The 72089-nt window shown below is 40.9% G+C and overlaps 5 protein-coding genes across 7 annotated transcripts in view; 4 read left to right on the forward strand and 1 right to left on the reverse strand.

Annotated features, from left to right (window-relative positions):
* Window positions 1-11205: 11205 nt before the first annotated feature.
* On the reverse strand, window positions 11206-15229 carry mchr1a (melanin-concentrating hormone receptor 1a; the record flags this gene model as incomplete). Its single annotated transcript, XM_083909655.1, has 2 exons — window positions 11206-12227; window positions 15175-15229. The coding sequence occupies 2 exons, from the start codon at window positions 15227-15229 to the stop codon at window positions 11206-11208; spliced, it is 1077 nt and encodes a 358-aa protein (XP_083765781.1).
* Window positions 15230-32746: 17517 nt separating this feature from the next.
* On the forward strand, window positions 32747-43635 carry gga3a (golgi associated, gamma adaptin ear containing, ARF binding protein 3a; the record flags this gene model as incomplete). Its single annotated transcript, XM_083909656.1, has 17 exons — window positions 32747-32783; window positions 34261-34345; window positions 34889-34964; window positions 35047-35145; window positions 35231-35354; window positions 35463-35566; window positions 36766-36846; window positions 36938-37075; window positions 37198-37279; window positions 37407-37511; window positions 38874-39113; window positions 39192-39256; window positions 39338-39756; window positions 40695-40990; window positions 41837-42006; window positions 42132-42242; window positions 43525-43635. 17 exons carry the CDS (start codon window positions 32747-32749, stop codon window positions 43633-43635), a joined length of 2343 nt encoding a protein of 780 aa, XP_083765782.1.
* A 3333-nt stretch (window positions 43636-46968) lies between these two features.
* On the forward strand, window positions 46969-50062 carry sumo2a (small ubiquitin like modifier 2a). 2 transcript variants are annotated; one of them, XM_083909232.1, is made up of 4 exons: window positions 46969-47016; window positions 48043-48162; window positions 49113-49184; window positions 49531-50062. In XM_083909232.1, the coding sequence occupies exons 1-4, from the start codon at window positions 46996-46998 to the stop codon at window positions 49594-49596; spliced, it is 279 nt and encodes a 92-aa protein (XP_083765358.1). In that variant the 5' UTR covers window positions 46969-46995; the 3' UTR covers window positions 49597-50062. The 2 variants fall into 2 exon arrangements, with proteins under 2 accessions (XP_083765358.1, XP_083765357.1); XM_083909231.1 differs by having other exon boundaries at window positions 46982-47016; window positions 48031-48162.
* A 1077-nt stretch (window positions 50063-51139) lies between these two features.
* On the forward strand, window positions 51140-58021 carry jpt1a (Jupiter microtubule associated homolog 1a; the record flags this gene model as incomplete). Its single annotated transcript, XM_083909657.1, has 4 exons — window positions 51140-51195; window positions 53864-54006; window positions 56660-56751; window positions 57917-58021. 4 exons carry the CDS (start codon window positions 51140-51142, stop codon window positions 58019-58021), a joined length of 396 nt encoding a protein of 131 aa, XP_083765783.1.
* Window positions 58022-66001: 7980 nt separating this feature from the next.
* Window positions 66002-72089, forward strand: part of LOC310943913 (programmed cell death 1 ligand 1) — an 8017-nt gene continuing 1929 nt past the window's right edge. The window contains exons 1-5 of one of the 2 annotated variants that reach the window (XM_083909597.1): window positions 66002-66076; window positions 66864-67202; window positions 68071-68385; window positions 70043-70165; window positions 71658-71693. In XM_083909597.1, the coding sequence (XP_083765723.1) occupies window positions 66007-66076; window positions 66864-67202; window positions 68071-68385; window positions 70043-70165; window positions 71658-71693 (883 nt within the window). In that variant the 5' untranslated portion in view covers window positions 66002-66006. The remainder of the gene's footprint in view (window positions 66077-66863; window positions 67203-68070; window positions 68386-70042; window positions 70166-71657; window positions 71694-72089) is intronic. The other variant, XM_083909598.1, reaches the window with a different exon arrangement.

The raw sequence follows: 72089 nt of genomic DNA on the forward strand, positions 1-72089 counted from the left end.
CAAGATATGGGAGACACGCCCTTGACACAACAGGAAGTCGGCCATTTTAAACAGGATGTGCCCACTAACTTTGCTGTGGACACTTCTTTACTTTACCAGCAAACGTCCTGCCCACGGCGACACGTGCCGGAAGCAGCAGGCACCATCGTAATAACGAAATTAGTACATTTTATTAGGTGCCTGCGTCGCAAGGCATTGTAGCCTAGCTTATGACTTTTCTAAGCGTTTCAAGTAACCATGGCGACAAAAATCACAAAAAAACTGTAATTTCCACACGCACGTAAATTGGAAAAAAAAACGAGCCCATTTCGGAGCCTCACTGTGTCGTCATACTTTAACGTAGAGACCTGAAACTTGATATGTGAGATCAGAGACCGGTCCTCGACCTTTCTACAAAAGGTGATCTCACTACAGGAAGTGGAACGCCCGAAACAGGAAGTTAAATGTAACTTTGCTGTACATTGACCGATATGCACGGAACAAGATATGTGAGACAAGCGACCTTCCGCTGGACATGTTTAGTGACACGCCCTTGACCCAACAGGAAGTCTGCCATTTTAAACAGGAAGTGCCCGCTAACTTTGCTGTAAATTGACCAATGTTTACGAAACGCAATATGCGAGACCAGGGACTCGTCCTGAACATGTCTGCAAAAGATGACGGGTGACAAGGGAACTTCCCTGAACACGGACTTTGCCCGAAAAATCGGCATGCGGGAAGCAGCAGGCACCATCGAAATTACGCTGGCAGAATTTTCTCGTTTATAATGCACTTTTCATCATAGATCTCAAAGTGCTAGAAGTGAAAACAAAAAACGATGAGCAGATAAATTAAAGGTTGAAAAACATCTAAAGGCGACCAAAAGCTTTGCTAAAAAGAAATGTCTTAATACCTTTTTAAAATCACCTTTTTTTCCCACATTAAAATAGTTCCTGATCCATCTCTTAAACATCCATTTCCACATCATAAATCACACAGAAATTAATCTCATCAGTGATTTCAATTGAAGGAGAAAATCTAGTTTTTGCTTCCGTGATCCTGACAGCAGCGACCGCCGCGTCCATGAATCACTTTAATCATGTGCTAACAGTGAGTCGCGGAGCACTGGATTATCTGAGACGATGCACAAACAGCTGGTGGTTCCTGTCGGAGCCGAGGCAAACAAAGTCATCTCCAGGTTCACAATCTAATAAGTCTCCGCGCTAAATGGATTTTTCTATCGCGCGCACATTAGCGACACAATCATCATTCGTCCTAATAATAACATCCTGCCTGAGGAGGTGAGCTGTGCTGCCGGGGTGGCTGTATGTGGAACACACTGTTCACACCTGCAACAGGTGACGGGTTTAAAATCAATATTATTGTGTTTTATTAGTGAAGAAAAGCAATAAAACTCATTAAATAATCCAACAAATGCCTTCTTTGTCACAGGGAAACGGCTGCAGTTTGATGTTGTGGTCGATTCTGCAAAAAAGAAGGAAGGGGAACAGAGATCTTTTAATTAAAAATTAAGAATTAGAAGCAGTTTGATGGAATGCAGTATCATGGTGAGGAGAGTGTTTGTCGAACAGAGGAATCACAGTACATAACAATATTTTACAATATTTACAATATTCAGACTACGATAGTCTCTCTCTTATGTCGTTGCACCTGATCCTATGGGTCATTCATTCTTTACATACGTTTGTGCACTTATTTATGGTGAATTATATTATAAATTGCTGCTGTGCCACAACAATTTCCCCTCAGGGATAAATAAAGTATTTCTATTCTATTCTATTCTAAAAATAAAAGTCATTAAGATTCACATGTCATAATTTAGCGTTACCATGGTTATATTTCCATGTATTCTTTGTTTTTTTCCTTCTCTATCTTTTTCCAAATGATTTAAAAAGGGCTGTACTGTGCTCTGAGCCGCAGATATTCTAAGACTGTCGGTCTCTCTGCTCCTTTTCATTATTTTTTTGCTATTGTTATTTCCAGTGGAATGATTAGTTTTTCTGCGTTTCATTTCTTAAAGGAATGGAATCAACTTGACAAGTATTTCAGACCTTGGAAGACCGTGAATGCCTCACTCCTCTCGATGAAACTTGAAGATATTCAGTCGAGCAGGGACTTGACTTCAGTTAAATCTCAATATTTAACACAGGAGTGTTGTGTGTTTAGCTGACCGTGAACGGTCGAGCTGCATCACAAACCCTGCTGCTGTATTTCAGTCTCCAGTCATGCACTGTAAAAAAAAAAAAAAAAAATTGTAACCATATTTTGGTAGACAACTCAAAATTCTAAATTTTCCTCTTTTCCTCATCTGCCAAAAGTTTGCCGCGTAACTCGTCGCGCAGCTTTGAAAAAAACCCTCACACGTGTTATATCAAAACGTGCGGTTCGATCGGGAATGGCGTGCTGTGACGTTTCTGAGCGTTTCGAGTAACCGTGGCGACAAAATTTGCAAAAAACTGTAACTAATTTCCTCACACACGTAAATTGGAAACGGTCGGAAAATAAAAAACGAGCCCATTTCTAAGCCTCACTGTGTCATCATACTTTAACGTAGAGACCTGAAACTTGATATGTGTGATCAGAGACCCGTCCTGAACATTTCTAGAAAAGGAGAGCTCTCTACAGGAAGTGGAACACCCGAAACAGGAAGTGCCCACTAACTTTGCTGTACATTGACCGATTGAGTGGACAACTCAAAATTCAACATTTTTATTTTTTTAATCATTTTCTTTACATTATCTGAACAAGATTAGTTAGCCAAACAGTTTGAAAAGAGAGTTGGCACAACTCTAACTTACAAGTTAAAAATAATATTATTATTATTTGTAAAAACTCAAGATCTTTTGTTGGGCTGTAAACTCAAAAATTGATTGCATCAAGTTGCCTTGAAATTTTGAGTTTTCTCAACTTTTTTTTTTTACAGTGTGTAGGAAGAACTGAGCAAAGATTTTGAATTAACTGCCTCTAATTTTTCTCTTTTTTTATTGTGGAAAACCAACCCGTGCCGTGCCGTGCCGAGGCGAGCTGGGACCATAGGGTGGAAAAGAGGCTTTTAACAGGACGACACCACACAGAAAAGAGGTGTGTTTTATTCTAGAAAACAATTCTATCGAGCTGAACAACAGCAAATGTGCCTCTTGGAGAAGACTTGGGGAAACGAGATTGTTTCATTTAACAGACGCAGATAAATACAAAGTCTCCCCTCTGACGCACAACAGGAAGCGGTCCACTGTATTATTACTTCAGCGAACTAAAACTAGTAGAACATTTTGTATTTTGAACATCCTTATATCTATTATTTAGTCACAACATGACTGCAGTCGTCTTAGAGCACTTGTCACGTGTCACAGAACGCGTACAGCGCCGACCGGACCAGTTTATGGTATGTTTAAGAGGCCGTAAACACTATTGTTGACTAAGTGCTACCTTCATGACGACAATGACGACAAACGTCTTGTATATTTGAGTGCGCATCGTATATATTTACCGTCATGACCTTGAGAAACAGGATCTGTCGTCACGGGAACGCTGATTTGCAAAGTTGCCGATGCCGGTCCTGGTAACACGGAGGAGCGTTTTCCTGACCAACGTCCCTGTGGAGAAACAACCTCCACCACATGAACTATTTAGTGCGACGTTTTTGGTCTCGTACTCGTGGGTGACAGCGTTATTTTTCCTCTTTTGGATGAAAAAATCCCCCCCCAAGATTTAATTCTTTATTTTAATCACGCGGAAGAAAGAGAAAGAGTTTCCCCCCAAAGACTGAGGCTGATTATATTCAGGAAGGAACAAACCCAAATACTATTAGTCAGATGTTCACTCCTCTGATCCCTTTTGAAACCAACTTTACATTTTCTTTACATTATCTGAACAAGATCAGTGAGCCAAACTGTTTGAAAAGAGAATTTTGAGTTGGCACAATTCTAACTTACAAGTTTGTCTAACAAAATAATATAAGTTGATGAAACTTTTTTAAAAACTCAAGATCTTTTGATCAACTTTTTTTTTTTTTTTACAGTGTGGAGGAAGAACTGAGCAAAGATTTTGAATTAACTGACTCTGATTGTTCTTTTTTTTGTAGTGGAAAACCAACCCGTGCCGCGCCGTGCCGTGCCGTGCCGTGCCGTGCCGTGCCGTGCCGTGCCGAGCTGGGACCATAGGTTGGAAAAGAGGCTTATTAACAGGAAGACATCACTTGGAGAAAAGAGGTGTGTTTTATTCTAGAAAACAATTATATCGAGCTGAACAGCAGCAAATGTGCAACGTTTTTGGCAAAACGTTTTGTTCTTGTACTCGCTCAGCGTAACTCCACGAACGTCTAAAACTCCCACAAGTGACAGCGTTATTTTTTACTCTTTTGGTTGAAAAAAACCCCCCAAGATTTCATTCTTTATTTTAATCACTCGGAAGAAAGAGAAAGAGTTTCCCCCCAAAGACTGAGGCTGATTATATTCAGGAAGGAACAAACCCAAACCTATTAGTCAGATGTTTGCTCCTCTGATTCATTTTGAAACCAACTCTTTCACGAATCCTAATTCCCTCTGCCGTGGTTTACCTCAAACGTATTGCAGAACGTAGGAAAGCATGCGTTCACTGCCAATTTCATATAGGTACACAGGAGAGCTGAAATAATGAAACCGTGCAGTGGGATCTTCTGCTGCTGGAGCTCGTCTTTCTTCAAGGCGATTGTGATTTAATTAGATTTGTACTCTCGTACATTTCCCGGGGGCTTCAATGGACTCTTTGAAAGAGTCAGGAATCATGCGGAGAGTGAGAGATGCCGACGCGACAGCGCTCGAGTTCACCTTTACAGTACGTGAGAGGGGCGGGTCAGAGGGAGAAAAGGTGAAGTCTTGAGTCTGGATTGGAGTTCGAAATCAGAGGTGGTGACTGAAAACCCTGGAGCTGGAGAGCAGCTGGTGATCTGAGAGGGAGTGTGAGGATGGAGGAGGTCTGAAAGGTTTGTGTGAGGGAGCCAGGGAAGTTCTCTGGAGGACAGGGGTTCTGCTGGGTTTTGGACCAGTTGGAGCTTTCGGAGGGGATTCGTGCAGGAGACCAAAGAGGAGAGAGCTGCAGGATGTTACAGAATGATATTACAGACGTGGAGTGATGTTGTTAAAGTGCACCATCACCCAGACTCTTCTTTACCTGATGAGCTGTTTGGACGCTCTCTCTCTCTCTCCCTCTCTCTCTGAGCGACAAAGTCCGATAATTAAAGTGGAAAATGGAAACCGTTCCAAGTTAGCCAGCTGTAAAATTGTCATCCCTAAAACCCAATTTATACTCCTGCGTAAAGTGTAAAGTGTCCGTCATTCCTTCAAGGGACAACGGAGACGACAAGGGCTGCGATCGGTCCTCAGGAACAGGCCGAGGTAACGCTGCTCTGTGCCGGCTCACAGAGGCGGAGCTGATCACCGCCAACGTCGTCGCTGCCAAACTATATATACGTCATATCTTAATACACAAATGCCACATGTTTAGACTCTAATTGGCTGATTTCTCAAATTATATTAAAACTGCGTTCCGTGACACAGAAAAGTAAGAAACGGCCACTGTTTCAACAACAACAACAGTCTTTGGGTGAAATCCAATTCCTTGCTTAATCCTCAATCTTAACCCTCAATTACAAAAATGCGCTCCCGCTAGGGAGGGCCAAGTTTTAGGGCTGTATCGCCCTTAATATTGAGATTTTCCGAGACCACCCTTGGGAGCAAGGGCTACCCAGAATGCATTGCGTGTTTTGACATAACAAAGATGGCGCCGAAAGCAGCGAAACGAGTACGCTACAAATGAAGTATTTTCTTTTGTTAATAGAGATATAAAAATGATGAAAACCATTGTATTATCTTAGTTTAGGGCCATATTATGGATTACTGACGTCATTGTTGCGTAACATTTATTTTTATTTTACGATCTTTTGTCAATAGTCGGCCGGTGCGGACAAGCGATGGTTTGCGATGGTTTACTTTTCGTGGTGTGTGGTAACTGTCAGCTGAATATTTGTATGAGTATCATCTTAACTAACTGACAACCTAATAACTTGACTGACAAACGGATCGTAATAAATAATCCTGACGTAAATGTTTTCTTCTTCTTTTTTGGAGTTGACAGACTGGACGCAGCTTTCGCGTTATTCTGCCCCCCGCAGTCTGAAGACGTATCTGCATTTAAGGGGTGTCCCATTTCTAAGTGACAAAATAACAGCTTGAGGGTTAAGATAGGAATTGGATTTGGCCCAATCTCTCTCTCGGACGCCAATGCTCACTGCACAACAACCTTGCGTGACGACCCCTACTGATCGGGCGGAAAATTGCAGTGCGTATCCGTCACCACGACGTAGCTCTATGAAGGCACGAGGCGTCTCCGTGGTTACGCATTCTGAGAAGTATAACGTGGCCTTAAGTTTTTCGCCTCGGCCGCTGTGTTTCACAGACTTTGTTGTTGTGTTTTGCCTCAGTTCCCCAAAGCAGCGATATCATCAATCAACCAGCAGTGAAGAGCACTTTACTCTGCAGCTTTGAATGTTTATGGTCCAGAAACAAAGTCCTGAGAGAGAGAGAGAGAGAGAGAGAGAGAGAGAGAGAGAGAGTATATGTCATGGTCACGGCAGACAGCTGTCATTTGAAATGTCAGCAGAGAGGTTATCGCCTTTTTTTGTTGTTATTGTTGTGCGTGATTCACATCAGCAAACCTTTTTTATTTCATTCCTGTTTTGCAACACAAGAAAATATTCTGCAGAAAGTGAAAACTCTGTGATGCTACGAAGGGGACGCGAGTCACGCTGTCGAGTAATTGAAAACAATTTGTTATTTTACTTCATAAATTGAGGCGTAAACCCAATTTGATCGCGTGCTCGCAGACATCACCAAGGAAACCGTTTATCCTTTTTGTGAAATATAAATAATAAACGGCGCTGAGTCATATTTATGCACAGGGATTTTGATCACAGCGGTACAGAAATGTTGCTGAACACTCTGTCAGAGACTGATAACGACGGATTTTAGATGAGCCACGTTTGCAATTTTAATGCAACTGTTGGTCTGTCAACGTCTATCAAAAATAACACATAATATGAACCATTTTAGTCAGTATATATACAGTATTCTGTGGCACGCTGGTGAAACCTCTGAGTAATTAGAGTGCTGGTTGTTCTGGTGACTGCTTCCCTTTCATTAGTTTCATTCAGTTAAGGTTCACGAGAGAGCTATTCATCACTTCAGTGCACATCTATCTATCTATCTATCTATCTATCTATCTATCTATCTATCTATCTATCTATCTATCTATCTATCTATCTATCTATCTATCTATCTATCTATCTATCTATCTATCTATCAGTTAGCTTAAAGCTGTCTATCTGTTAGCTTCAAGCTATCTATCTATCAGCTTAAAATCATCTACTATCAGTTTGCTTAAAGCTATCTATCAGCTAAAAGCTATCAGTTAGCTTAAAGCTGTCTTTCTGTTAGCTTAAAGCTATCTATCTACCTATCTATCAATCAATCAGCTTAACGTCATCTACTATCAGTTAGCTTAAAGTTATCTGTCTGTTAGCTTAAATCTATCTATCTATCAGCTTAACGTTATCTATCAGTTAGCTTAAAGTTATCTGTCTGTTGGCTTAAATCTATCTATCTCTATTTATCTATCAGTTAGCTTAAAGCTATCTATCTGTTAGCTTAAAGCTGTCTATCTGTTAGCTTAAAGCTATCTATCTATCAGCTTAACATCATCTACTATCAGTTAGCTTAAAGCTATCTATCAGTTAGCTTAAAGCTGTCTATCTGTTAGCTTAAAGCTATCTATCTACCTATCTATCAATCAATCAGCTTAACGTCATCTACTATCAGTTAGCTTAAAGTTATCTGTTAGCTTAAATCTATCTATCAGTTTAACGTCATCTATCAGTTAGCTTAAATCTATCTGTTAGCTTAAAGCTATCTATCTATCTATCTATCTATCTATCTATCTATCTATCTATCTATCTATCTATCTATCTATCTATCTATCTATCTATCTATCTATCTATCTATCTATCTATCTATCTATCTGGGATAATTCAAATATGTGAAATCATGAGACATGAACAAATCCACATTACACCTGCGCTAGTTTTTGTTGTTTTTTAAAAAACAAAACCACATTTCTTTGACACAACAATACACTGATTTCTTTTTTTCCAAGCAGTCAGTTTTCACAGATACAGACGGACGAACAAACTGTTTCATAAAAGACAAAATGCAAGAACAAACAAGCATCGGGAGTTGTAACGACAAAGGATTCATTCAGTTTTGGTTTTTTTTTATCTGCCAAATTAAAATAAAATAAAATTTCTCTGAACAACAACAACAACAGAAGTTTAATTTAGTAAAAGCGGGTGTCGTTTCATTCTGAGAAACCCTGAGTTTTACATTATACACTAGATTTTTACCTGAAACAAAACATTTCCTAATCACTTCGCCTAATATTCTGTACATATGAAACAACTACAACACCCATTTCCTGAAAAGTTGGAGCACTTAATGAAAATGCAGTAAGAAAAAAAGGATATAAAACACTCTATATTGCACATTTTTTATAACCTTTTGTGTTAATTAAAGCGTTTTTTTAACAGAGTCCAATCCTCCTGTAAAACATTAGGGTTTGACGTCAAAAGATGTCCAGTATTTGCACTGAGATGATGTTCAACAACTTAGAAGACAGTCTAGGTTGTAAAAGTATAGGAATAATACGTCATATTTAGTTTATTGTGCGTCGTGTTGGTTCTTTTTAGATGTTTTGATCAAATATCTTGTGTCGAAGGAGCTGCTTATTGACCTCCTCCTCCTCGTCACTGCTTCTCTTAAAGTCTTTCCAAAGTGCTGACGTTGTAAACCCACCTGCTCCGCTCACGTGACGACGCGTGAAAGTGCAGCAGTGTCAGTTGACAAAAAAGTCATAGTATAGTATGTCGTCCAAAATTTGACCAAAAAGTCATGGTGTAGTATGTCGTCCAAAATTTGACAAAAAAGTCATGGTGTAGTATGTAGTCCAAAATCACTCAAAAAAGTCATAGTATACTATGTAGTCCAAAATTTGACAAAAAGTCATAGTATAGTGTGTAGTCCAAAATCACTCAAAAAAGTCATAGTATAGTATGTAGTCCAAAATTATACCAAAAAGTCATAGTAACGTATGTAGTCCAAAAACACTCAAAAAAGTCATAGTAAAGTATGTAGTCCAAAATTTGACCAAAAAGTCATAGTATAGTATGTCGTCCAAAATCACTCAAAAAAGTCATAGTATAGTATGTCATCCAAAATCACTCAAAAAAAGTCATGGTGTAGTGTGTAGTACAAAATTAGTAAAAAAAAATAATAGTGTAGTGTGTCGTCCAAAATTAGTCAAAAAAATAATAGTATAGTATGTCGTCCAAAATTTGACCAAAAAGTCATAGCAGGGTGTGTAGTCCAAAATTAGTCAAAAAAGTCATGGTGTAGTTTGTTGTCCAAAATCACTCAAAAAAGTCATAGTATAGTATGTCGTCCAAAATTTGACCAAAAAGTCATAGTATAGTGTGTAGTCCAAAATTAGTCGAAAAAAGTCATAGTATAGTATGTCGTCAAAAATCACTCAAAAAAGTCATGGTGTAGTGTGTAGTCATAAATTTGACCAAAAAGTCATAGTATAGTATGTTGTCCCAAATTTGACAAAAAGTCATAGTATAGTGTGTAGTCCAAAATTTGACCAAAAAGTCATGGTGTAGTGTGTAGTCCAAAATTAGCCAAACAAATTATAGTATAGTATGTAGTCCAAAATTTTGGGGGAAATCTATTCCGTGTCCTTCTGCCTCGTCAATTAAAGCTTAAGTGAATTGCGTTTGGACGCAGTCGACTGTAGGCGTGAGTGTAAAAGAGTGAATGTGAGTTAGTGATGGTCGTGACCTTCATGTGGAGCTTAGAGCTGGAGGAGATGACTGAATTAACACATTTACAGGTCGTTGTTTGTTTTTTGGAACGTTTCCCGACTTTCCGAGAAATGGGATTGTTATAAATAAATAACTTTGTCATTGATGAATAAGTAACGCACAAATATCAACACGGAACACATTTTGCCAAACGATGCCGACATCTTACATCCTGTTTAACGACCAGTGGCCAGTATTTATTCCAGGGTGAACATCCCGACCTGCACATCTGACACGTGGATGTGCAGGAAATGACTAAACCTGGAGGTCTCGTCTCTCGGTCTCCGTCCTTTTTCGTTGACCGTTGCTGCGTTAATGTGTTTTTTTATTTCCTCTAAAACAAGGTGGGAAGTCTCATTTGTATTTGTGTGTGTGTGTGTGTGTGTGTGTGTGTGTGCCTGGACTGGAGACCACAGAAACCACAATCTCATTATGCGCCGTTTGTTTTCTTCAGAGGTCGATCACGGCACGCAAGAACAAACAAACAAACAAAAAAAGACATATAACGACGTCCAAATCCTTTTTTAACACCAACTCTTTGTCGTTTTCCAAAGCTTGTTTTCCCTCAACAACAACAGCGCGACAGCTACTCACTCGACTATAATTATGTATGGATATATACAGCGATATTTTATTGATTGTTATTTGCATTCGTTTGTTTGCATAATGTATGGATCACCTCGCCGTGCGTCGACTGTAGCCTTCCTTTATTCATTCATCATTACTCATGCGTTGGTGACGATAATAGTTTTGTATTTTTACACCGAGTAAACACATCAAGGGAAATCAAGTGGATAATTTTCCTCCTGTGGGGCTAAACATCGGCTAAGTTCTGTGAATCGTAAACAACAAATAATTATTATGGCGCAAACACAGCAGGAAATAGCAACATTAGCATGAAAAGCAGGTGATTATAAGAGTCTGCGTGGGCCGCCCCGGTGCGGCAGATGTTATTTTTCTCCAAGCTAGCTTCACTGGAGTGTGAAGACGCGGCTGTTTTTTAGCCGAAGGAAACGATCACAGAGAGTTTTTGATTGTTTATCTATATGCACAGGCACAGCGTCCGCCCGCGCCTCCCCCCGCGTGGAGGACAAAGCGGTAGAAGTAGATGGATCTATATGCAAATGCGGTTGTTTCTTACTTGAAATGTCATGACGGATATTTGACGACCGCGCGCGACAGTCAGTCTGTCAGCAGCCGCTTGAAGCTTTGAGATCCATCAAGTGCTGGAAATCATTGACTAAGGACTGAGCCTACATTTACTGCGGCGCCGCGTCAGACGGTATCATCTCCCGCGGCGCCGCCCCCTGCTGGCCGCCGTCCGGCACCATCCGCATGCTCACGCTGCCGCCGTCGGTGGTGCTCGTGTTGACGTGGATCTTCCGGTTGATCTGGTGCACGGCCCTGTGGAACTGCCGCTTGAAGGTGTCGCTGAGGACGATGTAGATGAACGGGTTGATGCAGCTGTTGGCGTAGCCCATGCTTATGGCGATGTTGTAGGCGTAGGCGAACGCCAGGCTGGGCTTCTGCACGCCGAGGTGCACCAGCTGCAGGATGTAGTGCGGCGCCCAGCAGACGAAGAAGGCCAGGCAGATGACCACGGCCATGCGCGTCACCTTCCTCGTGCGCACGCGCAAGCTCCGCGGCGGCAGCGGCGCCACGCTGGTGGACACGTTCTGGAGGATCTTGAAGAACGCCAGGCAGATGATGACGAAGGGCAGCGCGAAGGCCAAGAAGAACTGGTACAGCGTGAACCAGTAGGTGTTGTTGACCGGGTCGGGCAAGAGGAGCGCGCACGCCACCAGGCCGTGCGGCAGAGGCATCAGGCCCGAGTACATCCACACGGGGATGATGGTGAGGAAGGACAGACCCCACACCACGACGATGACCGCCGCCGCCACGCAGGGCGTCCGCACGTAGTTGAAGCGGATGGGGTGGACCGTCGCCAGGTAGCGGTCGAGGGTCATCGCCGTCAGGATGTAAGTGCTGACGATCTGGCTGTTGGAGTCGAGCGCGGTGATGACCGTGCACATGGTGGCGCCAAAGTGCCAGCTGCCGTTGCCCAGCAGCTGGTGGATGAGGAACGGCATCCCGAGGAGGAACAGGAGGTCCACGATGGAGAGGTTCAGGATGAATATGTCGGGAACGGTCTGCTTGGCGCGGCACTTGGTCTTCTTCGCGATGGTGTACAGGACGACGGCGTTGCCGACGATGCCCAGGAAGCAGATGATGCCAAAGATGACGGGCAGGATGGCGCTGGAGTGAGGCGCCGCATCGGCAGCTGCGGACGGGAAGCACATGTTAGATATTAGATATTAGATCTGGGGAAAACAGAAGATTGTATTTGTGAACCATAAATCCTTCTTTTTTTTTCTGTCAGCGAGCACATTTTTCAAAATCCACTCTTCTCGTTCGTACTTTTTTTAAAAGATTGATCGAATGCTTCTCTTTCATCTTCATCTTTATTTACCGGGGACAATGCAGTGACGCAGTGCGAGTGGACATAAGTGCATTTGATTACAGAGCATATAGCAATTTGCTCCTGGATGTACACCATATATATATATATATAGAAGTCTATAATTATTGCTGTCCCTTTGCTGGACTTTTGTACAAAGGGCAATAATATAAGACATTACAAACAACAATGTAAATAGGTCAATAACAAATAAAGCGTCTAAAAAAATTATTTTCAATACAGATGTAGTGCATATTTTTTGGTTCCAGAACAATGTGCTTGAACATGTCTCATATTTTGAATAACTGTTCCAATCAGTTTTAACTCATTTTTAACAGTATTTTTAACTTCACAACAAAAAAGTGATATTTTTATCATTGTGTTTTGTTTTGTTTTTTACAATAATTTAAGATTTTTGCTCTCTGTAGGTCAGGTTTTAAGCTTCCTTAACATCCGATTTTAACATTTAAAGACAGGAAAATAATCACACTAATACACAAATGCATATATTCAGGATAATAACTACACACATTACATTTATAAACCATTTGGTCACTTTGACGTATCATTTATTGGTTTAAATTGGTTGCGCCACCTGACGAATAATAGGCACGACACACAAAAATATGTCATGTCATTGACGCAAATATGCACTCGCACTCACTCATACACTTCATTACAGTCTGACGTTCTAAAGACGATTAAAGACGATATTAATCAGTTTTATTTCATTACGGAATGGAATTCCAGATGCGAAGGAGTGAAGTGATGTTTTTAGTCTGTCTTTGTGTTTCCGCACTTGCCACTATGACCACCAGAGGCCGCCAGAGGCTCGCTGCGTGAAACACGTCGACTTTGAACTGTTCCAGCGGCAGGTGATTGATCGTCAGTGTGTAACACACACACATCACACGACGCGCCCTCTCTCTAACACAATAACACACCTGCCAGTTGCGTCAGAAAACGAAAGCTAAAAGACCTCGGTATTTTGAATTTGAGTGTAGTAACCGTTTTTGGCCACATTCTTACATATGGCGCCTTTAATTCCAATGCTTGTACACAACTTTGTTTGCGTTTCAGGTTTTAGGACAGATTTAGACAAAACAACAAATAGGTTAAGTTACTTGATTGCTGGCAGAAAAAAATACACTTTTAATTACTGATTTAATGTAATATAGAGTAGGCAAGGATAGGGAAAAATCACAAAATACTTTTTCAGACTCTTTCTGAGTACAAATATTTACTTCAGTGCAGTCGTTAACCCTTTAACGTGCGCACCAAGAAAAAAGCAAAAGGAAAAATAATTTATTTGCATTTTTTATTATTTTATATTATTTACTTAAGATAACAATAAAGACAATCAATATACATAATTATTATTATTATTCTTCTTTTTTTTAATTAACCTACAGTATTTTCGATACAGGCCTCTACCAAACGGTTGAGATGTCTGTTCATAATAAACCTGGTTTGCATAATTGTCAGTGAGTTCAGCTTGATGCATTTTTCAATGACATATAGTGACTTAAAGTGTGGTCGAACCAAACGGTTGAGCCGTACCTTAAAGGGTTAAATTAAAACGCTGCGTAGTGTTCTGTAATTATATCCTGCCTGATGTGAAGAAATCATTAAAGAGCCCGTTTTTCAAGCTGTGAGTGACAGGGTTTGCATTCTGACCGAGTCTTTGAACAAGTTTATTTTGTATTTTGAAGGTCAACTTAATGACTGCAGTGCATGATGGATGTCAGTTCTGTAATGAGAGGGTGACTTCACCGTTGACCAATGCTTATCAGCCCAAAAGAAATACTGTAGTAACATATCTGGTGTGACAGGGTTGTCACGCATGCAGGTGAACGATCAGACGCTGAAATAAGCACCTGTCACGTCGCTGTCTCCGTTTGCAACAAGACCGACTTGTTGAATGGTAATAGTCGGCGGGATAATTTGCATACCTGCGTGCGAGCGCTTGTGTTTGTCGTCCTCGTAGAGACGGAAAACCAGGTCCTAATGAGGCAGCGAGACTATAGTTTAAGTTTAAGGCTCATATTTGAAGTGTGTTTAAGGTTTAAAGGCTTTGTCTGAATGAATGGAAGTCGAGGTGAAAATGCAAGAACGTGTGTGAGTTCTTGTTTGTGTGTCTTTGTGAGGACCAAAGAACTTATAAACCTAAGGAAGCAAAGACATTTAGGCTGGTCCTCGTATTCTGTCCCCTCTTAAAATTGTCTTTTTAAATGGTTTTATAGGGTTAGACACTTAGTTTTGATGGTTAAGGTTCAGATATCACACGTAAGGATGTGATCTGAACACGTTTTTATACACAAATGTCACAAAAATATTGAATAACCTAACTTAAATATTGTGCGTGTGTGTGTGTGTGTGCGTGTGCGTGTGTGTGTTTCTCATTTTTGGGAAGAAATTCACTGCAAACTGAATTTGTTCCGTGGGAAATAAAAGCTCCTCCACTCTTAGAAATAAAAGTGCTCAGTAATAACCACATGAGGTTCTTCAGCTTGTGGTTCTCAGGTAGAACCTTTTATAAAGAAACCCTTGAAAAAACAAATGGTTCAGCCCTTGTAGAAGAACCCTTATTTCTAAGAGTGTATAGGAGCTGTGGCAGTATAAGTATTGCTATGGTGCTTTCACACAGACAAGGTGTGGGATTAATATATATATATATATATACTATATATATACATATACTTATATATATATGTGTGTGTGTGTGTGTGTGTGTGTGTGTGTGTGTGTGTGTGTGCGCTGCTCAACTTACCTCGCGTTGAATTATTGTGTCCGACAGAAAAATTAGTCCCGTTATAGAAATCCATTGGTTACCAAAAAAAAAAGAAAGAAAGAAGAAGAAGAAGAAGTATATTTTAATCCAAGTGGGGGTCAAAGATCGTGGCTTTAATCCTGTTGTGTTGTTGTTGTTGTTGTTGTTGTTGTTGTTGTTTCAGTAAGTTTATAATCTGTGAGCGTCGCGTGCATCAATCTGTGAGCAGCAGCCTGTGCGCTCGCTCTGCTCCTGCAGCGATGATCATGAAGAAGAAGAAGAGCATCTTCACTCTGAGGCAGCAGCACAAGCGCTCTCTCTCTCTGTGTGTGTGTGCGTGTGTGCGTGTGTGTCGGGTGTGTGTGTGTGTGCGTGCGTGCAGTCAAGGCTGCGCTGCAGGTTACAGATCATCGTGATTTGTTCTTCAGATTTCTTTGTGCGCACGGAAGCATATAATTGGATAATTTTGATAATTGAATAATAATAATAATGATAATAGAATAATAATAATAATGATAATTTATTATAATCGATTGGCAAATTGGTGATAATTTCACAGACTGTCAATGAAAGGAACCACGGTATAAGTCTGACTAATGTCTCACTGAAATGCTTTATTTTTGAAGTGTTTTGCTGTGACACAGTGTCCTCACTTTGCTGCAGGAGGACACACACACACACACACACACACACACACACACGAAGAGAGACAAACACCCTCCTCATCGTTGTGTTGTTTCTGTAGTGGCGATAAATGAGTCAAGCGCTCTCTTCTGCACGCACACACACACACACACACACACACACACACACACACACACACACACACGCACACACACACGCGAAGAGAGAAAAACACCCTCCTCATCGTTGTGTTGATTCTGTAGTGGCGATAAATGAGTCAAGCTCTCTCTTCTGCACGCACACACACACACACACACACACACACACACACACACACACACACACACACACACACACACACACACACACACACACACACACACACACACACACACACACACACAAATCTATCTCAATCATGGCAGGCTCTATTGGTTGATCCATATGAAACACACCTGCAGGTGTTTCCAGCAGCTCACCACAAGATGTCCTCAGTGCTCCCCTATTTGAAGACCGCACACAGGAGTGTGTGTGTGTGTGTGTGTGTGTGTGTACTTGCATTTCTATCTTTGTGAGGACATTTTGTTGAGTTTAAAACATGTTTTCACTTAAATACGTAGTCATTTATGTCTGTTATGTACACTATACATTCTATTCTATTTAACTTTTGTATATATATAGTCTCAGTGTTAATGTGATGTGAACAGATTTAGGTCCCCACAACATAAGGAATACCAGGTACAATCACACACACACATAGAGAAGCTTGTTTTTATATCTTAGAGAGGACACATCAGAGACATATTACATTCCCTAACTCCTTACCCTAAAACCATGATTTAAATGTTAGTTTAAGGTTAGAGTAAAGTCTCCAGGAAAGGAATGCAATGTCCTCTGAAGTCATGGAAACCAGTGTGTGTGTGTGTGTGTGTGTCTTCTTGTACTTGCGGCATACTGAGGACCAGTGAGGGTTATTAACCAACAAAGTGAGGTCATTTTTACGGAGTGAGGTCCTCACTTTGTTTTCATTGAAATCACTTCCTTAGGTTGCTATAACATGCTATACTCAATTTGTCCAAAATAAAATTCACATTTTGGACGACATAGTATAGAATGATGATTTTGTCAAATTTTGGGTCAAATTTCTTTTTCAAATTTTGGACGACATTGTGTACTTTGACGTTTTTGTCAAATTTTGGACCAAAAATTTTGGGTCAAATTTTTTTTTCTAATTTTGGACGACATAATATAGTCTGACGTTTTTGTCAAATTTGGGACAAATTTTTTTTTTCAAATTTTGGACAAAATTTTTTTTTTCAAATTTTGGAAAAAAAATTTTTTTTTCAGATTTTGGACAACATTGTGTACTTTGACTTTTTTGTCAAATTTTGGACCAAAAAATTTTGGGTCAATTTTTTTTTTCAAATTTTGGACGACATATAGTTTGACGTTTTTGTCAAATTTTGGACCAAACATTTTGGGTACATTTTTTTTTTCAAATTTTGGACGACATTGTATACTATGACGTTTTTGTAAAAATTTTGGACCAACATTTTAAAAAAATCGAAAAAGTTTTCCAGCCCTTTTTTGCTCTGGGGCTCCACCTGCAGACATTTTATGGTACTGCAACCAGTAGTTCTTTGTAGATGCCATTCATGAAGCAGATATTTGTCATTGTGTTGATTTATAAAGTGGAAATGCTGGTCCTCAGTATGCGGCAAGTACAAGAATGTGTGTGTGTGTGTGTGTGTGTGTACACCCTGCTGGAAAACAATTATATCTAGAGGAACAGCCAATGTACTCGTTGCAGAAGCCAGATACAGATAATAGAACATCACCCCTGTGAGCAGCATTTTGTATTTTCAACAACATCCCATTATCAATGATGTTGTCACGCCACGACGACGTCATTGATCACAGGAAGTCGTTTACTCGCCGCTGAGCCGTGACAAACGTGTGTCACACACTGCGGTCGTCTTAAAGGGATAATTGTGCAGACATTAGCGAGAAAGGCAGAGCTACAGCCTTAGACGGGGGTCACACGGAGACAATCAACCATTCAGTTTAGTGTGGCCAATTATTCTCTGCATGTTTTTTTGAACGCGTGGGAGGAGGAAACACACACACACACACACACGCCAATCTTCTCGCTGCGAGGCAACAACGCGCTCCACGTGCACCGCTGTGTGACCCCGAGGTCAGAACAGGTACTTACACACACACGCAAACATAATAATTGGTGTTTTTGCACTGACGTATTGACGCTCGTGGGTCGTAAATTCTTTTTAGGGGTCACGCGGCGGAGCAGAGGCTCGCACTGACGCCTCACAGCTGTTGTCCTCTTCGCGTAAGTGTGTGGGTTTTCTCTGGATACGCTGCAAAAACACGCAAAGGGTAAAGAGCCTCGTGTGGAGGAGGAGGAGGAGGAGGCCGTAGGAAACGAGTGAGTGAGAATCTCCAAACGCAAACGCTGTTCACGGTGAAGTGGCAAAATATTAATCTGACAGGCAAAGAATTCCACTTTTTAAGTGGCTTAAAATCAGTTTTTTCTAGCTGCAGCAGGCGCAGCAGGAGATTACAAAAGAAAACCCCTGAAGGATGACTTTGAGCTCAAATTGTTTCCGTCTCAAAAAGTTCATCTGTGGAGGAAACGAGTTTTTAAAAATGATGACTTTTGAGAGATTTCTCATATCCAACCCGCAGCCAAAAGTTGATATCCAGCTCGGAGCAACTTCCTCTCGACGGCCATTAATCCACATCGATATCGTCCTTCACTTAATCTCATCTCAGATCCTCGCTCTGTCAGGACGAGCGTCCTCTGGGTGCAAACACAACGCCAGACGGCTGAGTCATATCTTTAACATCTGCATCAACATCACTTAGTCAATGTCTGGACTCTACGCTCTTAGAAATAAGGGTTCCAAAAGTGTTCTTCTACAAGGGCTGAGGTTCTACCTGGAACCATTTGCTTCTGAATAAGCCTTTTACTGAAGAAAGGGTTTTTCAAGGGTTCTTGGTAACACTAATGTTCGAGTAAGAACCATTTTGATCCAGAGTACCCTTTAAAACCCCTTTCCTGAATAAAGGGTTTTAAAAGGGTTCTTGGTGGAACCCTCCAGAAGGGTTCCAGGTGGAACCTTTATAAAAAGGTTCTACCTGAAACCAAAAAGGGTTCTCTTATATGGACAAGCCGAAGAACCTTATATGGTTCTACTTAGCACTTTTATTTCTAAGAGTGTATTTAGTCATACATTCTTAGAAATAAGGGTTTCCAAAAGTGTTCTTCTACAAGGGCTGAGGTTCTACCTGGAACCATTTGCTTCTGAAAAACCCTTTTCCCGTAGAAAGTGTTTTTTTCGAGGGTTCTTGGTAACACTAATGGTTCCAGTAAGAACCATTTTGATCCAGAGAACCCTTTAAAACCCCTTTCGTGAATAAAGGGTTTTAAAAGGGTTCTTGGTGGAACCCTCCAAAAGGGTTCCAGGTGGAACCTTAATAAAAAGGTTCTACCTGGAACCAAAAAGGGTTCTCTTATGTGGACAAGCCGAAGAACCTTATATGGTTATACTTAGCACTTTTATTTCTAAGAGTGTATTTAGTCATACATTCTTAGAAATAAGGGTTCCAAAAGGTTTCTTCTACAAGGGCTGAGGTTCTACCTGGAACCATTTGCTTCTGAAATTTGCTTCAAGGGTTCTTGGTAACACTAATGGTTCCATTAAGAACCATTTTGATCCATAGAACCCTTTAAACTCCCTTTCCTGAATAAAGGGTTTTAAAAGGGTTCTTGGTGGAACCTTTATAAAAAGGTTCTACCTGGAACCAAAAATGGTTCTCTCCTCTATGAGGACAAGCCGAAGAACCTTATATGGTTCTACTAAGTACTTTTATTTCTAATAGTGTATTTCATTCATCACACATGAAGTTTGGTTAGAATGGCTCAAGACATTTAAAAAAAGACCCTATACACTCTAAGAAATAAAAGTGCTCAGTAGAACCATGTACGGTTCTTCGGCTTGTCCTCATAGGAGAACCCTTTTTGGAGGGTTCCACCAAGAACCCTTTTAAAAACCCTTTATTCAAGAAAGGGGTTTTAAAGGGTTCTCTGGATCAAAATGGTTCTTACTGGAACTATTAGCGTTACCAAGAACCCTTGAAAAACAAATGGTTCCAGGTAGAACCTCAGCCCTTGTAGAAGAAGACTTTTGGAACCCTTATTTCTCAGAGTGTAGGATGTTGTCTTTGGTGAGACGTGCTTTACTCGAGCATGTACGAGGCGGCGCGCTCACCCGTTCACTATTTTCCCGACATCACAGAAAGCTCTTTGGGGAATTTCTGGCGCGTCTGAAAGCTTCTTTGATCCTTGAACATTTGTCTAACATTTGAACTTGTATCACTGGCCTGATCTATTAAGTCCATACATACAACATTAATATTCTGCAGGACATGTCATTTGTCTTCTGATGTTTTCTTCACAGACGAACACCACTAACACAACACTCTTGTCTGTGGATCTAACCTTCTCGTCTCGGCCGCTCCGTATAAATAAACAAAATGTTGGCTCGTATCAAAGGAAAACATCAAAACTTCACCAGAGGGAGATTAATTTAACACGTTTATCTGGGTTTATCAGTTCACGGAGGCCCTGGACATGGCTGACTTTGGCAGGAGAGGAGTTTTTTCATGGGGTGGAACAAAAATCAACAACACAATTTGCACTTAATGGTCTTTTTTTTGTTTAAAGAGTGGTTAGACGTTGAGGAAGAGAACTGGAGCAGAAAAAGTCTAAAGGCCTGTCTGCAAAGTGCAGCTGTGATGCCTTCAAGTACAAACTGTAGTGTATTTCTAAAGCGTAGGTTAAAAGACGCTCAGTCAGCGCCTTGAACTCAACACGATGAATTGAATCGTGACGTCAGTCTTTAATATCTCAGTGGACTCACTTTATCGTCACTAGTTAACGATAAGATAAGATATTAGTCCCAGCAGCAAAGACACTTAAGATAATTAATAATAAACTATGCATTTCCACGTCTGTGAAAGTACAATATAGAAAGATATTAACGGTACAGCCAGATAAAAACCTGACATTGTAAATCATAACAAGAGCAAATTTGTACCTGACATGCACTCTCATCTCTAAGAGATAAAGGTAGGGTTTGATAAATCATTTTATTCAATAAATCTTAAAATGAAGGAAAAGTGGAATATCAGCTTTCTGCTCCGAGTCATCAATTGTAAGTGTTAACTTCGTGGGATTGTTATGATTTAAACGCTGATCAGGAGATGATGATGATGATGATGATGATGAAGCCGTACAGAGACTTTTAAGAGCTTTTTAATGAACACTGCCATGGTTGTGACAACTTTGTCATCCAGATATATATCCGTCCTACAAAGATCACTCATTTACCTGAGAAAGAACTGGGTGTAATAAATGTTTGTACATTTATGTCTATTTTAGTGATTCTATTGCTGTTTAATTTTGTTGTGAAGTGACCTTGATCGTTGTTGAAAGAGCTATAGAAAGAAAATGCATTATTATTATTGGCGGAGTAGTGAGAGTTTAAGGAGTCTGGGGAAACCCTTTTTGGCTCAAGTGGGTTTGTAAATGGTTCTCTTCAACAGAGTGGATATAGATGTGTGACGGCCCTCTGCTGTGGCCTGCGTTGTGTGTTTGTGTGTCCCTCCCTTTCTGTCTGCAGGTATCTCAGTGGGCGGGGCTTGAAACCAGGAGCACCTGGCCAGTCTCCTGGAAGTTTTAAAAGCAGACCGTCTCAGTCGTTCTCGTTCTCTCACACCAGAAGGACCTGGTTATCCTCCGGGGTCATTGTATTGTTTTGTTGGCTGCGGCCTGGTTTTTACACCTTACAACACCCTGCATTCATCACTCACACGCATCCATCGGCAGACACACTGATAACCAAACATTCACACTTCATGGCATTATTTGATTTGTGCACTTTATTTAAATAAATATTGTTAATTGTTACTTTACCCGCGTCTCACTATCTTTTGTCATGGCTTTTTGAGCCGGTCGTGACAAAGTGGGGGCTCGTCCATACGCGATTTAACTCGTGTTTTCATTCATGCTTTTATGAGCGGTAGATTTATCAATGGACTCGTCAGCTGTTGCTGAGCGAGTGACGTAAGCGTTGGTAGTACTACGAGGCTTTTGTGTAGCGATCTGCGCTTTGAGTAGCGACGTTTTGGGTCTGTTTCATCGAGTGAGATGTGTGTAAGTTGTTTGTATTAAATTGTTGGTAAAGTTATTAGTTAAACTGAAGGTGAAGTGAATGTCGGCTGGTGTTCACATCGTAACGGAGCCATTTTCCCCTGGTAGGTTGTAGCAGCGTTGCTCCTTTGGGCTTCGCTGGGTTTGTTTTTTTCGATAGTGCTGCGGTGCTAGCGGTTAGAGCTTGTCTCGGGAGCATGTCCGTGGTTGTGGGATTGTTGCCAGAAACTGGTCGCTTTCCTAGGCCAGCGGTCTCTAGTGCGTAAATACCCGCCGCAAAGCCGCATGAAGACTAGGTGAGTCAGTTTATGTAGTTTCGGTTAGGCAGTCTAGTTAGTGGGGATTATTCGCTCCGACTGAGGTCCTTTCGGGCCGCGTGATCACTAAGCTGTCATTCGTTTTTCCTGGTGTTGAGGTGTAACTTTTGGGCTTTTCTCTGAACTGTGTGACTTTTTTGATGTCTGAGGTGGACGAGTTTGTTAAAGCTCCAGCGGAGGAGTTGTTAGATAAGTGCACGAAGGAACAGTTACTGAAAATAGCAGATCATTATGATATTGAGATCTCTGATAAACGGTTAAAGGATACTGTTAAAAGTATTCTGCGCGCTAATCTGAGTGATATGGGTGTATTGATAAGCGGTGCGCAACCTCTTGGCTTAGCCAAGGCGGAGAGTTTGGCTCCGCCGGTGGTTACGGTTGGTGGGCCGAGTAATCTCACATTTGAGCAACAGAGAGAATTGTTGTTGTTGCAGTTGGATCATGATAAAATGATAAAAGAGGCTGAGAGGCAGATGGCATTGGACAGGCTCCGCTTCCAAACGGAGCAAACGAAGCTGTCTTTGGAGCAGTCCCGGCTTGAGTTGCTAAAAGGTGGAAGCCCTGTTTCTGGCGCTTCGGGAGAACAGGAGAATTCCTCTATTAATCCCGGGGGCGGGAGTGTCTGTTTTGATATGCTTGGCAACTTGAGGCTGCTTCCGAAATTTAATGAAAAGGATCCGGAAACTTTTTTTTCTCTATTTGAACGTGTGGCTGAATCGAGAAAGTGGCCGGAGTCTGCGCGCACAGTAATGTTACAATGTGTTTTAACTGGGAAAGCTCAGGAGGCCTATTCATCTCTGTCGTTTGTTGACAGCCAGAGTTATTCGGTGGTGAAGTCTGCTGTTCTCAAGGTCTATGAGCGGGTCCCCGAAGCTTACCGTCAACGTTTTCGGATGTGGCGGAAAGCCGAGAATCAGACGCACCTGGAGTTTGCGCGCGACCTGTCGGTTCATTTTACGCGCTGGTGCTCTGCCCTGGAGGTAAAGACTTTTGAAGATTTATGTGATCTGATAGTGTTGGAGCAATTTAAGAATTCTATTCCTGATAATATTGCGAACCACATCGGCGATCAAAAAGTGAAGACTGCCATGAGAGCGGCTGCGCTGGCAGATGACTATGTCCTGACGCACAGGCGTGCGTTTGGAGAAGGGCGCGCTCGCGGCTCTGGTTCTATTGAGAGTGCCGGGGTGAGTGATGCGTTTCCTTCTGTTTATCCGTCTAGATCTGATGGGAGGTTTCGTGGCCTGAGAGGTCCTGAGAAGATATGTAACTTCTGTCATAAGAAAGGTCACTGGAAAGCTGATTGTTATATTTTAAAAGCTAAAGCCAAACAGCCCGTGACGCATGTGAAAGGTGCTTGTGTAGCGATGTCGGCACCCGAGGTGCATGGAGTTCGTTTGAATAAGGGGATATTGCAGCGAGATGTTGCAGCTGGTGAGCTAGATGCTTTTTTACCTTTTGTGTCTAGTGGATTTGTCTCTTTACTGGGAAGTGAGGAGAAGGTGCCAGTTAAAATTCTGCGTGACACTGCTGCATTTGATTCTTTTATTCAGGCTTCCGTGTTGCCTTTTTCAGACAAGAGTGATACAGGGTTCACTGTTCCTGTGCGGGGGGTTGGCATGCGGGTGTTGCAGGTTCCGCTGCATAACATCCAGTTATTCTCAGATCTCGTTCAGGGTCAGGTGGCGGTTGGCTTACGTCCAGCACTGCCTATTGAGGGCATTACGCTCATTTTGGGTAATGGTGTAGCGGGGTCCCGCGTTTGGGCTAATGGTTCACCGCCGCCTCTTGTTGTTTCCTCTCTACCCTTGATCAGTAAACATCCGGACGAATGTGAACTGAATTTTCCGGAGGTTTTCACAGCCTGCGCGGTGACGCGCGCCATGGCGCATACTGATGCTGCTGCTCACGTCCAGAAGTCGAAAGGTGCGAAGCACGACGCGTCGGAGCTGATTGCATTTTCTATGTCTGATGTTCCCCTCTCAGTTTCGTTGGAGGACCTGAAGACAGAACAGCAAGCTGATCCTTCCTTAGCTGCTCTTTTTGAGCAGGTGCTTCCGCCAGAAGACGTGAGTGAGAATTCTCGGGGCTATGTTATTGATAACAATATTCTTTTGAGAAAATGGGTTTCCCACTGTGATGATTTTGTTGCTGACCCGGTTTTCCAGGTCGTGGTGCCATTTAAGTTTAGGGACGATAATTTTATTTAATTAGTCAACTTTGTTACATGTACAGTGTTTGTAGTGGTTGCTGGCCCAGTAGCTGGGAGAGTCATCTTTGCAACCAGAGCAACAAGCACACAAGAGTTTGCATCTCCCATTTGGGGTAGCCATCAACTCATCACGTCATGGTGAATAGGTTTATAAATAGATTTCTGGTTTACTTCAGGGTTGATGCTGTGGTTGTTTTGTTTTGAGTGTTGATTGAATCCTCTCTTGATAGGATCTGTAATCAATCCATAGCACAAGCATCAGCCAATGAACTGGTTAACTGTGTACCTTATGTGATGAATACTGCTAAGGCAATTGCCTTTGTTGTTTTTTGCTTATTGCAGACATATTTATGTTTTTTGAATTTGAAATTTTATAAATTGTTATTGCTTAACAACTCGCCAAAGGTGTAAATTCAGGCCTCTTCCGTCAATGATCTAAAACATGTGTCACGACCGGCTCAAAAAGCCATGACAAAAGATAGTGAGACGCGGGTAAAGTAACAATTAACAATATTTATTTAAATAAAGTGCACAAATCAAATAATGCCATGAAGTGTGAATGTTTGGTTATCAGTGGAAGGAAACGGAGATTCCAAAAAACTTGATTGATTATGTAAACGGGTTTCGCCATCGACTATATGCAACGGGCGTGCTAGCCAATCAGAACTTGTCGTCTGCACAGTATAAAATGAAGCGAGTGTTTGATCGGCGTGCTGAGAAAAAAGTGTTTAGTGTGGGGGACCTGGTTTTAGCTTTGTTGCCAATAATCACTTCTCCATTGCAAGCTAAGTTTTTAGGTCCCTATGAGGTGGTGAAACGGGTGTCTGAGCTGAACTACATCATTTCCACCCCTGAGCGCAGAAAAAAGACTCAGATGTGTCATGTAAATCTGCTGAAGCCTTATTATGCTCGTGATTCTCCTGACTCTCATACCATGCAGGCTCCGATCTCGTCGGAGGGCCCACAGCCGTTTTGTTCAGCAGGTAGGGTGTCCACTGTCCATGTCCCTCAGATTGTGGCAGCTGAGGTGGAGGATGGTTTGCCAGTTTTGGACCCCACTCTGGTGCAGGGTCGTCTGAAGAATTCAGAGTCCTTGTGTAATTTACCTGTGTTGCTTGGTCATCTGTCAGAGTCCCAACAGGCAGATTTATCAGAGGCAATTGAAATGTATCCTTGTTTGTTTGGTGACACACCCACACGGACACATTTAATAGAGCACGATATAGATGTTGGGGATGCCCAGCCTATAACACAGAGGTTTTATCGTGTTAACCCTGAAAAGCGTAAAGGCCTGGAAACTGAAGTACAGTACATGTTGGATCATGGAATTGCTGAGCCGTCCTCCTCAAGTTGGGCTTCGCCTTGCATCCTAGTTCCTAAGCCCGATAACACATTTAGGTTCTGTACTGACTTTCGTAAAGTTAATGCTGTCACTCGGCCTGACTCCTTTCCGCTTCCTCGTATGGAAGATTGTATCGATCTGGTGGGACAGGCAACATTTGTCAGTAAGTTTGATTTGTTAAAAGGTTATTGGCAGGTTCCTTTGTCTCAGCGGGCACGTGACATTTCAACGTTCATAACGTCAAATGGTCTGTTTTCATACCAAGTCATGCCTTTTGGGTTGCGGAATGCTCCTGCAACCTTTCAGAGGTTGATGACAAACATTTTAGGTGACCTAGAGGGGTGTGCTGTGTATCTCGATGACGTGGTTGTGTTCTCTGACACATGGTCTCAACATCTGGAGCGCATCCAGGCCCTGTTCAGACGCCTGGCCGAGGCACGACTCACCATTAACCTTGCGAAGTGTGAGTTTGCGAGGGCAACGGTGACTTATCTGGGTCGAGTGGTTGGGCGGGGTACTGTTCGTCCTCTAAAGGAAAAAGTCAAAGCAGTCGCCTGTTATCCTGTACCGGTTACAAAGAAAGAGTTGATGCGTTTTCTCGGTTTAGTGGGCTACTACAGGAGCTTCTGCAGGAACTTCTCTGAAGTAGTTGCGCCACTTACTGATTTGTTGAAGGCAAAAAGTAACATTTGTCTGGTCCCCTATGTGTCAGCAGGCTTTTGATCGAGTGAAAATGTTGATGTGTGATGCTCCGGTTCTTGCAGCCCCACGGTTCGATCGTCTGTTCTCCTTGCAGGTGGACGCCAGCCATGTCGGGGCAGGAGCTGTTCTCCTGCAGGAGGACGACGTTGGTGTTGCAAAGCCTTTAAGTTTCTTTTCGAAAAAGTTCAATTCTTATCAGCTCAATTACTCGACCATAGAAAAGGAAGCACTGGCCTTGGTGTGGGCTTTAAAACACTTTGATGTCTATGTGGGTTCTGGTGTTGTGCCTGTTGTGGTCTACACCGACCACAATCCCTTAACCTTTCTCAATTCGCTTAAAGGTCCCAACCATAGATTAATCCGGTGGTCTCTGTTATTACAGTCCTACTGGTTAGACATTCGGCACATTAAAGGCTCTGACAATGTGGTTGCAGACGCGTTGTCTAGAGCACCTTGTCAGTAAAATTTCCAATGTTTAACTTAAGCTGGAGGTGTGTTTGCCTCTTGGTGTCCCTGTCTCTCCTTTCCTCTCTTAAAATTGCTTCCTTGGTACCAGGTTGCGGAAGGGTATGGTGATGGTGAGGAGCACCAGTGGTGAATAACATTCAGCAGGTAAAACAAAACTTAGTTCACTGGTGAAGCGTTGAGCCCAATGGTAATATATATATATATATATGTATAAATTATATGCACTGATTGTTTGAAATGTGTTGCACTATTATTCAAGATGGTGAAAGATGGGTAATAGTGTCTTTTATTAATATAGTCTTTGTGGCGCTGAGGTCGGGCCACCTTCTTATGGAGGGGGGTGTGACGGCCCTCTGCTGTGGCCTGCGTTGTGTGTTTGTGTGTCCCTCCCTTTCTGTCTGCAGGTATCTCAGTGGGCGGGGCTTGAAACCAGGAGCACCTGGCCAGTCTCCTGGAAGTTTTAAAAGCAGACCGTCTCAGTCGTTCTCGTTCTCTCACACCAGAAGGACCTGGTTATCCTCCGGGGTCATTGTATTGTTTTGTTGGCTGCGGCCTGGTTTTTACACCTTACAACACCCTGCATTCATCACTCACACGCATCCATCGGCAGACACACTGATAACCAAACATTCACACTTCATGGCATTATTTGATTTGTGCACTTTATTTAAATAAATATTGTTAATTGTTACTTTACCCGCGTCTCACTATCTTTTGTCATGGCTTTTTGAGCCGGTCGTGACAGATGTCATTATAATATTAAGACATACAGACATTAAACAGTCACTATATGTTCACTAAAATGAATATAGTTCACGACACTCGAGGTCACGTCACAGCAATAAATCACATAATCATATCATATCTGTTTTCATTAGTGGAGCTGCCTTCATCTATACACTCTTAGAAATAAAAGTGCTAAGTAGAACCATATAAGGTTCTTCGTCGAAGGAGAACTCTTTTTGGCTCCAGGTAGAACCTTTTTAATAAAGGTTCCACCTGGAACCCTTTTGGAGGGTTCCACCAAGAACCCTTTTACCCAAAAACCCTTTATTCAGGAAAGGGTTTTAAAAGGGTTCTCTGGATCAAAATGGTTCTTACTGGAACCATTAGTATTACCAAGAACCCTTGAAAAACCCTTTCCTGAAGAAAGGGTTTTTCAGAAGCAAATGGTTCCAGGTAGAACCTCAGCCCATGTAGAAGAACCCTTTTGGAACCCTTATTTCTAAGAGTGTAGCAACGTGTAAGAAAAGATGTAAATAGTGAGACTTTTACTTGTATTTAAGTCACATTTGATCAAAATAGTGAGACTTTTACTTCAGTAGAATATTTCAGTACACTCTTAGAAATAAAAGTGCTAAGTAGAACCATATAAGGTTCTTCGTCTTGTCCTCATAGGAGAACCCTTTTTAGCTCCGGGTAGAACCTATTTATAAAGGTTCCACCAAGAACCCTTTTAAAACCCTTTATTCAGGAAAGGGGTTTTAAAGGGTTCTCTGGACCAAAATGGTTCTTAATGGAACCATTAGTGTAACAAGAACCCTTAAAAAACCCTTTCTTCGGGATAAGGTTTTTCAGAAGCAAATGGTTCCAGGTAGAACCTCAGCCCTTGTAGAAGAACCCTTTTGGAACCATTATTTCTAAGTGTAGCATTATATGGAAGAGAAGATGTAAATAGTGAGACTTCATTTTCATCTTCAATTTCAGTACACTCTTAGAAATAGTAGTAGTAGTAGTGCTAAGTAGAACCATATAAGGTTCTTCGTCTTGTCCTCATAGGAGAACCCTTTTTGGCTCCAGGTAGAACCTTAAAACCCTTTATTCATGAAAGGGGATTTTAAAGGGTTCTCTGGATCAAAATGGTTCTTACTGGAACCATTAGTGTTACCAAGAACCCTTGAAAAACCCTTTCTCCAGGAAAAGGGTTTCTCAGAAGCAAATTGTTCCAGGTAGAACCTCAGCCCTTGTAGAAGAACCCTTTTGGAACCCTTATTCCTAAGAGTGTATGTAAACCAACAGATTTAAGAATCAGTTAATGTAAAGAAAAGAAAACTCGTCCTCTAATGTGAGAACACCTGGTTCTGCTGCTGTTTACTCAGTGATTGTATTGAACTGAGTCAAATAAGACAAATTAACATTGATATCAAAGTTGACTTTTAGGAGGTTCTAACCCCAGTTTAATGATATGAATGAATTCACTTTACTCTTTGGTTGTCAGTATGTGTCGTACGTCACAGGACAAACGCTGCAGCCTCAGCCGCTGCAGCCTCAGTGACTAATGATAGCTTTAGTGCTGGGATGAAAGCATTTTTCACATTTTCCTCACTGAAAACCACTACGGTGATGTGACCCCCGTCGATAAAGGCCTTTTTCAAAGTGCTCCAAACTGCCGTGTCAAAGAAGACAGAGAACAAAGCTGTGTCTGACAGGAAGCTGCACCACTATCATCATCCTCCTCTCTGTCTCTGTCTCTGTCGCCCTGTTTTTTATTTGTCATTCTTTCATTATTACTAACATTTGACATGATTTGTCTGTCACATGCAGAGGCTTAAATGCAGAGGTGGAGAATAATGACTCAGGTTACTGTGATTAAGTAGGTTTTTTGGGTACTTTATGACATTTAAAAGACATTTTAAAAATTTGTAATTTCACTTTTGATTAAAGGTGAATTATGTAATAAATCTAAAGCCATAAAATCCTCCTAATATGTCACAGAGACTCAGGAATAATGTTCATATAACAAACTGAACTCACCAACAACAACAGTACAGACAAAATATTTGCATAAAAACATTTTTTTTGCAGACTGCAAATCATGTTTTGGCGTCATGTGGCGCCACCTACCGCAGTCTACCAATCATTGCAGTCAGTAGAGTCTGAGCTGCCGAGCAACCACGGGTTGCCAGTTACGTCAGAAAACCAAACCTAAAAGACCTCTGTATTTGGAATTTGAGTGTAGTAACCGTTTTGGGCCACATTCTTACATATGGCGCCTTTAAGTAGGTTATTTGTGTATTTTATGACTTTTTTACAGTCATTTAAAAAATGTGTAATTTCACTTTTAATTAAAGGTGCATTATGTAATAAATCATAAAATCCTCCTAATATGTCACACAGACTCAGGAATAATGTTCATATAACAAACTGAACTCACCAACAACAACAGTACAGACAAAATATTTGCATTAAAACAAATATTTTGCAGACTGCAAATCATGTTTATGTTTTGAAATCGTGTTTTGGCGTCATGTGGCGCCACCTACCGCCGTCTACCAATCATTGCAGTCAGTAGAGTCTCAGCTGCCGAGCAACCACGGGTTGCCAGTTACGTCAGAAAATGAAACCTTAAAGACCTCTGTATTTTCAATTTGAGTGTAGTAACCGTTTTTGGCCACATTCTTACATATGGCGCCTTTAAAGGTGCCATATGTAAGAATGTGGCTAAAAACGGTTACTTCACTCAAATTCAAAAGATTTAAGAAGCTGAAACAATCAGAAAATTTGTTTCAATCAATAAAAAAGCTTCAAACCGATTAATTGATGATCAAAATAATGGACGATGAATTTAGTAATCGATTAATAATCAATTAATTGATTCATCGTTTCAGCTCGAGACTCATTATAAGTTGGTATTAATTGGAGGGCCGCAAGCAATTGATTTGGGGGCCGCATGTGGCCCCCGGGCCGCCAGTTTGAGACCCCTGATCTATGGTAAGAGACCAAAGACGGATGTGTTTACATTAACCCTGTGTCAGGTTCTTCTGAATTATTGTGATGTAATGTGCTGTACGATCAATCTGTCTTATTGATTGTTTACAGTGTTATTAGAGTCAAAGATCAGAACATCAGCAAGTTTTATTGTACCGAGGAATTTATTCTCTCTGAATAAGCAAAAGGAATGAAAATTTCCTTCGTCAGACTGCGTTTAAAAATGCTTTTCAGAGAAATAATTCATGAATGTCAATATGTGTGAGTTAGGATTTGTAAATGAGTCTTTGGGCTTTTTGATCTAAAATAGTTTTGATCAAAAACAAAGCACTTCTCTCTCCCAGTGAATGCACAGATGTTTTTTTTAAAGCCTGATAGAAACGTGACGATTAAATTAATCGTTTCACTCCGTGATTGTGCTGTTTTCATCCTGCCACAGAGAACTGTCTGAAATCGTCTATTTCTGTCTGAAATCATCAGAACGAGACGCAGACGCACAAACCCAGAAACTCATAATCAGGGATTCTCAGACATTAAAGCAGGTGCTGATGATGTAGAAAATCAGAAGATTCATTTGGCTGATTCCAATCTAAACGTCATGGTTCTCTACACACACTGTTTCTTAATTACCTGCTCAGCACCAGCAGTGTTTGGGGAAATTAGTGCGTCTTCAAGGACTTTGTTCTTTCTCCACCAAGAGTTCTTAATTAATGGTACGGCCTTTTATTCCACAAGTGTCAACCGGCAAATAGAAAAAGTTGTGTTCTTTCTTTGAAAAAACAGCCTTTTATCAGCACGACTGCTCCATGAACTTGCTTTAAAATGCTGCTTAATCACAGAAATGCTCACGTAGCTAGTAACACAGTCAAATGAGCAGTGAGATGCATAATATTTGAAATAAGCAAAGCCTTTATTTGTGGGATCCTGATTAAAAAGTGTGAATCCCTGCACTCAAGTGAATCCACAGCAATCAGCATGAATAGACAAAATGAAATGATGTACATTCAGGCTGCTGCAGTAGAAATATGATGGTTCAAGGTGGTAGAATTTAAAAAAAAAAAAAGGCTTATTCTGAGGCTACGGAAACCAAATTATTTTATATTTTCAAAGCAATTACACATGAATACAAACGTGTTTTTAGGTCGTGCATTCATGAAACCCCAATGCTATACACTCGAACAAGGTCAAACTGTAGTTCGATGATAGTTTTGAGAACTGTAGAAAAAAATAAATAAAAGAAACGTGGAACAAAGAACTGTTAAAAAAAAAAAAAAAAAATCACCAAGATGCTTTATTTAATTTTAACCCTTAAAAATATATATATAATTTCTTTGCATTTTTTATTTTGTTATTTTATTTACTAACAAAAATGACAATCAATATATATATATATATTATTTTTTTTTACGTCTCTACCAAACGGTTGAGACGTCTGTTCATAATAAACCTGGTTTGCATAATTCATAAAGTAGTAGTAGTGAGTTTAGCTTGATGCATTTTTCTATGAGATATAGTAACTTAAAGTGTGGTCGACCAAATGGTTGAGTAGTACCTTAAAGGGTTAATTTCACTATATATATATATATATATATATATATATATATATATATATATATATATATATATATATATATATATATATATATATATATATAAAATGGGTCAATGAACATAAATCAACAACTAACATTTGTCCTACAGCACGTGAACGCAGCACGAGTCACGCTGGTTTGAATGGCCTTGGCTGCCTTGTTACTTTTCACACGACTCAAGATCGAGTTTTAAAAAACCACTCATGGCAAATATACAAATATTAGTCCTCCATATACTCCAGTCTTCTACAATTTATTAGCCATGTCTTTAAAAATAACTTCTTTTTTTTTGGCGTCTGACCGAGCACGAAAATAAGACTTCAGAACAGGGGAGTACACCAAATTCCGAGTTTCATGGAACGCACCATATCAAACATGGCGGATGATGGAGAGTCGCTGGAGTCCTGGCTCAGTAAGTCCGCCGCTAAACTCTCATTTCTGCTCGTTTTATACATTTTAAACATGTGCCGTAATTCTCCGTGTCATCGCGGTGATCGGAAACACGAGTTGGACTCGTGCGACGGGGATGTTAACGACGAAATGTCGCGCTAACTCTGGTGTCTGTGTTGACAAAAAAAGTGGCTAGCACTTGACAGCTGCTGAGAACTGATGAGCGAACGACGCTCGCTGAAAAACTAGCTTTGACATTTTGTGCGGTTTACTCGTGTGTGTGTGTGTGTGTGTGTCGAGCACACGGACCATATAATGGTGAATTGTTTATTATTAAACATGTCGTTACTGTATTAGCAAGGTCGGCTTTTTTAGCATTTTGTAGCCCGGAGTCATGTGCTCCTTTAAACAGCCGGAGGCATGAAGCTCATCCAACTATAAACCAGAAGAACAACAGCAACAAACAAACTGGATCAGGGAAGTTTCTTCAGGGAAAGAAAAGGAGGATAATAAACAGAGAGTGTTCCTTTGGGCTTGTTTTTACACGTAGAGGATTATCTTCTATCATTAGATAAGATAGTCCTTTATTCGTCTCGCAGTGGGGAAATTTCCAGTGTTACAGCAGCAAGACAATAAGGATAAGGATAATCAATAATAAACATGCATTACCAAAAAGAAATAGAATATATAAAGTACAATATATAAAGATATTAACACTGACTATAAACATAGGTTTAAAAATAGAATGTAGAATGTACATTACAACCGGTCTGCAGAATATAAACAGTATGCACATGGTATTTACAGTGTAAATACAGTAGCTGAGCTATTAAATAAGGATATTAAAGAAGGATATGGATATTGCACTGATGAGAAAACTACAGTATAAAAAATGACAATATATTGCACTTAAAAAAAAAAAAATTACATTATGAAAAAAATATATACAGTATAGTACAGCAATGAAAAATGAACAGTATATTGCACATGGAGAGTGGAGAGTGTGTGTGTGTGTGTGTGTGTGGTCTACTTAGAGCATTAAAGGTGCATTGTGTAATAAATCTAAAGCAACCGGTCATAAAATCCTCCTAATATGTCACAGAGACTCAGGAATAATGTTCATATAACAAACTGAACTCACCAACAACAACAGCACAGACAAAATGTTTGCATTCAAAAAAATATTTTGCAGACTGCAAATCATGTTTATGTTTTGAAATCATTGTTTTGGCGTCATGTGGCGCCACCTACCGCCGTCCACCAACCACTGCAGTCAGTAGAGTCTCAGCTGCCGAGCAACCACGGGTTGCCAGTTACGTCAGAAAACGAAACCTAAAAGACCTCTTTTTTTTTATTATTTGAATGTAGTCACCGTTTTTGGCCACATTCTTACATATGGCACCTTTATGACTTGTTTATGTTTGGACATAATGTGAAATATGGTGTCGGGGGCTACATGGACATATGAACTTGCCTATTGTCTTATTTATCGTTTTCAGACAAAGCCACCAACCCTTCCAACAGAGAGGAAGACTGGGAGTATATCATGGGATTCTGTGACCAGATCAATAAGGAGCTGGAAGGGTAAACAAATTCAATAAGAGTCAACATATCATATAATGCTGTATCACGCTGTCGTAAACACTGTGATCTGACTGGAAAGAAGGTATATTAGTGTTTATCCGAGTAAAAGTTGCAGTATTAATTAGAGCTGCAACTAACGATTATTTTCGTAATCGATTAATCTGTTGATTATTTTCCCAGTGAATCGATTGGTCCATAAAATGTCAAAAAAAAAAGTCAAACCTGGAAATGACGATGTTCTTGAATGTCTTGTTTTGTCCGCAAACCAAAATGATTCAGTTTTAATGATTTCTTTGTTTATGTGGAGCAAAGAAACAAAGAAAATATTCACATTTAAGAAGCTAAAACAATCAGAAATCTGGTTTTAATCATGAAAAAAAGCTCATCATCGCCAACTATCAAAATAGTTGTTATTAATAATCGATTAATCGTTTCAGCTCTATTATTAATAGTAGCTCAGCTGTAAAGCCTATTATAACTCACACTGTCTTGCATCATGTTTGATAATCACTCGCTCGCTTCTCACCGTCATGTGTTTTTCAGCCCTCAAATCTCCGTTCGACTGCTGGCTCACAAGATTCAGTCCCCACAGGAATGGGAAGCGATACAAGCATTAATGGTCTGTCGTGTAATTATATGCAATATGTATTTTATTATGTTATCATCGTGGACAATCGTTCAAGATTGTTTTCCTTTTCCAGGTCCTTGAAGCGTGTATGAAGAACTGCGGGCAAAGGTTTCACAATGAAGTTGGGAAATTTAGGTTTTTAAATGAATTAATTAAGGTGGTTTCACCCAAAGTAAGTAACGCAAATGTTCCAAGTTCCACTTCTGATGGTATAATGTGTTAATGCGTCGATTGATATCTGACGTGTTGTTTTTCAGTATCTAGGAGACAAAGTGTCGGAAAAGGTGAAGTCCAAAGTGATCGAGGTGCTCTACAGTTGGACGGTGTCTCTACCAGATGAAACCAAGATCTGTGAAGCGTATCAGATGCTGAAGTCTCAGGGTGAGACATCTGACGATTGTTATCGACCTTTGAATCCAGATCCACCAGCAAAAATCTCTGTGAATCTCTGTAAATTGTCAATTGCCTGTTGTCATTTTTTTATTTCAGGTATCGTCTTGGTTAACCCAGAAATTCCTCTCGATGTCACGCTAATGCCGTCGACCTCTCCGCGAAACAAGAACCCCGTGTTTGATGACGAGAAGAGAAGTAAGGTATGAGGAATGATTGTCGGCTCTCGTTAATGTTGACGTTCTGCATCTCAAATATTCTGCGTTTTATTACACGTGTTTTTAAACTCCCTAGTGTGTGTGTTTCATTGTTTGATACCTCTGAGTGGCTGCATATGAAGCCGTTATATCCGGCTCATCCACTGCCAATGACCATTTGAAGCGGACCTAGACCGGAAGTTCCAATTAACGCTGTTTTTTTAGTGTGTATCTGCGTCATTACCTTGTTTAAGAAGCCCTGAAGGTTCTAAACAAACAGTTCAGCCACTGCTGAGAATGCTGTGTTTTATTGTAATCTCGGGCTCAGCGAGATCTCGGAAAAAAACCCAGTCCGATTACGTAAACAGCGGTTCTCCTGAACAGCAGATCCTCCTGCTCCGGGCACTAGTCCGGGCACATCCGGTTGCGTACATTGAACCGCAGAAGAAGAATAACGTCCGTTGTGGAGGTGTTTCACGAGCGACAGTGTCTTCTGACTCTGGGTCTGACTCCGGGTCAAAGGTCGTCAAAGGGACTGCGGCGGGGAGTCGTGAAGAAGCTATTTTTTAAACACAGTTAAAACAATGTTTTGATAATGAGGAGCAGTGCATCCACCGTTCCAGAGGGGGGAGCTGCGCTTCTGAGAGCGGGTGTGCTGGATATGTCACTTCCGGGTACTGGCCAATCACAACACACTCTGTCTTCTGGGTGAGAGAGTTGAGTCTCAAATCTCGCGGCTGGGAAACGGCGTCAGAAAAGAGGATTTCTGTCGGCTCGTTTACAGCAACTAGGAGGTTTTTGAGCATAAAAACAAGTTAATGTATGTAAGTAGACCTCCATAACTAACATATATGTGCAACAGGACCACTCTATGTGAGCTTTATAAAGTTCTTTTTGGCGATTTCGGTGTCAGAAATGTAGAAACGTGGGCAGTTATTTCCCCCCTCAATGTTTCATCATTGTCTAAAGAGTATAAAGAGAGAAAATAGTCACAGTAAAGAGTCTATTTTCGGCACAGTGCCAGAGGAGGTCATGGCTACACGTTTACTTTGGGTCGACTGCAGTTGATCTATCGATGGAGTTTGTTTTTCCTGGGTCTGAGAGCTGCCAGGAGCTTGATGCTTGGTGCTTGGGTCTGTGGGAAATGGGATTGGTTGTTTGTTTTTTTGTAATCACTGGGGGTTTTTTTTTTCTTCTCCCCACAGAGATTAGGAGAGCTACTCAAGAGCAAAAAGCCTGAAGATCTGCAAGAGGCCAATCGGCTCATCAAGAACATGGTCAAGGAGGTGTGTTTTCGTCCAACGTTGTTTTCTTGAAGATGCATTACCGGCTACGGTCCCTGTGTTTTAACAAAACGCCATGTTTATATCCTCTCAGGATGATGTGAGAACACAGAAAGTGAGAAAACAGAAAAGCACACTGGAGGCGGTCAACAACAGTGTCAAACTCCTCAATGAGATGCTCGCTCACTTCAGCCCTGAGGACTCCAGCGACAGCGACAAAGAGCTCCTCCGGGTGCGTTAACTCCACCTGTATGAAGCAAAGATTGTTGTGCGCTTTATGATGTTGTGTATTGAAGGTTTTTGTAACCTATGACTCAACGGCTTCTAACGGATTTCCACTTCCTGTCCCCACAGGAGCTGTATAATGACTGTGACAAACTTCGGCAAACGGTAGCGCAGCTTGCGACCGAGTCCGAGGACAATGACAGCAGCTTGGGTGAGGATTTTGTGTCGCGCGATTGCTATTGAAAGTCACGACGTGCGGTCGAGCACAGAGGTGCCTCTATTGAATGTTATGAAACCCCCCCCACCTTGATTCAACCTTTGAAAAATGCTCCTCTCAGGGGACATGCTGCAGGCCAGCGATGACCTCTCCCATGTCATTAATTCCTATAAGAAGATTGTGAAAGGACACGACGTCAATGGAGAGACGGAGGAAGCGCAACAAGGTGAATTATAATGTTTCGAAAGTTAGACAGTTTAAACTAGAAAAGCACTCGGGGAGCGCAGACGTCCGCCAAGGCAGCTCAGTTCCTACAAAATGTTGTAACCAGTGATAACGTCTACGGATCATGCCCAAAATTTAATCACTTGTTTCTGGTCCCATTGCAGACATTTCCTCCAAATTCGTCAATGTCTTTTCGAGTTATGTTGGTCACTAACAGACAGACAAACATATACCTCCTTGGCAGAGGATAATTAGAATATATTTGAAATATAGTGTCGAATATAACGCCCACTGAGTGGAGTTTATGTGCAAAAATTACCTTAAAAGTGATATACTGTTTATATATATATATTTATATGTACAGTGGAAACCAGAAGTTTACATACACTGTATATAAATACACATAACCTTTTGAACCATTGAATCACATTAAACTTTAACTGTTTTAGGTCATTTTTATTTCTATTTGCTAAATGCCAGAATAATGACGGAGAGAATTTTTTTATTACTTTCTTGAAAGTCAGAAGTTTACATACATTTCATTAGTATTTGGTAACATTGCCAAATGCCAAATTGCCAGGCTTTTCCAAATTGTTTAAAGGCATAGTAATCTTAGTGTATGTAAACTTCTGACTTTCAAGAAAGTCATACAAAATGGTCTAAAAAAAATGATCTCCTTCATTACTCTGGCATTTAGCAAATAGAAATAATTTGAGCAATCCTAAATGACCTAAAACAGTTAAAGTTTAATGTGATTTAATGTCAGACAGTGTTAAAAAAAAGGTTATGTGTATTTTTATACAGTGTATGGAAACTTCTGGTTTCCACTGTACATATATATATATATATATATATATGTATATGTATATATATGTATGTATATATATATATATATATATATATATATATATATGTATATGTATATATATGTATGTATATATATATATATATGTATATATATATATATGTGTGTATGTATATATATATGTATACATATATATGTGTATATATATATGTGTGTATATATATACACATATATATATATATATATATATATATATATATATATATATACACATACATATATACTGATCAGACCATTTGTGGGTTTTAGTGAAAAGAGTCTTTTTTGTGCATTTCTTGCATAAAACTGAAAATGCTATAATTGTCTGTGACAGGGTTCTATACAGTTCTATTTGGATCATTATTTTATAGTTTTATCCAAAAAGGCTATGAGATCTATTCTGCTCTCTGTGGTGCTAGTTAGCTTTGGGGCATGCATTTGGGTGAATTAACTATTTATTCCACACCAGTGTTTGTTTAAAAATGAATGCCCCCCGTATGTTTTTCCTACGTCCGACAGGCTCCGGCAGCGCAAACCAGTCGGAGGTTTTGATCGATCTGGTGGGTTTGGGTGCACAGAGCCCGTCTACACCAGAGAACCAGCCTCTGGCGTCTTCTGTGGCGTTTCCCACTGATCTGTTTTCTGGGTCTGCTGCTGCTGCTGCTGCTGCTGCTGCTGCTGCTGCTGCTGCTCAGTCCCCGAGCCCCAGAGCAACCTCTGGAGCCCTCTCTCTACTGGATGAAGAGCTATTATCCTTAGGTACTGTGTTTTATTTGCAGCTTAATATGTCAAACATATTCCTGGCACCCATTTTGACACGTGTGTGTTCATTGTCAGGCCTCAATGATCCTGTGGAGAGTACAGCACATGCAAAGCAGAGCAAGTCCCTGTCGTCCTTTCAGGTACTTTAATTCATATAATTAATACACTAATTATACCAACTTAAATGATACTGATTAATGATATTTTGCCCTGTTTTCTAGGATCCCAGCCAGGATTTGCATCTTTTTGACACTACCCTGCCTTCAGGTCCCACATCTACATATTCGCTTTACCCAGACGGCCTCTCTTCGAGTGTGGGCCCGTTTAGCCCCAACAGGTCCTCGTCTGCTGCCTCTGCGTTAACCTTCTCTCAGCCAGCGTTCCAGACATCTTCGCTTTTTACAGAACCTTTTGCGACGTCGACGTCGGTCACGTTTCCACCACCGCCGCTCGGTTCAGCGCTGACCACCTCGGGCCAGAGTTTTCTTCCGCAGTCGCTCAGCATGACGCTGCCTCCTCCTCCCGCCGCCGCCGCCGCCGCGCACGTCTCCACTTCACTGACGGCTCCTCATTCTCTTTCATCCTCAGTCAGTGAAATTCTGCAGGATCTTTCCATGCTGGATCTGGGCAGTCCGAAAAAGTGAGTAGAACTTTGCGTGAAATACACCGTCGGTCTTTCTCAATGATAAACACACTTGTTCTTTTCCAGTGCACTGATTGACCTGAGTGGATTTAAACGCTCATTTAACCTATAACACAGGTTATTAATGTTTATTTCTACGTTGCACTACTGTTCAAAAGTTTAGGGTCACTTAGAAATGTCCTTATTTTTGAAGGAAAGGCACTTTTTTTCAATGAATATTACATTAAATGAATCAGAAATACACTCTATACATTGTTAATGTGGTAAAAACGTCTGGTTTTTAATGGAATAGGTGTATAGATGCCCATTTCCAGTGTTCTAATGGTACATTGTGTTTGCTAATGGCGTTAGAAAGGCTATTGGATGATTAGAAAACCCTTGTGCAATGATGTTAGCACAGCTGAAAACAGTTTTGCTGGTTCTTTGACGAAAGCAACGTTTATTATTTTGAATAAAAATCATTATCTCTATATTTTCTATTCATTCTGCAACTTTTTTGATGAATAAAAGTCTGAGTTTTTATGCAAAACACAACAAAAATAGCATATGTGACCCCAAACTTTTGAACAGTAGTGTATATGTTTAAAGGTGCATTATGTAATAAAATCTAAAGCCATAAAATCCTCCTAATATGTCACAGAGACTCAAGAATAATGTTCATATAACAAACTGAACTCACCAACAACAGCAGTATTTATGTTTTGAAATCATTGTTTTGGCATGTGGCGCCACCTACCGCCGTCTACCAATCATTGCAGTCGGTAGAGTCTCAGCTGCCGAGCAACCACGGGTTGCCAGTTACGTCAGAAAACCAAACCTAAAAGACCTCCGTATTTTGAATTTGAATGTAGTAACCGTTTTTGGCCACATTCTTACATATGGCACCTTTTTAAACGTCGTGTAACCTATTATATTCCCATGCTCTGTCCACACAGCACAGCTGGTGTGATGGACTTTGGCGGCAGCCCGATGGTCAAGAGCGACGATCTGCGCCCTCCCGCGACCATGTCTTTCAGTCCCGCCGGTGTCTCCTCCTCCTCCTCCTCCTCCACCACGTCCGCCGCGTCGCTGCTTATGGGACAGATGCAAGGAAGCTCCAAGAGTCAGGAAGACGACTGTCCTCTGCTGCACTCTGGTTCGCCCATGCACCCTCTGAGCCAGGCCAGTCCAGGCAGAGGACAGGACGTGTCCCTGGCCAATGTCTTTGTTCCTTTGGACGCCATTAGGCCAAGTGAGTTCCAGGAAAAAGCAGTTTGTATTTGAGCGTCTGTTTTGTATTTGGTGAGTCGGGCTCGTTAGATGCTATTACTAGATAGCCGTCGCTGGCACGTTTGTTGACACGTTTTCCATCGATCTGCATTCCTCACCCGGATTATTGGGTCTATCCAACTGTTTTATCTGCATATGTCGGTCACATCTCTTACAAGAGACCTCTTGTCTTTCTAGACTCGTACTCAGACTCAGTTTGTTAAATTCAGATATAATCTCCTCACAGTCCACCAGCAGCTGTCCACTCTGTGTGTGCGTGCTGAAAAGATAGGGCAGAGAAATTAAAGGTGAAGTAAGTAGTTTATAGTGCCATCTAGAGGAGAGGCTGAAATTTACAACAAAGAACTGCTCCTCCGCTCACCCCCCTCCCTTCCCTGAGCGCTACGGTATCCGCAGCTGGTCAAATGTCGTCCTCGTCGTCTTTCTCCGTGTCAGCAGATGAGGTTCGTGAGGCGAGGGAGAGGGCGGAGCTACCGCGGCCGTAGCAGACGAAGCGGAGAGAGTGGAGGCGGGACCTCCGCTAACAGTCTCGCTGCTAACAGTGGCTATGCAACCGCGGCCCGCGACCATGTTATTTTACATGACTTTTTGAAACACTACGAAAATGAAACAAAAACTATTATACAGCGACTAGACAATGCAGGAGCACATAATATGTATACAAAAGTGGATTTTGGGTTATATAAACCCATAAATACTACACAGTGTCCCTTTAAGCAAATATTCAAAATCCAAATGTTCTGCAAATGTGTTTCCTGTGTGACCCGTAATTCTCTTTTCATGTATGTCCTTGTGTCCCGGTTATTAGGTAACGTGTGCCCAGTGACGGCGTACGACAAAAACGGCGTCCGCGTTCTGCTGCATTTTGCCAGTGATTGTCCGCCGGGCAGGCCCGATGTACTGGTGATGTTGACGTCCATGCTAAGCACGGCCCCGCAGCCTGTCGGAAGCGTTGTTCTGCAGGCGGCTGTACCCAAGGTAAAAACCTGCTGTTGCTGTTATTACATGGGAAGCTCTACCGCGTTGTATATATTTGCATACAAATTAAACTGGACAGCTGCTTCCTTTTTTTTAACTGGATCTCTGTTCTGCCTAATTTTCAGACAATGAAAGTGAGACTGCAGCCGCCCTCGGGGACAGAGCTGGCTCCTTTCAACCCAATCCTTCCCCCAGCTGCCATCACTCAGGTCATATTGCTCGCCAATCCTCTCAAGGTACAGCTCAGCTTGACGCTGCTTCTTTCATGTTCACGCGGGTCCCGATCAGAACCTGGTGTTAACGTCCATTCTCAGTGATCCAATGGCACGTGGATAGCGCCAATAGTTGGACTGTTTACACTTGGATAAAAATAAGCACCCTGGATAGATCAGATCTGGTGCTCCCACTCCCCCACGCTTTGTTCAAATACACATGTTTTTTAATGAATCAGAGCTCTTCTCATGCTGTTTTAAGACAAACTAAAGGTTTTAACTAGTGCTGTCAAACGTCAACGGCGTTTAACGGCGTCAACGGTTAACGCACGACACGTTTCCATGACGGCCGACCGGAAAAAGATGCGCGTTACCGTAATGTTTACGTGACTCCGGTTTGTAAAAATTAGTCTCTACAGTAACGCTAAACTTTAAAAACAGAGGCACACATACGCAGTAACACAGGTACGCTAACGTTATTTGTAGCGCTGCTCTTTTCCTTTAATAAACAGACCGCTCCAGTTCCACTGTAGGCTAACGCTAACTGTGCTAATGCAGCTAACGGAGCTAACTGGTAAACGTTGCCTGGACTCCGGTGTCGCGGCACGTAAACACGACGTCATACGCGTCTTCTTCCGGTCAGTCGTCATGGAAACGTGTCACGCGACGCACGTTAGCCTTTTGCACAGCACTAGTTTTAACCATCAGAAAATAATCTATAATGTGAAGATTATCTGAAATTATCAATCATGTAGCAGGCGCTCTCTAATCCGTCCTCAAGAATGTGACCACATTTTTAATGAATCAGAGCTCTTCTCATGCTGCTTTAACACAAACTAAAGGTTTTAACTAGTGCTGTCAAACGTCAACGGTTAGCGCACGACACGTTTCCATGACGACTGACCGGAAAAAGACGCGCGTGCCGTAATGTTTACGTGACTCCGGTTTGTTAAAATGAGTCTGTAAAGTAACGCTAAACTTTAAAAAAAGAGGCACACATACGCAGTAACACAGGTACGCTAACGTTATTTGTTAGCGCTGCTCTTTTCCTTTAATAAACAGACCGCTCCAGTTCCACTGTAGGCTAACGCTAGCGCGTCTTTTTCTGGTCAGCACTAGTTTTAACCATCAGAAAATAATAAATAATGTGGAGATTATCTGAATTTCATATTCACTCGGACATTAAGTGACAGCGGTGTTTTCCTGATGTCTCAGATATTGCAGTATTTCCAGTTTTTAAAGTTGCATGACATCCAATATGCCATAATAATACGTGCATGTGTAATATATGTATTGCGTTTTGCAGGAGAAGGTCCGGATGAAATACAAACTGACGTTCACACTGGGAGAGCAGCCGCTCACGGAGGTTTGGGAGGTGAACGAGTTTCCCCCGGCGGACACATGGGGCGCTCTTTAGCGACTTTAGCGACGCCCGTCTTCTCTTGCAAGGACGACCAGACAACCCTGTACAGATCTGGTGTTAGCATCCATCCTAAGTGACCCCCCCCCCCCCCCCCCCCGACGACGAAGTAGAAGTAGATCCCGGTGGTGTGGTGAAAATCCCAGAGCATGCATGAAAAAGGCAAGGACACATTCGAGCTCTTCCTGGCTGCAGATGCACAGTATTATTACACTTCTCAGGACTCATTGTCATTGATTGATTTATGTACAGCCATCACTGCAGGATTAACACTGATCAACAACACTATTTCTTTTTTTATATATATATATATATTATGGTTCACATCTTACTTCTTACTCCTCCCAACTCTGTTTCCACACATGCAGACACACACACAAACAACATTATCGACACACACAGCTGTACAGTCACTCATATGGAACCCCTGCAGATATGAAATCCCATCACAGTGACCAGGTGTGAACAGTTGTACTTCACACTGTCCACTTAATGCAGTGTTTCCCAACCCTGATCCTCAGGGAACTCTGCCCTGCCATGTTTTAGATGTTACCCTGCTCCAAAAACACCTAATTCAGATGAAACATTACATTTTTGAAAAAAAAAAATCACAAAAGTTGAAACCTGATTTTTTTTTTGTTAAATATTTTTTTTAACAAAAGTTAGAAAGAGTTGATTTTTTTTTTTTTTTTTCAAATGACAAAAGTCGAAATATAAGATTTGAAGAAAAGAAAAAAAAGTTGAAACTAACAAAAGTTGAAATTGTTTTGAAAAAAAATGGACAAAAGTTGAAATATAACATTTTTGGGGAAAAAAAACCCCACACATTTTTTTCCAAAAATGTAATGTTTCAACTCTTGTCAAAAAAAATAAAAAGTCATGTTTCAACTTTTGTGAATTTCCTTTTTTCAAAAATGTAAAGTTTCATCCTAATCAGGTGTTTTTGGAGCAGGGCAACATCTAAAACATGTCAGGGCAGAGTTCCCTGAGGATCAGGGTTCGGAAAACACTGACTTAATGGATCTCTGATGAATTTCAGTACCAGGTCTGAACAGAACTGGGCCTTCAAGACCAGACTCGCTCATCAAATGTTGTCCATTCATGCAGCTCAGAAGTCAAACGGAAGTGAAATTGGAAAGGATTTGAAGAATCTTTTAAAAAATATATTTTAAAGATATAATTTTGACCAAAAATTGGACTTGAGTGAGTTTCTCTGTGCGAGGTTTTCTCACTGAATTAGCCAACGTCCTGTAGCATCAATCCAACAACAGAGGAACACATGTATTTCTGCAATAACAAATGGTTTTAACCAGGTGAACGTGCACGATGAAAACATCGCCACGCTATTATAACCTTTGGTCACTATTAACTATCAATATTTGCACTGTCGGATGCCAGGCGGTCTTAACGCAGATCAAAAAACACACTGAAGGAGATTATTAAGCTGGCGTCACGTGGACATTTTGGCCCCAGAGCAAACAAGAGGCTCTCTGTTGCTGAATAAAAGGCACAGGTCGGCTCGTTAGAAATCGGTTACTGCTTCCACGACGGCTCACAGTCACTACTGAAACACTACTGTCGAAGCTGCAGCTCTATGTTTTCCGTTCGTTGTCAGTATTTATTGTAATAAATGTACTATTTATTTCAGTTAGGGGAGGAATATATAAACGATCTTTACTGTATGATATTGCGATCGACGACGTTATTCCTCCTTACGGATGCTACACCGTGCAGTTGAAGTGTCATCGACCTTGGTTAGTGCTCGTGTTTCGTCATTAACCGTAGATAAAATGTCAGCCTTGCACCAGAGAGATTATTCTCATTTAAGTACATCTGATATTAAACCCCTGGAGACGGGAAAGTGCATTGTTTAAAGTAATTAAAATGCAATGTATAGCTTTGCCTGTGCTCTAAATGCGTGTGAGGGTTTCCTAGCTACCTATATTATTATTATTATTATTATTCATTTTGAGTACGCTTTGATAACGCACACGAATCGTACGAAGTTGGTGGTGGTAAATTTTAAATATATTAGTCTAACGTGTGCTTTTTGTCTCGTCCGGGCTACGAGCGCTATAAAAGGAGGTTATGTTCATGTTTCTTATAAGATTATTTATTTGTCATAGATTGTTAAATGAAGTTGTCATGAAGTATTTTTTTGAAAAGCTATTTCTGTGCATGGAAAAATAAAGAAGACGAGTCTATTTGTATTACAACGTCCACATTGTTTTATTTTTAATATCGGGAATCATATCATCATTATGTGCATCAGTAAAAGCAGTAGATTATAATATATAATTATATAGACAAACAGATTAAGTAAAGCTGTATGCTGTGTTTACAAATAAACATCACACGTCACAATTTGATTTATTTTGTAAATAAAATTATTTTAATTATTTTAATATCCCTGCTGCCTGGGTCAAATTAGTCAAATTATTTTGAACGTGGATTATCAATATCCACAATATGTCAGATTGGATTGGATTATTTAGATCAGGGGTTCTCAAAGTTCTGATACCTGAGGGCCAATTTAGGAACCCAACATTGGACTGAGGGCCGCCAAAGGAAAAAAAAACCAAAGAAATTCCATTTCTACTAATTTTAATGACCAGATTTTAGTTCTACAGTTTAATGTTAAGTGATATAAGCGTTAATATAATGTAATTTAAGCATTAATATAATAACGCTTTATAATTTCTGGGTAATTACCCAGTATTTTGGCCATTGTTCTTACCTTCTAATTACAGGTTAATACCAAGTAACACATTTCTGTTACCATATATTTACTGGGTAAATAGCTAGTAATTGGGGGCTGTAGCTACCTGCTTATTACCAGCTTATAACCCAATAATACACTAAAATTCACCATATAGAAACCAGGTAAATACCCAGTATTTTTGTTTACACTTATTGGTCTGTATCCAGTAATGTCCAATATAAACATTTAACAAGCTTAGTCGCTCCTGGATTAAAACTATCAACTGTAATTCATTGCGGGGGCCGCCAGAAATGTTTCTGCGGGCCCCCATTGGCCCCCGGGCCGCACTTTGAGAACCAATGATTTTGATTATCTAATCCGTGATTGTGGATTTAAAAAAAACAAAACATATCATGTATGAAATGTTAATTTTGACTGTGTAATAATCACATTGCGGATGTATGGGATGCATATCCTGCTTTAGCTCGTAAAAGATAAACCGGCTCTGGAACGGAACCAGAGACCGAGTTGATCTGGCGCGATTGTGCGCACACACACACTCCGCCAACCAACGCAAAGTGGCGCGCCAGAGTTAGCGCAGCCGCGGCACAAACAGGCGCAGACACAGACGGAGCACCGCAGCAGCAGCAGCAGCCATGGCAGACGAAAAACCGAAGGTGAGGAGTGGATTTTCCACGGGGCTTTGTTTACTTCGGTTCGTCCAAAAAATAAAATAAAATAAAATAAAAAAAATCCGTGTGCGATAATCGCGCCGACGGTGCCACCGAAAAACCCCCAGCGTGTGCGATAACAGCTCGTACGCGGCGGTCTCGTCTCCATTTAGAGGGAATGCTAAAAGCGCACACCAGGACAACTGCCGCGCTAGCACGGCTAGCGGGATGTGTTAGCATAATAAGCTAACGCGGCTAACGTGTCCGAGACCCCGGGTGGTGTATCGATATAAAGACGTGTAGAAAACACACACAAAAACAAGGTTTTGTGAGGAACGCGTAACGCAGAGGGATGTGAATGTTATATATATATATGTCCGGGAAACGTCTAGAAGAACCAGAAGAAATATATATATGTAACAGCACGAGAACAACCGAGTGTTCATTAGCAAAGCGGCTAAATGAATAGATTGAGCGAAAACCAGGCCAACTCGTATGAAATACTGAAATTACGCCTTTAATCCAGTAATCCCCCTCTGTGTGTGTCTGGATAAAGAGAGGCGGATACGTACAAGAAACGCTCTCCATCCCCGTTAGGCCCTTGGCCATCATCCTAACTCATAGGCCGTGGTTAGCTTAAGGCTAATGCTACATGCTAACTCCAATGTTAGGGTTCTCGTGCGGCGTTTCTTTCTGCCACTAACCCACGCCGATTCAGAGGTCTGTGCAGCCCGGGTGTAATCGTGCAGATGCAGCGTTATTAACTAATCAGGAAACCGGTGAATAATAGGATAATAGATATAGTTCACTCACACTTTTATCATAATCCTGTATAACACATATACTACACAAGAGTGTTTGACCCCAACTAAGATTGTAGCTGTGAGGTCACATCTACTCAATATGCCGAAGGTCATATATATATATATATTTTTTTAAAAATATTATTGTTTATTTATCAATGCATTAAATCTTGTGCAGCTGTTGGAGTGCATGCATACTTATTTCTCTCTCTCTCAGGAGGGAGTGAAGACCGAGAACAATGAGCACATCAACCTGAAGGTGGCGGGGCAGGACGGATCGGTGGTGCAGTTCAAGATCAAAAGGCACACTCCTCTCAGCAAACTGATGAAAGCTTATTGTGAACGACAGGTGAGACCATAATATATATATATGTACTCACAGGTAAGTCATCACAAGTCTGTGAGTTTGTCTTTAGGCAGATTTTATACTGATGAAACATGGCCAATGTGAAAGAATTGTTGATTTTCTTTAAGGTTCTTAGAAATAGTGGTCCCACGTTTGCACTGTGGGGAGAACTTTGATGCGTCTTTTGTCGTAGTCTTGCAACGAAAGATAACCTGCAGGCGTTTCACCTGTCATTCAAGAGGCTTCTTTAGAAAAGAAACGCGTCAACGCTAATGCACGACGCGTTTCCACGACGTCATGTTTATAGGACTCTGGATTGTTAAAAGGAGTCTCTAAAGTAACGCTAAACTTTAAAAACAGAGGCACACATACGCAGTAACACAGGTATGCTGGTTATTTTTAGTGCTGCTCTTTTCGTCTAATAAACAGACCACTCCAGTTCCACCGTGGGCGTGCTAATGGCGCTAAAAGGAGCTAATGCAGCTAACGGAGCTAACTGGTAAACGGTGCCTGGACCCCGGTGTCGCGGCGCGGCGCGTAATCATGGCGTCACGCGCGTCTTTTTCCGGTCAGTCGTCATGGAAACATGTCATGTGTTAACGCGTGTATTGACATGCGTTAACCTATTGCACAGCACTAAAAGAAAGATAACGATAAGATACGATTACGTCAATTTGAACCTGATTCACTGGCTTTTGGACAACCATCACCGGGATGAATGACAACCTACACAGACATGGCCTGCACAACTTTTCTGCGTCTGAAATTAATATAGCTGTACTAGACTGCAATTTAACTGATGTCATTGTACAGGCTATATACATCATACTTCATATGGTACCAGTGTATATGAGGCTTTATAGGAAAGAGCGTGGTTGGTTCATATTGTTTTGGATCATCAGGGTCTCTAATAAAGTCTATTTTGAAACTTTTGTTCCTGCTTGTCCACACAGGGGCTGTCGATGAGGCAAATTCGATTTCGATTTGATGGTCAGCCCATCAATGAAACAGACACACCCTCGCAGGTAAGGAGAATGAATGCTAATATCACAATATTATTATTATTATGTGGGACAATGGGTATGCTAGTACATAAACGTTCAAAACATCTTTAAATTGCAAAAAAAATACAATTATGTTGCTTCTTTTTGCACAAATTTACCAAGTGAAAAGTCCCACCAAATCAGCTTAATGGTGCTTTTGTCAGACATGTCTTTTGAAGATCCCTTTATCTGTTTTGTGTGATATTCAAACACCTATTTTTTTACATTAGCCCTCACTGTGTTCAATTCAAAAACGCTGGACTGTAATCTTTTCTTTCATGGATCGTTGTCGAACGCTCCCGTCTGATGTTTGAACTTTGTCTTGCAGCTAGAAATGGAGGACGAAGATACGATTGATGTATTTCAACAGCAAACCGGAGGCTCTTTTCTTTAAAAAGACTGTTTCCTACAAACGTCCCTGCCTACCTCCCCTTCTCATCCCCCCCCCGCCCCGACATGTTTGTTAAGCCCAGTCTTCAAATGCTCATGACCAGTGTTGATACCATCCAGTGGAATACGTTTGTTTTTTTTGGTTTTTATTATTTCTCAAAATGCTGGAAGACCGCAGCGCAGTCGGTGTAGATAGATTTGGTCACGCTGTCATTCACACGTTAACATTTTCTGATCTGTGCAGTGTAGACAGACCTGCGAGCTGCCGTACGTCCGCCGAAGAAATTAAAAGCTTGTGATTTTATTTTATTATTTTTCTTTCTCCTTTTTTTTTTTTTTATGTCGGAGCTTTTGAAGAAACATTTCTTGGTCCTTATTTTTTGTTTTTATACTTATGTCATTGAGGTTTTGATTCAGATGTAATTTTGTTTTTTTTATTTTTAAGAAAGCCGGCATTTTAAATTCACTTCTCTGTCATGAAAATGTAGTATTGGAATAAATTGAGTTCTTTTTTAAACACGTCGCTTGTCAATTGTTTTAACGATACTTACGGATAGATTGTAAACCAGCAGATATGAACTGGATCTGGCAGGAATATACCCAGTCAGTATCTTCCTAATAAAAGAAATAGTATTAATATGTAATTAGAATATACTGCAAATGAGATTTACTGTTAGATAACACCTATTTTTACAGGAACAAGCTGTAAAGACTATAACGTCAACTTCTACTTCATGATATAAATAGGATTTGTACCTAAAAGTTAAAGATAAACATGTAAAGCCTCATACAGAGGAAGGAATTTAGCACAACATTGAATAACAGCATTAGAAAATACACAAGTGAAAATAATCAAATGTTTGAGGTGAAATAGACCCATTATGGTGAATTAATCATGTACTAATTGTCTATTTACACCCTGACTGTTGTTTTAAAACACAATATAGCATTAAATCCGAAATGACGACATGGAATATCACTTTTTTTTTTTTACACATCTTTAGTATAATTCAATTCAGACCACCACCAAACAGGAATCGCAGACTTCAACCAATCAGAGACTTGATTAATGTGCCATTATCCAATCACAGAAGGCGCTGTCCTCTTGTGGGCGGTGCTATGTATAACTCCTGAAGTGCTCGGAGTAAACCGGAAATGCAGCGTATCTGTTTTCAAAATACGCCCCGAATGTGTCACTTTTTGCAGAAATTCGGCGCGATAGGAAAACAAACTGTTCGCCGTTAACCGTGCACTCGTTAACTACGATTTTTACGTTTGACGCATTCGCCTTTCAAGCAACGCCAGAGCCTTTATTTGTCCAATTGGTTTTATCTTATTTTGAAAAATTGACCGGAAGTGTGATACTACCAAGTCGCGGTTGTATAATCAGATCGGAGGCAGCAGCAGCAGCAGCAGGTTGATCGTTGAGAAACCACCGGCTCGGGCAGACAATGATGAGGCGGTGAAGCTACTGCTAATCACAGTCTAATCTACGTACAATCTACGACAAATGAATTAACCGCTTAATCGACTTTTCGTGTGCAAATATGACGACGACCAAGACGTTTCAAGGGATAGAGCCCGGCGCCAAAAGCAGTTCCAGGTAAAAAAAAAAAAAAAGATTAAAAAAAAGGCGTCGTTGCATCACCGTTGCTACCGAATCGACCGGTCCAGCATCCTCTCTCTCTCATGTGAACGTTAACGCCGCGTACATTTCACTTCATTTAAAGGCATATTCGCGCGAATGCCTTGTCTACGGCTGCCTATCGGCGGCATAACATTTAATTGAATGTGAAGAAAAGGCCACAGTGCTGCTAGGAGACGGCTCAGTACCACGCCTTCCCGTTTTTTGTTCCGTTAGGGATGTACCATTGCCGTCCTGACGCTAGCTAGCAAGATGGCACGCATGGACCTTCCCTTTTGTACAGATGCTGCTTAAGCTAGCAAGACACAGCACATTTAACCGTGTCGGTCCTTTTCACAGCGGAGACTTATTTCCCCACACATTAGGGTCTCTGAGTTTATATTTATTATATTTGGGAACCGTGAAGATGCTGTTGAGGTGCTTCTGTGATGGAGCTCCAGAGGCGGAGGGCCTGGTACAGAGACAGTGGCCACACCTGACGATACCCCCAGTACTGATGCTCTCCGTCGGATGCGGTGAAAGCAATCCGCTATCACTGGATTAATCAGTGTTTTTAGTTAATTTTGTTGATTATTGATTGTTTATCAGGACAATCGTGATAATGTAAATCTGGCAAAATGCCCCAAATACACCAGACTGAAACATTCAGCACATGTGAAATCACACTGACTGCACTGGAAACCGTTTTAATTTAGAGAAAAATACACAGTCGATATGAAGTAGGCTGCACAATTAAGTCTGTCTTTAGTTAAAGGTGCATTATGTAATAAATCTAAAGTGTAAATAAATCTAATATGTCACAGAGACTCAGGAATAATGTTCATATAACACACTGAACTCACCAACAACAACAGTACAGACAAAATATTTGCATTAAAAAAACATTTTGCAGACTGCAAATCATGTTTCGGCATGTGGCGCCACCTACCGCCGTCTACCAGTCATTGCAGTAAGTAGAGTCTCATCTGCCGAGCAACCACGGGTTGCCAGTTACGTCAGAACACGAAACCCAAAAGACCTCTGTATTTTTAATATGAATGTAGTAACTGTTTTAGGCCACATTCTTACATATGGCACCTTTAACCACATGTGAAATCCCACTGACTGCATTGAAAACCGTTTTAATTTAGAGAAAAATACACAGTCAATATGAAGTAGGCTGCACAATTTAGTCTATCTTTAGTTAAAGGTGCGTTATGTAATAAATGTAAATCAACTGGCCGTAAAATCCTCCTAATATGTCACAGAGACTCAGGAATAATGTTCATATAACAAACTGAACTCACCAACAACAACAGTACAGACAAAATATTTGCATTAAAAAATATATTTTGCAGACTGCAAATCATGTTTATGTTTTGAAATCATGTTTTGGTGTCATATGGCGCCACCTACCGCCGTCTACCAATCGTTGCAGTCAGTAGAGTCTCAGCTGCCGAGCAACCACGGGTTGCCAGTTAGGTCAGAAAACGAAACCTAAAAGACCTCGGTGTTTTGAATTTGTATGTAGTAACCGTTTTTGGCCACATTCTTACATATGGCACCTTTAATATCTATTAGACATCAAGATAAAGGTCTTATGTGTAGCATTTGATTTTTTTTGTTTGGCAGAAATTTAATGTATGTACTGATGCATGCAACTGTAAAAGTTGCGTAATTCAATAATCATTTTGATTTTGTTGCTTCAGAAATAACCTTTTACACGTATTTCAGGCAAGGGCCCTGCTTTACAGAGGCCGCCATCTTGCACCGCTGTGTTTGCAAAGTGAGCATTTAGCATTTTGAACTGAAAACACTTAAAATGCATGAGAAAATTAAATGATGGTGGTAGAAGCCAGAGGGGTTTTTAACTGAGATGCTTGAGAGTTGTGCTCCTGTCGCCTCCATCCTCACTGAGCAAGACAAACTGTTGTAGTTGGTCAGAATTTGACTTATTTATTTTTCTTTTTTTGGACATTATTGCTCTTAATCTCTGATCCTTATTGTGCTTGATCACTGTCACACTTTTCCTCTTTGGCCCAAGTATCAAAAGATGCACTCAATGCAAATCCAAACTGTTGAGATGTTTTCACGCAGTCGCAGACACGCCCCAGAATGACAGGTGCATTGCAACAGAGGCGTCTGATGTATTTATGCATGCAAATGACGCTGCGTGTTAACGCATGACCCCTTATTATTATGCACACGAAGAAGAATTACACCCTTTCTGGTCTGTAAAGGCCACCGTAGATCCTTGATGTGCTTGAGGAAGGGAGGGGTGAGTGAGACAGAATGTGCAGACGCATCATCAGATGTCCTTTATTCTTACACACTGGACCTTTTTTTTAAAAACTTCAGTCAAATGCATCGGTCCATCAATACATCCTTACTATGACTTTGTAGTTTTACATTACACATTGGCATCCACACATGCACATGTTTTTAAAGTAATGTCACCTCTTTGAGCTGTGAACAACTTTCTTGTATGTGACTGTCAGACGTGGCAAAAAAATAGTGTACAATCACTTTGTTTAGTTGCAGTAGCACAAGTAAGAACGCTGTTGAATTACTCAAAAATGATTGTTTTCTTTATTTACATATTTTCATTGATTTTTTCAAAAATCTCTCTCTCTCTCTGTGTTTCCAGGGTTTTGCGTCCTCCCGGCGGTGGCTCCAACATTTCCTTTGGTGCAGACGAGGACAAACCACCTGTTCGGAAAAACAAAATGGCCTCCAGTGTCTTCGCTGAGCCAGAAGACCCCTACGCTAATCGAAGAAACAACCCACCAGGTACAAACAACCGGCCTCATCTGCAAAACTGTGTGGCTCTAGTGTCTAATATCCTATTTAGATAGAATATATTTAAATATCCAACTATTTGTAGAACAACAACAAGCTAAAATGAGCTATCTCATCACCACCACGACCAGTGTCTTCTCACTGAGTGGGAATATGAGCTCTTTGAGTGAAACTGTACAACTACAGGGGATATTTGAAATCACTCCTACTAATTCTCACATTCAGATAATTAATTAATAATGAGATGAGTTGGTTATTAGACTTCAAATGGTTTTGGAGCTTGATTTGAAACAGCCAAGCTTAATTATCAGATTTCTCCTTTTTCATTTTCCACATTGTTTATTATTGTTATTATTATTAGTAATAATAATAATTACATTTTAGGCTAGTTTTCTTTTGCTGTTTTTACCTAAAAACAGTGGCGTGCTGGACACAGCTGTACAGTCAAAGAATACAGCATAAACATAATATAATAATAATATAGAAACATAATATTTAAGTCATTTTTTAAATTCTTGTTAACAACACAAGAACAAATTACAAATTAACAAATTAACTTTAAAAATGCCTTAAAATGTTGTTGTCGATCGTCCGAGACACTTTGCCCCTTTTCAGTATACAGACGTGTGGGAAAACCCCAAACTATTTCAAATATCACTCCCTTTCTTTGTGATTTACATAAAGTAAAAGGGTTTATTGACAGAAGCCCACATGGAAAGAAACAGACCGTTATTGTCAGCGAATGTGAAAGTTTGAATATTTTTCTATGATATAATAAGAAATTCGTAGGAGGATTTTTTTTTTCCCACAAAGAAAAGTTAATCAAAATATTCACAATACGAGTAAACTGCAATTGTTTTTTGCTGTGTTTTGCCTGCTGGGTTATTTCCTCCTTCCCGTCTTGGCTCCCTTGGAGACGACATTTGGCACATCCAGCCTTTTTTTTTGTAAACTATATTCAGGTCATTGCGACCCCCTGGTTTACATCTGTGGTCTTCTGTAAAATGCCTCGTCTGTGAATATAAACACGTCTCTGTCACTGTCACAAATGACATTAGAAATTAGAAAATGGGACGGAAACTTTGCCTCATCCTACTGCAGAGAACAGACGTCTATAGATTTGAATCCCGTGGCTTTCTGCCAAAACGGGGTTCATTGCACGATGGGTTTTGACGTCAGCTGCCAGAGCTCTATAGACTGTGTATGCACGTATTGTTAATTCCGCAGAGGGAACCTCCCAAAGGGATTAATAAAGTCGTCTGTCTGCAAGCCTAAGTCCTGACACTCCTAACAGGGTTAGGTCTTGACCTTCTCTAGAATTTGCACATGCACATGGCTTCGTCTCTGAAGGTTCTCGGGTCATCTTCAGCAGTTAGCGTTAGGCAGCTGGACTTACTTGGACTTGTTGGATTGAGGATGTTTCACCTTTCATCCAAGAGGCTTCTTCAGTTCAGACAAGGGCTGAACTATATATCGTTATCGTATCGATATCGAGATATGAACGTTCAAGATATTAATATCGAAAAAGCGACGATATAAACTAATATAGATTTTCCCCCGCGCTCGCCCTGCATGTACAGCTCCGGCAGTCGAACATAAACATCTTTTTTACGATTGCCCTTGAATGCACCACTACGGCCAGCCAACCACAAACCTTATTTCATGCTTGCTGTGGATCGACAGCTAAAAAAAAAAAGAAAGAAAAGTGACATGAGTGCGGAAGATAATGAGGCCGGTGGCGATTTTGTGCCAAAACATAAATCATTGATCATTTCGCCGCAACCACGGACCTGTGGTCACGCCGGACAACCGAACCTTACATCAGTTTAACGTTCCATTTTATTACAACAATAAATACCGCTGTCTGCAGACGTCCTTCTTCCCCGGGCAGCATACAGGTGATAATATAGCGCAGGAGACGAGAGGTGCATTAGCTGCTAACGGTTAGCAGACTGGGACTTGAAGGAGGACCAACAGGTTTGCGTGATGACTGATGACGCATCGAACATTAAAGCGGAGCTGCAGTAAAAAATGTGATGATGATGATGATGAAAAATGATTTTTTATTTATTCTTTGGTAACTTTATGTTAATGTTGATGACTGGCAGTGAGTTCTCATCAATAAAACTGCACTTTCCACGTGGAAAGTTTCCACAGTCTTTTGTATAATGTTTTTATTTTTCTGAAAAATGCTTGGTTTTCACCGAACCTGTAATCGTATCGTATCGATATCGATATCGAGATATCTGGCATGAATATCGAGATATGAAATTTTGTCCATATCGTTCAGCCCTAGTTCAGACCTGGGAAGGCTTCTTTGAGATGTCTTACTTTGACTTGACTCAAGCTGCTCCAGTTGCCTAAAGCTAGCTGCTGAAGTTGTGGGTCAGACGCTGTGGAACAACTTTGTTCACAAAATGAGAAGAACGTTAGGATCATCCAGGCGAGGGGGTGTGGGTCTGCCTCTCCTGCTGTGTTCTCACGCGGTTCCACATGGTTATTATCCACCTGTTTGACCAGAAAGCTGCAGAAGAAGAGAGGTTCCGTCGAGTTTGCAGAGAGACGTTCGCAGACCCGTGTCGTCCTCCGACGTCTTGCGATAACGTCCTGACTCCAGCTCGTTTTGTGTCCTCGTTCTTCACAGGTGGAAAGCCCACAGGTGTGCTGTGCGGTGAGTCTTCAGCCCCCCTGAGGAGAGGAGGGAACCACGCCACCAATCACTCAGCAGACGCCATGGTAAGATCTTGAGATGATGGAGGAGTTTTAGGTCAAATCTGAAGCATCTACTGTGCACATGCAAAAAAAAATCCTCAAATTTGGAATTAGTATGTTTTTCATGGAAATTGATGATGCTGCAGACTTTACTTTTTAAATATATAAAAACCTTGACATTATTTTCTGTTTGTTTTCTCAGGAAGGAGAGAATTCTGTGCATGATCATGGTGAGTGCCATTTTTTATCACCAAAATTACAGCAGCAGCTCATATTCAGCAGCTTCACCTCTTGTGTGACGATGCATAATTAGCGCCTGCTTTGGTGTAATTGGTTAATCGTATTCATATCATGTTGCCTGACTGTAATCCTTCATGATCCTTCACTTTGCAAGGAGTCGATGCTGGTTCGAAGGTAAAGAGCAAAAAGACGCGTCGGATATCGATTTGATTTATATTTGTGTAAAGTATTCTTACTATACACAGGGTATCCGCGCGGTCTTAAAAAGTCTCAAATCCAATAATTTGAATTTAAGGCCTTAAAATGTCTTCAATTCTCCTAAAATCTCATAAAAGATCTTAAAAATCTGCATAAATTGCAAGTTCAACAATTTGTGGCTCCAATTTAACTTCATGTCTTTTGTACTTTTTTGCCAGTATGGATTTGAAATGGGTCTTAAATTGTATTCAATATGGTCTTTAAAAAAAATCTTACATTTGACTTGTTGAAACCTGCAGAGACCCTGAATACAGCATTTTACTATACTGCCTAAAAACCACAAAGATTATCTTGCAAAAATGAACTTCTAATACAGTGTTTAGACAAATGCTTACCTCTGTTGCAGCCCAGGTCCATGTGAAGGTTGAATGCAGCTTTTCAATGTTTCTGTTTTAGAGCCAGAGTCTCTGTCCATGTGTATTTATTTTGAGTCAAACGTCTGCGTACAGTAAATGTAGTGGTGCTGAAAGGCCGCAGGCTCAAAGCAGCGAGATATTCTCGTAAGAAAAACAAACTCTGTTTCTTCCGTTTATGTTTCCAAATATAAACCCTCGTCCCCCTTTTTCCCTTGTGTTCAGACAAAAGTGCAGCTGAATCTGAAGCAGCTCCAGAGCAGCATCAGCCACCACCAACACCACCACCGCAGCAGCAGCAGCAGCAGCAGCAGCAGCAGCAGCAGCATCAGCAGCATCAGCAGCAGCAGCAGGAGGACGAAGCCCCAGCAGCTGAGGATGCCGCTGCAGGATCAGGCCGCAGGAATCCTCCGGGGGGCAAATCCAGCCTCATCCTGGGCTGAATTCCCACCGACCTGCCCCTCGTTACCTCCATCGATCTCTGAACTCATCTTTTTTTTTTTCTTTCTCCATCTTTTTTTATTTCCTCTTTTTTTTTTTCTCTCCCTCAAACAAGGATCCCAGCCCATCTGTCTGTCCTGAAGTCAACCAGGAGCCAGTGCCCTCCACATCCCCAAGTGCATTGTTTTGATACCTCTTTTTTGGAGACCGTTTTGTACTGTTTTTATTGTTTTATCGTTTATTTTTTGACAGAAGCACTTTATGTATTTCTATGTGCATGGTTCAGCGTCTGCCATTCGCGCCTGTCAGAAAGGGCACACGGACCATTCCTCATGTCAACTAATGATAAACCCCCCCCCCCCCACACCCTCACACACCCAAACTGTATTACAACAGCACAGGCTGTATGTGATTATACGAATGGTTTCTTGAACACAAGCCAAGAAAAAGCTGTCACTTTTGCACCGTGTTCAGTTTTGACCCATTGCGCATGCACATCTGGTCTGTAATGTATGAATGTGAGATGAAACTGTTAACTGTGAAGATTTCTTTTTTCTTTTTTTTTCATTTCTTTGTTTTAATAAGCTCAACCTGCTGGGTTTTTTTTTGTGCGTGAAATAACTGTTGTGTCGTCGTTGCATGAAGTTGGAATCTTTCTACTTGACTACTAGTACTAATAATATCCGCATAGGAGCCAAATATGAGCCTCATAAATGACTTATTATGTATCGTTCGGGCCCCATGTCAGGCATACACGATTGGACGAAGCCTTTTTTTTTTTTTTACATAGTAGTCACAAGTGACTCTTAGATTATCGTGACCCCAGTGCCAGTGTTTTTACAGGTCAAATTTACTCTTTAAAAAGAAAAGGTGCCCGTTGTAACAGTTACCGCCCCCAACAAGGCCGCGTTTCCTCATCCTAACAACGTTGATAATGTTTTTCCCGCTGCGAGACGATGGAATGTTGTTGGTCATGACACTTGAGTGCTTCTAGAATACACATCCTAGATTTGACAAGTGACCTTATGACAGCTTTTTTTTACGTTTTTACCCCCGTCATACGTACGTTAAAGACCCCGCTCACTGGAAAATAGACATTGTGGACTTCATGTCGCATTATTTGAACCAAAACTCAAACACCCAAGTCCTTGCTTCTGTCTTGTTAAGTCGTGTGTGTGTGTGTGTGTGTGTGAGTGTGTGTGTGTGGCTGCTGCGTTCAGCCAGCTGTCATTTAAGAGAAAAAAAAACAACAACAACAAGGTTGCGTGAACCGTTTTCCCGTGGTGTCTGTTTTTTTTTTAAAACACGCGTTCGTGATGCAAAGAGGACGCACAGAGACGCCTGTATCTCCCGCCGTGTGTTCATCGATCCGATTCCTGTCGCTTGATGTGAGTCGCTGCAGAAATTTGAATTCAAGTAAAGGCACAAAGTGTTAAATCAGCATTAAAAATCAACGACCGTGCGTTTGGTTCGTGGAGCGTGTTCTCTGCCAAAAGGGTGCTGTGTGTGTTTTTTCACGGTTTGTCTGTGTTTGAACAGCGAAAAACACTCCGAAAGGTAACGGATGGACTTGGATCGAATGCTGCTGTGGCGGACAGGCCCCATGTTTCGGCTGGGATTTGCCCCAGCGACCCTGAGCGTGGAGGAGGAAGCGGTAGAAGATGCAGGTTTCTCTTTTCATTTTGTAACAATTGTTAACCTTGGAAGACGAAGGAGCGCGACTACAGTGACACGTGTTTTTGAAAGTAAAAGAGAATGTTTGAGGATTGTTTATATCACAGTGTTCATGATTATTATTATTATTGGCACCAGAGTGACGATTGTTTCAGGACACGAGTGGAAAAAGTGACCTGTTCCTTTGATAGATAATGTGTATGTGCTTATTTGAAAGTATAAAAATGCAGCTCTGAGTAGTTTTTAAATTGTCTCTAGCTGAAAATATAAGTATAAAACATTTAGCTTGTGGATATATATGTGTGTGTGTGTTTGTATATATGTGTGTATGTATATATACATGCATATGTGTGTGTGTATAGTTATATATACACGTATACGTGTGTATGTATACATACATGCATATATGAGTATGTATACATGCATGTATGTATGTACATATACATATGTACGAATACATACATGCATATATGTACATATACATACGTGCATATATGTACGCATACATACGTGCATATATGTACGAATACATACGTGCATATATGTACGCATACATACGTGCATATATGTACGCATACATACGTGCATATATGTACGCATACATACGTGCATATATGTACGAATACATACGTGCATATACGTACGAATACATATGTGCATATACATGTACGTATACATGTACGTATGTATACGTGCATATACATGCACGTATACATACGTGCATATATATATGTACGAATACATAAGTGCATATACGTGTACGAATACATACGTGCATATATGTGTACGAATACATACGTGCATATACGTGTACGAATACATACGTGCATATACGTGTACGAATACATACGTGCATATACGTGTACGAATACATACGTGCATATACGTGTGCGAATACATACGTGCATATACGTGTACGAATACATACGTGCATATACATGCACGTATACATACGTGCATATATATATGTACGAATACATACGTGCATATATATATGTACGAATACATACGTGCATATACGTGTGCGAATACATACGTGCATATACGTGTACGAATACATACGTGCACGAATACATACGTGCATATACATGTGCGAATACATGTGCGAATACATACGTGCATATATATGTGCGTATACATATACGTGCATATATGTATGTACGTATACAAACGCATATGTACGTATGCATGTATGTATGTGTGTATATACATTATATATTTATATAATATTCTGTAAATGTGGTAAAAGGTAACGTGTATATGTATATATATATATACATACATACATATATATATATATATTAGATGTAACCATTTCCCACATTCACAGAATGTGTTATCATATATAAATATATTAGTTAAAGCGAAATATTAAATCTTACGCCTAAATGTTGACGCTCAATCTAAATGTTGAGTATACATTTAAACATACATGTTAACATATATAATGTAAGATGTAACATTTAGGTGTAACTTATAATGTTTAGATTTAAGACTAAGATAGTAAATGTTGCTGTAAATGTGGTCAAAGGTTATTTACAAAGAAAAAACACTTTATCCTTGTGTGATTGTTCAGAGCAACTTTGTATCCTTACAGTCTTCATTGTTCGGGGGGGGCGGAGCTACACTTTCACCGCAGAGACGTCGTTGACCTCGTTTGGTTTTTAACGACCACAGACAAACAAACACACGCTGTGATTGGTTGTGATTCATTCTGAAAGTGAAAGTACAGAAGCTGGAGCTGAAGGACGGAGCAGAGAAGCTGTTCGTTATTATTCCGCGGCTCTCTGGTGTCTGAGGAGGAGCGTGTTTGTGTGTGTGTGGTGAGTCTGACGCTACTTTGTTACATGTTACGATCACATGTGTCGTGTATTTACAAAGTTCACGAGGACACATAGTTTTACCTTTTAATAATAATAGAACTGTTGTGAAGTGGCGCTGTTTACATACATATTACATGTGTTCTTACTGTAGCGAATGTCCTACTTTATAGGAATAATTAACTGTTTATGTATATGTAGCGAAGTGACAGCGGGAAAATACGGTGTTATTATTATTATATACTTCCGGCTGGGTCCGAAGTGCAGCGGATCCAGCAACTATAGTTCCGCATGGACTGTGTGTTTACTTGTTGTTATTATTATTACAACATAAAACATTTAGCCATATTATTAGAAATAATAATAATTAATAAAGCTCAAGTTTTATTGGAATAACAATGAGCAACAAATTCGATTATTGCTCAATTACTAAATGAATCACTGTCCAGAGTTTGTTGCGCCTCTTGTGGTCAAGTGTGTTATAACATTTACGATGGTTTATCGGCAGTAAGTGAACATACTTCGTTATTATACTACACTGCCGGTCAAAAGTTTGGGCTCACTTAGAAACGTTCTTATTTTTGAAGGAAAAGCTCTATACATTGTTTATGTTTGTTTATGTTCATATTTACTTCAGACAAAATGCTAATAAATATATATATATATATGTGTGTGTATATATATATATATACAGCAACAAAAACATAAATCTGTCTGAAAAGGAGCAGGATGAAGTTTTCACAGTCAACTTAAAATGCAGTCCTTATGTCCCCGTGTAGCATCTATGCTCATATTATCACCATTATTATTTATTATTATCATTATTATTACCACCATTGTCGTTATATATATATATATATATATATATATATATATATACACACATATTGTTAATGTGGTAGAATAAACGACTATTCTAGCTGCAAACGTCTGGTTTTTAATGGAATATTGTACATAGGTGTATAGAGGCCCATTTCCAGTGTTCTAATGGTACATTCTGTTTGCTAATGGTGTCAGAAGGCTATTGGATGATAAGAAAACCCTTGCGCAACGATGTTAGCGCAGCCGAAAACAGTTTTGCTTTGATTATTTCTAATCTCGTCGACGTCTTGACTATATTTTCTGTTCATTTTGCAACCCTTTTGATGAATTAAAATCTGACTTTTAATGGAAAACACAACACACAAATTGTATAGGTGAGCCCACAACTTTTGACCGGTAGTGTACTATAGATTCTGCCATTTTGCACCACCCGAATGGACAAAGCGCTCCATAATTCCCCGAGGGATGAGTGGACGAGTCCCGTGTTGCACAGGCGCGCACAGCCAACTTCAACTGATGCTTAATGATCTTAAACATATTCCAAACAGAAATTCTGAAACGTAATCCTGCTTTCTCTTTTCTTCTCTGCGACAAACTTTGTGCACAAAAAAAAAACACACACACAAAGGGATTATTTTGAACTTGGACCTTTTTCACAACGAGGAAGGAAATAAGTTGTTTCACGAGGGAACTTACAGGAGTAAATAAACACCTCCATGGATTGAGCGCGTTGAACTTTTTTTTTTTTGCCATGAAAAGGAAGTGGCTCCTTGTGCAACAGAGGTCGTAGACAAAATGTGACGCACAAGTGTGCAACAACATTTAAGACTAAAGGGAAGGAAACTCGCAGCAGACGGGACAATGCATACTTTTATTGGTAGTATTACAATCCTAAAACTCTAGTACCTTTTTCAAAATGATGCTCTTTTACATCTGTGAATTTATGAATGTCTCAAAAGAGTTTCCAGTCTCGGTGAGTCACGTGTGTTCGTGGCATTACCAAAGAACACATACGTGCAGTGTTAAGCTCCTGAATTGATCTTTCAATGGAAGTCGGTCGGAATGACGTGGTTTAGGGAACTGGAAGGTGACGGACAGACAGTGGGAGTTGATATTTTCTCTTTAAAGGTCTAGTGAATACTGTGTAGGAGGAACTGTGTTTGTATAATTGCTTAAAATGAAATGACCTGTTTTTCTGTCTGTTTAGTTTGCCTTAGAATGAACTTAACCCACTTGTTGTCGTGTCCCTATTAGACGACACTGATTCTCACAGATTCTTACACACTGGACCTTTAAGCTGCGTTACTCTGGGTTACTGGGTTATGTCTTTTCAACTGAATTAGGACCATGTTGCACCACTGAATCCGACCTTCTGACTAAATTGATGACATTTTTGCGACATTATACCACATTTAATAGCAAATTAAGCACGGTAAGCACGCTTTTATGAAACTCGTGACTAAATTCCTGTCGGGAACAATGGTGTATTCAGCGCCGATGGAGCAGAATACGTCAGGATTATTTTTTTGCAAGATCTTCTCGTCCAAGCCGTTTCATTCACTTGCAAAATCTTCAGAATTTGTTTATTGCAAGAAATATAAAAGAATTTTGCATCATATGACGTGAAAATACTGTTCAGAAAGTTGACCTGATTGAGCAAAACCAATGTGATTTTTGGATTAAGCACAGCCAAATGTTCCTAAATCAGCTAAAAAAGAAACTGAAACACTAAATTTGTTTTTGACCAGTGTTTTTGACGACAACCAACCAGAATAGCAGCTACGCCACTGTATTGACTGATCTAGACAAACTCCACCACCGTCTGTGTCACTCGCAGCTAACGAAGATATTTTAAATTAAAAATGTTATGTGGTTGTCAAACCGTATGCTGGTTGTTTTGCACATATCCAACTCCCCTGTTATTATAGCTCTCTCCCTCTCTTTCTCCGCCCCCGTCAGCTAAATCCTTTTTTTTATATCGCGGTGTCGTCTGTCGCAGCGCAGCAGCTCCATGATCTTGCAGAAGTAACTCTTTCCCAGTGGTTGTGTAAACGTTGTCATCAGTATCCGGGCAGAAAGTGTTCAGACAGGTTCAGAAGACAGAAAGTGGCTTACGTTGACTTTGGAGACCGGTGGGAAAAATAAAGTAAAACCAAACATTGCGAAAAGACTGTGTGTGTGTGTGTGTGTGTGGGAGAGTCAAAGGATGTGCTGATTTGTCATCATTGTTTGTTCACAAAGACCAACTTCATGGATTAAATCCTGGCGTGGAGCGAGGACGGCAGATGTTCCTTGAAAAGATTCACACGACATCCACCGACTCACAGCTGCAGTAGCTCCGTTATCCTTTTAGAATCACCGTTTATTGTGAACATACTTGTATGAGGCTCGACTTTCACTTTTACTCCCACATTTACAATTTCTCCGGGGTTTTGGACTTCCTTCCTCTGCTCTGGACGTCGGCTCCACTTGTCCTCTGTGTCTTTGACTCTTCTAATTCATGACAGCGATTATGAAACACTCCTTGGCCTGATTTCTTGGACTTTACGGGCGCTATTGTCATAAACCGAGGATGTTTATGCCACGGCTTTAATCGCTTCAACTGATATCTGCCATCGTCAGACATTTGTTTTCTATTTTCAGCTTTGTTTATTTTACGTTTTAAACGGCACCCACTCGTTTCCCTTGACCTGTACGAGCTGTGTTGTAACACCGGTTCCGTATGAATGTATTAATGTGCAAATCCAACACAGCCTCTTGTTATCTGGCATTACTGATCATAACGATTTGCATCATCGATAAACCCGTATCACAAACTGCCCCGGTCAATCCTGTGTTTCCTAATCTGCCTATGAGGACACTCGTGTAAAAAAAAAAAAAAAAAGTTAATTTATAAGTTACTTAATGTGATATAAGAAGAAATGATTGCAGGTCAGTTTCCCACTTATTTGAATGGTCAGAGTTTGGGCTCTATCAGATCTGGCAACCTTTTATTACTACTTTGGATTACCTTTGGATAATCACTTAGTAAGTTTGCTACATGCTAATCTTAACCGTTGTAAGATAAGATAGTCCTTTATTCGTCCCGCCGTGGGTAAATTTACTTGATTTTACTTGTTTTCAGTGGACGAAACCATCATGATACGCTATTTCCTGTTACAGGACACATTTTTTGCAGTGTAAATTGGAAAGGTGGACATCCATCCATCCATCCATCCATCCATTATCTACCGTTTTATCCTCCACCAGAGGGTGCTGTGCCCATCTCAGCTGACATAGGGCGGCGATAGGCGGGGGTCACACCCTGGACAGTTGGCCAGTCCATCGCAGGGTCACATATAGAGACAAACGACCATTCACTCTCACACCTACGGTCAATTTAGAGTGACCAATTCACCTAATCCCCATAATTTTATGTTTTTGGACTGTGGGAGGAAGCCGGAGAAAACGACGCATATATGAGGAGAACATGCAAACTCCCATGCAGAAAGACCCTTGTTCCAACAGGGGCTGGAACCTGGGAACCCGGGTCTTCTCAAGGTGAAGACCGTTCTATGAAAACATCATAGTAGGACGCTCTTCTCGCTCTGCTCTCAGAAACACTGGATGACATCATGTCCGATGTGACGCTAACTCGCAGCTTTTTAAACTGTCATTGCAGGTATGAGAACATGGCCTCCACTTGTGTCCTCTTGATCGTCCTGGTCGTGACGTGTGTCGGTGCAGAAGATGCACAGAATGGTAAGTTCTGTCAGAGACTGTTACTGTTCACCCGTTTAAAGCGGACCTAGACAGGAAGTTCCAATTAACGCTGTTTTTTTTTAGTGTGTATCTGCGTCATTACCTTGTTTACGAAGCCCTGAAGGTTCTAAACAAACAGTTCAGCCACTGCTGAGAACGCTGTGTTTTATTGTAATCTCGGGGCTCATCGAGATCTCTGAAAAAAACCCGGTCCGGTTACGTAAACAGCCGTTCTCCTGAACAGCGGATCCTCCTGTTCCGGGCACTTGTCCGGGCACGTCCGGTTGCGTACATTGAACCGCAGAAGAAGAATAACATCCGTTGTGGAGGTGTTTCGCGAGCGACAGTGTCTTCTGACTCTGGGTCAAAGGTCGTCAAAGGGACTGCGGCGGGGAGTCGTGAAGAAGCTATTTTTAAACACTGTTAAAACAATGTTTTGATAATGAGGAGCAGTGCATCCACCGTTCCAGAGGGGGGAGCTGCTGCGCTTCCTAGAGCGGGTGTGCTGAATATGTCACTTCCGGGTACTGGCCAATCACAAGACAGTTGGGAAGCCGGGGTGTGAGAGTTGAGTCTGAAATATCGCGGCTGGGGAACAGCGTCAGAAAAGAGGGATTTCTATCTGCTCGTTTACAGCAACTAGGAGGTTTTTGAGCATAAAAACAAGTTAATGTATGTAAGTAGACCTCCATAACTAACATATATGTGCAACAGGACCACTCTATGTGACCTTTAACACTATTTTCTCTTATGTTATTGATAGATTTTTGTTTTTCTTCCTCTGCAGCTTTTGTAAAGGTCGTGTGCAATCCTCAGAACCTGGGCCAGCACGGCCAGCCGTCGCTGCTGGACTGCGTCGTCCAAACCTCGCGCGAGGTCCTCGTCGCAGAAATCCAGACCCTCTCCTGGAGGAAAGAGGGCGTGGAGAAACCGCTGTTGGTTTTCCACCAAGGCAAAGTGACGCCGCAGCCGGGCTACGGCATGGCTCGGCCGTCCTGGAACGGCAAGGACATGAACGTGTCGCTGCTCATCGCCAACGCGACGCTGGCAGACGCCGGCGATTACGTCTGCACGGTGATGGCGAAAGGTGGCGACGGGGAACTCCAGACCAGCCTCAGAGTCACAGGTGAGAGTCGGCGAGTCGACGACCGACCGTCCTCGGCACGCGGATCTTATCAGATCCTCAACTTCCTGAACCGATTGTTCCAAAACTAAACTCAAAGCAAAACTATTTGCTAAGTTATTTTCTGTTTCTGTGACCGTTTGACTGCATGAATGATGCCATTGAGGTCTTGATAGGAGGAAGGTTGTGTTGAGAGTGTGGGACTTTCCTGACTGACAACCCTTAAACTGGTATTTCCCTAAAGTATCATCAGTGTCGCTTGGCTTCCGTGTGTCTTAACATACTTGAACTTTCATCTTGACCAAATTACCACGTCTAGAATTACCGGCTGTTTTAGTTATAACACTGGGTAACAAAAAAACAAAAAGTCTGTCTTTTCAACTGATTTAGGACCATGTTGCACCGCTGAATCCATTTTTCTCAGTCAGGTCAGGTTTTTATGCTCATTTGATTTAGAAAAATCCGATCTTCTGACTAAATTGATGACGTTTTTGTGACATTATACCACATTTAATAGCAAAATGAGCAGTTGTAGCAGAATACAGGCTTATTTTTGCAAGATCTTCTCGTCCAAGCCGTTTCATTCACTTGTAATGTATATAAAAAAAACAATTAGTCATAAGTTGGTGCATGCAAAATCTCCAGAATGTGTTTATTGCAAGAACTATAACAGAATTTTGCATCATATGACGTGAAAATACCCGCACTTTGTTCAGAAAGTTGACCTGATTGAGCAAAACCAGTGTGATTTTTGGATTCAGCACATCAACATGATCCTAAATCAGCTAAAAAAAACACTAATACAATACATTTGGTGTGATTTTGTTCACATCAACTGATGCCCCTCGTTGTTCCCTCATCGTCTTTCCAGCCAAATACAGTGAACCCGTGATACGCTCCGTGCCTGAGAAAATCACCGGGAACGCAGCCACCGCCCTGACCTGCGAGGTGGACGGCGGATACCCCGAGGGCACGATTCGCTGGTTCGTTCAGGACAAAACGGACTGGACCAAAAGCTCTAAAATGGAGGCGCGAAAAGCGCAAAGTGGTCTGTTCCACCTCTCCAGCACGCTGACTCTGTCGCGTTTATCAATTTTCTCCAAATACACCTGCGTCGTCTACAACGCCACCGGAGGCAAAGAGGCCGAGAGCGTGTTCAACTTTGACGACCGACCGGAGTCAGAAGGTAAGTCTGAGCATCACACTGGACACGCGGTCATTTCAGCCACAATAAACATTGACATTTGAAGCATTTTTCTAAATAAAAATAAATGTTACGCAACAATGACGTCAGTAATCCATAATATGGGCCTAAACTAAGATAATACAACATTTGATCTTGGATGGGTCGAGTACAATGTGACACGTTTTTCGTGTTCCTAGGATAAACGCCCTCAGACGAGCAAGCTCAGTTACGAAACTTGCGAAATGCCAAGATATATACGCCAAATCCAAGATGGCCGACTTCCTGGTGATTTGAGGTCATGATGTCAAGAGGATTTTTTGTTCGTCTCCGGCCGCACAATTTTGGATGACATAGTATAGTATGACGTTTTTGTCAAATTTTGGACAAAATATATATTTTTTTTCAATTGTCAAATTGTGGACAAAATTATTTTTTTTCAAAAGAATTGTCAAATTTTGGACAAATTTTTTTCTTCAAAAAAACGTCAAATTTTGGACGACAGTTTTTGTCAAATTTTGGACAACATTTTTTTATTAATAAAAAATGTCAAATTTTGGACGACAGTATTGTATGATGTTTTTGTCAAATTTTGGACCAACATTTTTTTTTTCCAAAAAAATTGACACATTTTGGACAGTTTTTGTCAAATTTTGGACTAAAAATATTTTTTCCATAAAAATTGTCAAATTTTGGACAAGAGTCTCGTATGACGTTTTTTGTCAAGTTTGAACCAAAAAAAGTTGGCAAATTTTGGACGACAGTTTTTGTCAAATTTTGGACCATCATCATTTTTATATCTCTATTAGCAAAGAAAATACTTCATTTGTAGCGTATGTCCAAACACGCAATGCATTCTGGGGTAGCCCTTGCTCCCAAGGGTGGTCCCGGAAAAAAATCTCAACATTGACAGCCCTTAAACTTGCCCCTCAACTTAATTTTTCTGAGAATCGGGACAGCACTTGCACTCGAGGGAGAGCATTTTTGAGATTGAGGATTAAGATTGAGGATTAAGCAAGGAATTGGAATTCACCCTTTGTGTCAGTGTGAGGTTACAGACGAGCTCAGCTTCCTCACAGAAACAAAACAGTGAAACTTGATTTCCTCAGGAGCTGCGAGGATGTTGAGTTAGACAGATAAAAGCAGACGGTCTATATAAATATGCAGTCGAGCACTGGAAAACAGTTTTCTTCCTCATAGCTCCAGTATCAGACAGGCTGCAGCATGTCTCTAAACCTGAATCAACCTCCTCTTGAAACCAGATCCACTGATAAAACTCAGTGATGTTGCTTGATTTACTCGTCTAACATCAAGATGTCGTGTGTTGTTATCTATGTTCCTCGTATGATCGAAAGTCATTTATTATCAGCTGACCCAGTTCCTATAATTCCAGTGCTGCTGTTTCTCTGGTAAACTTTCTCTTTTGCCCCTCAAGGATGTTGCATTTTTCACTCACTCATGTCCAAACTATGCAGAACCCACTGAGGTCAGAATGAAAGTGATTGTAAATCGCTGCAGTATCACACTGGGAACTTCCCTCCATCCTGTTTTCACACAAACAGACATTTTTTACTTCATTTCTTTCTCTTTTGTTTTTTTAAATACTTGATGCATGAACGCATTTAACCGTTTTTTTTTAATTTCATTTTAATTCATGCAGGGCAAGAAGGTAAAGACTCGGACGCGGCCACCAAATACGTCGCTCCGGCCGTGGTGATTGGATCTCTGATCGTGGGACTGCTGTGTGTGTCGATGGTGCTGCTTTATCGAAGGCGATCTCGAGGTGAGCGACTGTTCATGTGGAGATTTTAGAGTTAGTTTTTGAGTAAAGCCCAATTTATACTCCTGCGTAAAGTCCTCTGCGTCGTCTCCGGCTGCACAAAATACTTTTTGCCGGAAACGGCAAGGGCTGCGAATGGTCCTCAGGACAGGCCGAGATAACGCTGCTCTGTGCCGGCCACAGAGGCGGAGCTGATCACCGCCGACAACGTCTCTGCCAAACTATAAATACGTCGTATCTTAACCTCTTCTTCCCTGACCCTCCATTTGGAGTCCCTGCTCGAAAAATTACATGCCCAAACTAAATAGAGTAAACCTCTGCAGTTACAAGCTCTATGTGAATTATCTTGGTATCAAACTACAGATAACACTGTAAGTTGCACTGTAGATGCCACTGTGTCAGAGTAAATGTACATGAAACACAGCGTAAATGAAGGTTTTTTTTTCTCTCGCCTAAAAAAATAATGCATTTTAAAGCAAATATCACCTTTAAAATATGCAGTAGGAGCTTAAAAACACATGGAGGTCATGTAACAACATGTGGACATGAGCTGTGCAAAGTCTGACACTGCTGAAGTGAAGCAGAGTGAAATGATAGAGGTTTTAGTAAAGAGATGTTTAGGCGTTCTCTCTTTCGGCACAGCTTGGCACCATCTGTGCCATTTGAGATTTCTTAGGTACCAAATTATTAAAAACACATTTAATTTTATTTATATGTCACTATTGGTCTAAAAAGGACTTGTTTAAAAAAAAAAAATTATAAAAAAGTATGATAACTCGCTGTAAATGGATGCTCCCTGTGCGCTGCGTAATAACAACTCTGTGACTCTGCAGCGTCTTCAGTTACGCAGCTCCATAGCTCTGGCTTACCTTGGTCAATTAGGGTGATTGACGGCTCGTTTTAAACCTTTAAACCGGTAAAATCAGACCCCGGTCTCCAAATGCGTGTGAATCACTTCATTAGCGAGTCAAAAGGACATAAATGCATACGATGAAACAGTGCGGACATTCGCCTTTCTCTAATCAGAACGCTCTAATGTCGCTTTATAATGATTGGACACGTGCTAAAGTGCTAAATCTCACATTAGTGGCACCTTTGTGTTGACACTGAAATTCAAACACAGACAAAGAGCATTTATGGAGTCACAACAACAGTAACAGCAACACTGCAGCACTTCTTAACATGACATATGAGAACAAGAACAAGGTAGTTTGAGCTTCTGTGTCACGCCTTCGTGAGCTCAGGATCTCATGACTGTGAGCTATGAGGAAACAGACACACAAAAGAAAATAGTTTGAGGTGGAAAAACCTGACACGTGCTCGGCAAGAGGCCAAAAGCTGAAGCTAAGCATTCCTTTTTTTATTAGTAGTATTTACTGTGATGTTGGATTTGACCGTCAGGAAAGTAAAAACACAGTATTTAACCAAATGAATGAAAAGTCTGATGAAGGTTGACGGATTAGTGAGCGCACTCTTATTATCATTTTCTCAGCAGAGGAGGCCCGGAGGCAGTCGACAACGCCCCTTATGAGTATGTGCATCTTTGGACACGCTACGCTGCTTTTTAAGGCTATACATTCACTGTATCTATACAGTTCTGTACTCTCTCTTGTGCTTTTGACCCATTTTGAATGGAAGTCTATGGATGTTTTCCAGTCGTTCATGATCTAAAATCATTGTAAATGACGCTCCCAGACAATAATGCACGGCACATAAGAGTATTATCACACAGTAGATCTGTGAATTTCTCATTTGCAAAATCTGCCTCACAGCTGGTAAACAAATCACAAATCTTGATCTTTTTCTGGGGGAAAAAAAAAAGGCATAATTGTGACTAAAACCAGACTCCAGTCACTAGACTCTGGGTTTGTAGCTGTTTCCATGAGCTGCCGTCACAGTTATACGTTTCTTAATGGACCGAGTAAAT

Source organism: Microchirus variegatus, assembly GCF_963457635.1.
Source record: "Microchirus variegatus genome assembly, chromosome: 23".
Taxonomy (NCBI): Eukaryota; Metazoa; Chordata; class Actinopteri; order Pleuronectiformes; family Soleidae; genus Microchirus; species Microchirus variegatus.

What these genes read in the sequence shown, in the direction of transcription:
- sumo2a (XM_083909231.1), top strand. Translation starts at nt 46,996, where the DNA reads ATGGCAGACGAAAAACCGAAG. An exon ending in TGGCAGACGAAAAACCGAAG is followed by an intron (nt 47,017 to 48,030) that starts GTGAGGAGTGGA and finishes TCTCTCTCTCAG; the next exon opens with GAGGGAGTGAAGACCGAGAA. An exon ending in AAGCTTATTGTGAACGACAG is followed by an intron (nt 48,163 to 49,112) that starts GTGAGACCATAA and finishes TTGTCCACACAG; the next exon opens with GGGCTGTCGATGAGGCAAAT.